The 72,089-nt window shown below is 35.5% G+C and overlaps 1 protein-coding gene and 1 non-coding gene across 2 annotated transcripts; one reads left to right on the forward strand and one right to left on the reverse strand.

Annotated features, from left to right (window-relative positions):
- Positions 1-14,115: 14,115 nt before the first annotated feature.
- Positions 14,116-38,820, reverse strand: CYP97B3 (cytochrome P450, family 97, subfamily B, polypeptide 3). Its single transcript, XM_012211037.4, has 14 exons — positions 38,399-38,820; positions 37,725-37,902; positions 37,081-37,188; positions 29,347-29,431; positions 20,787-21,025; positions 20,177-20,350; positions 17,525-17,572; positions 16,700-16,759; positions 16,484-16,570; positions 16,249-16,337; positions 15,567-15,658; positions 15,056-15,117; positions 14,656-14,805; positions 14,116-14,568 (listed from the first exon to the last, which is right to left on the reverse strand). The coding sequence occupies exons 1-14, from the start codon at positions 38,563-38,565 to the stop codon at positions 14,356-14,358; spliced, it is 1,752 nt and encodes a 583-aa protein (XP_012066427.1). The 5' UTR covers positions 38,566-38,820; the 3' UTR covers positions 14,116-14,355.
- Positions 38,821-54,430: 15,610 nt separating this feature from the next.
- Positions 54,431-54,537, forward strand: LOC119370051 (small nucleolar RNA R71). The gene has a single exon (XR_016319863.1). It is a non-coding gene; the product is annotated as a small nucleolar RNA R71 (small nucleolar RNA).
- Positions 54,538-72,089: the final 17,552 nt, after the last annotated feature.

Raw genomic sequence — 72,089 nt, forward strand, 5'->3', positions numbered from 1 at the left:
CGGGCTGTAGAATGGAAGGAATAGCAGAAATATGGTTTCGGGATTATGTTCAGCCTTCTTCCACTGGGATGTCCTGGCAACAGTTTCTACTTTGTTTATGAATCGTTTCATGTCGAAAGGAACTAGAAGAGCCAGAATGAGGGAATTTGAATCCTTAGTTCTGGGAGATATGTTAGTGGATGAGTACGCCACCAAGTTCATAGAGTTAAGTAGATATGCTCCGGGATCCATACCTGATGAAAGCACAAAAATATACAGATTTATTAGCGGGTTGAATGCAATATATGCCACTCTGTTTTAGCAAAGGGAATAGGATTTTAATGCCGTAGTAGACTCAGCTAGACAGATGGAAACTAAATACATTTCTGACGGGGTTAATCTAGGCAGAAGAGCTAGCAGAACAGTACCTCCCCTTGGGAATTTGGGTGTGCCAGGAATGAGTGGATCTTTTGCGGTGGGTACACAGTCTTCACGTTCTCAATTCCAAGGAAAGGGAAGTACTGGTAGAAGGAAAGATAAGAAGAAACTTTGGCCGAGAAAAAGTACTTATACCGGCGGTTCCAGTAGTGGGTACAGTACGAGCAGTAGCAAATCTAGTGTAACTGCTTGTCAAAGATGTGGTAAAGTTCATAAAGGAGGATGTAATTTTGATGCTACCGTTTGCTTTTGATGTTACCAGGTTGGACATTATGCCAGAGACTGCCCACTTACTCAGCCACGACATGTACCACCCCAGTCCTCTATGGGTAGCGTGTCCAAACCCCCTTTTTCTACACCTTCTGCATCGGGTTCCAGATTTAAAGGCCATACCACCTGTCACGGAGATAGGATTTTGCTATACCTATCGGCGCCGCACTTAGTCACCCTTGAGTGTTTAAGATGAGCTAAGTAAGCCTAGAAAAATATTGGAGCGAAAATAAAAGCCAAATATGGAAGAGAGCACGAGAGAACTTTAGAAGAGCTTTGTTGTAATGCTCTTATGCTTTATTATTGCTTGGTGCTGACAAATGAGGTGAGGGTGGTATTTATAGCCATTTCCACCTCCTCAATGTACAGCTAAGATTTGCCTAAAAAAATGGACGGTCTAGATTATAAGGAAAATTCTAGAGTTAGGTAGACATTTCATAAAAATATCTTGGGTGGAAGTATTCTAGAATTTTGGCTTAGATCCTCCAACTTTGGGCTAGAGGCTTCCCAAGTCTTGGCTCATTATGGCAGCCCAATTTTTAGCCTTCTATGCCTTCCTATAAATTTTGGAGGCTGCCTTGCATTTCTACCTGTCTTGATGTGCAGGCCGTAGTTCCATTGGTAGAGGCAGAGGCCAGAGTCCCGGGCAAACTTCGCAAGCTACAGGAGCACAACCTCGACTTTTTCACTTGACTCGGGGAGATGCCCAGACATCCAACGCTGTGGTGGCAGGTATTCTCACTATTTGTTCTTTTGAGGCACGAGTTTTGTTTGATCCTGGTGCCACCCATTCATTTGCATCTCCTAGGTTTGCTACAAAAATAGATAAAGTACCCGATCAGCTAGACTTTCCTTTGCCTTCAAGATCACATCATGACATCAAAGATCACATCATGACATCAAAGGAAAGTCTAGCTGATCGGGTACTTTATCTATTTTCGTAGCAAACCTAGGAGATGCAAATGAATGGGTGGCACCAAGATCAAACAAAACTCATGCCTCAAAAGAATAAATAGTGAGAATACCTGCCACCACAGCATTGGATGTCTAGGCATCTCCCTGAGTCAAGTGAAAAAGTCGAGGTTGTGCTCCTGTAGCTTGCGAAGTTTGCCCGGGACTCTGGCCTCTGCCTCTACCAATAGAACTACAGCCATGCTGGCCTATAAATCTAAAACTCGATGCAGAAGGTGTAGAAAAAGGGGGTCTGGACACGCTACCCATAAAGGACTGGGGTGGTACATGTCGTGGCTGAGTAAGTGGGCAGTCTCTGGCATAATGTCCAGGTTGGTAACATCTAAAGCAAATAGTAGCATCAAAATTACATCCTCCTATATGAACTTTACCACATCTTTGACAAGCAGTTACACTAGATTTGCTGCTGCCCGTACTGTACCCACTACTGGAACTGCCAGTATAAGTACTCTTTCTAGGCCAAAGTTTCTTGTTATCTTTCCTTCTACCAGTACTTCGCTTTCCATGGAATTGAGAACGTGAAGACTGTGTACCCACCGCAAAAGATCCACTCATTCCTGGCACACCCAGATTCCCAAGGGGAGTTACTGTTCTGCTAGCTCTTCTGCCTGGAATAACCCCATCAGAAATGTATTTAGTTTCCATCTGTCTAGCTGAGTGTACTACGGCATTAAAATCTTGTTCCCTTTGCTAAAACAGAGTGGCATATACTGCGCTCAACCCGCTAATAAATCTGTATATTTTGTGCCTTCGTCAAGTATGGATCCCGGAGCATATCTACTTAACTCTATGAACCTGGTGGCGTACTCATCCATTGACATATCTCCCTGAACTAAGGATTCAAATTCCGTCATTCTGGCTCTTCTAGTTCCTTCCGGCACGAAACGATTCATAAACAAGGTAGAAAACTGTTGCCAGGACATCCTAGTGGAAGAATGCTGAACATAATCCCGAAACCATATTTTTGCTATTCCTTCCATTCTACGGCCCGTAAACACGATGGACCTCTCATCATCACATCCCAGCTCAATACAAAATTCTCTAATTCTAGCCAGAAATAGATGAGCGTCCTCAGTCCCAGTAATTTTAGGTGGATTGTACCGGATGAATCTGTCATAAAGTGTATCATTAGCAGCTCTCTGTATAATGGGGGGTGGAGCAGGCTGGAATGGCTGTGCTACTGGTTCAGGTATGGGAGGTGGCATCTGTGGTTGTTGCTGCTGTTGTTGAGCCTGAAACAATTGTTGCTGCTGCTGTTGTTGAGCCTGAAAGAATTGTTGTTGCTGCATTAACATATTATTCATCGCAGCTATAGCCTGCTAAAGCCCGATCATTAATGTGTTCATTTCTGTAGGATTTCTAGCCATATTTTCCTCATTTCGATTTTTCTGAACGCCCTCATCCTGATTATTTACATTTCTAGCACGTCTACCCCTTTGGCATCTAGATAGCTGGATGCCAAGAAGAGGCTTCATCTAGAGCATCTTGCTCTGCATTATCGAGTGCTCTTCTCCTAGTATTCACCTTGCTGAAATTCAAAGTATAAAACGAAATTTATTAGAGCATAACAAGTCCAATCGTACTAACATTAATTATATCTTTAGCCTAGCTTAATATATGACTCTAAAGGTAATCACGCTGAAATTTAAGAGACAAAATGATACTATATCAAGACGTGACAGAAATAACTCTGCAGTCATTTCTAGACTTATAGACTTATGCTCTGATACCACCTTTGTCACGATCCGAATCCGTGGCCCAGACCGGCACTAGGGCTCAGGTAAACATAAGGTCCCCGAGGCCAGTAGTAAGCCTATCGTTCAACTCATGCATGCCACACAGATTATTAGGAACGGTAAGCCCATATAAATTAGGATATATATATATATATATATAATAATTTCACAATCATGGCCCAATCTCAATTATCTTGAATACAATTTAATCGGGGCCTAATCATATTACATCACATTCGTAATATAGGCTACCAGTTCACATACGCTTAATTAAACAATAAGATCATCCAATTAAAAAAAATACACAATACCCTACGACTGCAGAGTTCAGCAATAATTTGAGAATAAAATAGTGTACATATTTAATAACACAAATTAGTTAATGATAATAATAACAAAAAAAAGGTTATAAATTTAGCTCTGCGAGGAAAATTGCAGAGTTTCAGTCAGTTCAACAGCTTTCTATTACTTGAGAAGTTTGGACAGAGAGGGGGGGTGAGTTTTGCAACTCAGTGAATAATAATAAATAATACACATCACATACATTCATGCATAATGCACTCTAATATTCTAAAATGAGCATACTACAGTCAATCATACGGCACAACACCAGCACCCACAAGTAATATCACCTTTAAATAATCAAGCAAGTGGAAATTAGTCAGTGGCATCACCCAAAACCCCAACGAGCCGTCCTCACACATGGCTCGCCCTCTCATACGTGTGCACCAGGGAGCCGATCCCCCATACCTGGCCGACCAGTCTAATCCTCACTTGACCAGCCCTCTCATTGTTTTTCCATTCTCTCTTTTCTTTTCCATACCAATAGGAAGCAACCCGGTCGTCTCCGTCAAATCTAGATCATCAGGCGCACATAACAAGAGGCCACCTTGCGGGCTACCATCAAATCTAGATTATCAGGTGAACCCAATAAGTGACCACCCTGTGGTTTTCCATATCATCCAGATCATATCATCAGGTGCACACGGGGTGCCGATCTCCCATACGGCCAACAGTCTCGTAGACCGCCCTCACAAATCCATAGTCACCCACTTCATCATAATTCCACACATACAAGGCACAATAATTCACAGCACAAGTAATCAAGCAATTCACTTTACATAACACACAAATTCATCTCAATGCACAACCGTAAATATATAGTAACATATTATATTTATAAAATATACATGAAATATACTGATGTTATTAAAATAATTATATATATAAAAATATTAAAATTTTGTTTATATATATATAATATATATGTATATATATACAGTATACAAATGCTATGCGAATGCAATACTGATATGCATTATTTATTATTACTCACAGTGGCGGAAGCTGAAGCTCTAACTCTGATTCTGACCGGGTGGAGCAATAGATGGGCCCGGACAATCTAAGAAATTTAAGAATACAAAGAAAGAATCTATATCAGACAAAGGACTTATTAAATTAAGGAATTAAGAAGTTGATCTAATAAACTATCTACGTGTTTAATCTAAAAATTAAACTAGTTTCTACCGAAATTTTGGCAGCATCTCCCCTAAAAATTGGACTATCCACCTGTTAAAATATCAACAATTTATCAAATTTCAACTCAATCCACACGGCCCATCTGTTGGGCAATCAATCAAATCAAATTTCCCATCCTCCTTCAATCTCAACATCACTACACAACCAAAATTATAATTTACAATAACATTACATCTAAACTACCTTAATCCACACTTACATGCCGTTAACGTTATTGTCAAAATTCCTAAATCAAATTTATTTGGTACTAATCTTAAATTAGCCTTAATTAATCAAAGTATTTTAATTAAAATACTTATACTATATAGATCAACACTAAGAATTAAATTAACTTGATTTGCCATAAATACTAGAAATCAATTAAATTCCTGGAAAAAAAAAAAACCAGAGTCAGTCTCAATACCCAAAACTCAGCGTTGTCGGAAATCACTTGGCCGAAGACAGTGGTGCTCGCCGGAGTCGCCTAACCATGCAAGGTTCGTCAAAAAGTCGAAGTGAGCACCGAACGTACCGAGACAAAATTATCTCTAGCATTCCCGTTGATCCAGGAGGGAAGTCGCGCTGTTCACCGGAATAGCGAGCAGGAGAGAGCGGCGATCGAAGCAGGGCTGTTGGCGCTGCTGGGTTCCCTGAAAGCGATCGCGAAAGGGAAAGAAAGAGAGATGCAGTAGCAGTGGCGCGATGGAGGCTCGTCGGTGCGATGGAAAGGGTCGTTGAGTTCGCCAGAGTCGCGATGACTTCAAGCTGGCAGAGTCGCGGCTGCTGTGGTCTTCGCGCTCGCCTGAAACAGGGACAGGGAAAGAGAGCAAGAGGAAGAGAAGGAGAGAGGGAGACGACGGTAACGTGCTGGTGGCGCGGGAGGATCGCCGGCGACTGGGAATGTGCAAAACGGGGAAGAGGGGTGAGGTGAGCGCTGGAAATAAGAAGAAAGAGGGAAAATTCTAGAAGGGTTTGGGTGGTTTGGGCTGGTTTGGTTCGATTCAGGTTTGGTTCGGTTCAAATCATGGTTTTCAATTGATTTTTTATTTTTCAATCGGTTTTGTTCGAGTTATCAACTATACAATTCATACATTTACATTTAACTGGTTAGATAAATTTTCTAGGGTGCCAGTTTATTAAAATTTAAATGAAAAGTTTTTAAAATAAAAATTCAGGTTGTTTCAGCTACCTATTTGTCTTTCACAACTATAGTATATTCTTTATCTCCCGGTCTATGTCGACGACATAATTATCACTGGCAATAACACTATTGCTCTCATTAATGTGATCACTGCTTTGTCTAGTCATTTCTCCATTAAAGACCTAGGCAGCTTAATTATTTCCTTGGTGTTGAAGTGCTTCATCAACCCACGGGAATAATTCTTTCCCAATTCAGGTACATTTCTGATCTCCTCCATAAATACAAAATGCATGATACTAATGGTGTCTCAAATCCTTTGAGTCCTTCAACTTTTCTTAAGCTCAATGATGGTTCAGCTTCCACTGATGCAAAACAATATCATGAGGTTCTTTGCAAGCTCTAATATCTTTCATTTACTCGGCCTAATATTAGTTTTACAATCAACAACCTATCACAATTCATGCACTCTCCAACAAATAATCATTGGCAAGCAGTAAAAAGATTGCTTCGATATCTGAAACATACTATCCATTATGGCTTTCTTCTTAGTCAAACATCTTTTTCTATTCTTCGTGTATACACTGATGCGGAATGAGCTAGTGATCCCAATTATCATACATCTACATCTGGCTATATTACCTTTCTTAGACATTCTCCCTTAGTTGGTCTTTAAAGAAGCAACGTACTTTAGCACGATCATCTAGTGAAGTAGAATATCGCACCATAGTTGGTGTCGTGGCTGAGACAATTTGGTTGACAAATTTACTTGGAGAATTACATGTCCAGTTGTCTCAAGTTCCCAATGTTTACTGTGACAATGTTGGAGCTACTTATTTATGTCAAATCCACTATTCTATGGCAGGATAAAACATATTGCTATTGATTTTCATTTTGTCAGAGAACAGGTTCAACATCAATAGCTTACTGTTCCTCATATTCGTTCAGTAGACCAGTTTGCAGATTCTCTCACTAAGGCTCAGTCCAACAATTGTTCCATTGACAGCATAATCATAGCCTCATGACAGCTTGATGAAAGCAAATCCCACAATATTAGAAAGTCAAGTATAATTATGATTTCTATTCTTTATTTTGTAATTACTTTTTTCCTTATATTTCTCCTTATTGTAAGCTAAACTCCTGTATAAATATGTATTTTGTATACATCTGAGAATATAAGTTTTCACAAGCTTCTTCAGTATCTTTAAAAGAAAGGTATTTTCACACTCCCATCAAGCAATTGTTCAACTTATAAATCTCATTTACCAATTATTCCACACATATTGGTGCCAAGGTAATTAAAAATCAATAAAGATCCATGAAGCAGCATTCATCGATCAAAATTGTCATGGTCTTTTCCTTGAATATTTATGGGTTATTAGTTGTTTAATGCAATTTCATCCATGCATTAACTTCTTGAATAATCATAAGGTAGAGTTGTTCTCTGTCTACTGTAAAACAACAAGAAATGTATAACATTGAACATTTTCACTCCAAATTAATTGAGGTTAACGAATTCTTTTACAAATTGCACTTAGTACTTTCAATTAATTTTCACCATTCCTTCCTCCCCTCCCTCTCCACCTAAATGGCTTGAAGCAACAAAGTATTTTAATCATATTATTAAATTGACCTTAATGGTGATGATCCAAAACAAAATGATTAAAAATAGCATCCTTCCAAAAAACAAAGACAATATGTAGTGATGGAGGTCCATCTAGCCTAGCCTTACAAGCTGTCCTAGACATGGGCCTTGGTCTTGATTCCATTAGTGCAGTTGATGAAGACACTCCAAGTGAAGATGGGCTTAGTGGAGGTGACATGTTCAATCTGAAGCTACGGCTCCATTTGGGTTCCTTCACACCATCATCTTTGAAGACAACAATCAAAGAGCACTTGGTTGATCATTGACTTTGCATTTCAGCCCTTTTATGCTATTTTCAACCTTAGTTAGGTGTCCTTTGAATTTGTGTCTTTGAAATTGTGTGTGTTGTTTTTAACCTTAGTCAGGTGTCCTTTGAAATTATGTCCCTTGTCTTCTTATTTAAAGGGATTTTTGTGTACTTTGAAGGAGATTTTGAATAACAAGAAAGTGTTAATCACATTTGGGTTTTATTAGTTTCCAAAAACTATTGGGTTTTGTTTGTTTCCAAAAACAATCATCTATCATTGTCATCTTAATCTTCATCATCAGTCACCTTAGCCTTTCATCACGTTTTCAATCAAGTTAGACCCTAGCACGGCCAGGGCGTGCTACTGTAGCACAGGCATGTCACTGTAGCACGGGCGTGTCACTGTAGCACAGACGTGAATCTCCATCAATACCATAGCCTTTTCACCACGCCACCAGTTGGTATCGGAGCCGACAATCTTACCTTCTTCCCCTTGCATTTGTTTTCTTAGTTATGCTTAATAACCAACAAACATCTCCTAACAAGGACAAACAAGTCATGTCAGAAGATCAAGATCTAGCCTCAGCAATTGAGAAAATGAGGTTGGAAATGGAAGTTCTTAAGGCTAAGATGAAGCCTTAGAAACTCTTATCCAAAATACCCCCCCAAATACCTGAAATCCTCATGAAGAGGAACTGACTAATGAAGATTTCAATGGAGAGGTCCAGCACCTTGTGTTGGGACATGGAGGTTTTAGAGGAATAGGAAGAGGGCTGTTTTATGGAGGACTTGGCCAAGGGGGTAGGTGTTTGCCACCACCCATCCGTGTTGAAAGACAAGAAGAATCTTTCAACTATAAAATCGAATTACCTGAATTTCATGATAAGATCGATGTTGATGCCTATCTTGAATGGATATACTCAATGGAGAGATCCTTTGAACTGAAGGAGGTCTCTAAAGACAAAAGAATGAAGCTTACTGCAATGAGGTTGAAGGGATATGCTGCCCTTTGGTGGGATAATCTGCAAAAGTGAAGAACGAGGGAAGGGAGGCGTCAGATTACTCAATGGGATAGGATGAAAGAAGAGATGGATGCGGTATTCTTACCACCTCATTACAGACAGAAAATGATTGAGCAAATGTTGAGCCTCAAACAAGACACTAAAACAGTGGAACAATACACCATGGAATTTGAGGAATTTTTGTTGAAGTGTGAGGTCGAGGAGACTGAGGAGCTGATCATGGGGTGTTTTCTCCAAGGCTTGCATTCTGACATCCAAGACATGGTAAGTTTCTACCCTTATGAATATCTTATTGAATTAAAGAGATTAGCATTGAGAAGTGAGACAAGTTTGAAGCATTCACAAAATAAAACCAATACCAGACCTTCTAACTACAAACCGAGCTCTAGTAGCCCCAATTCTGCCCCTATCAAGACCATATACACACCCTCACCAAAACCACCTCCTAAAAATACTCCAAACACACCAAGAAATACCCAATCTATCCCACCATCCAAAAGTACCTCTAAGAATGCTTTGAAATGTTTCAAATGTCAAGGGTATGGACACTTCCAATCTGAATGTCCTTCAAAGAAAATAATGACCCTTAAAGAGATAGAGGAAATTGAGGAAGAAATATACCATGCTAATTCTGTTGCGGTAAATAATGAATTGACTATTGATGAGGGTGCAACCCTTGTTTGAGACGCAATGGAAGATGGGGAGTGTTTAGTGATGATGCGAATTCTGAATATTGAAAAGTGTGAGGAGGATTGGAGGAGGAAATCCCTTTTCACACTAGATGTTTAACAAAAAACAAATTATGTGAAGTTATTATTGATAGTGGTGCATGTGAGAATGTTGCATCCAATGAGATGGTTGCGAAGTTGGGGCTGAAAATCAAGCCAATTGACACCTCTTACAGGTTGGCATGGCTGAATTCTGAGCATGAAATTAAGGTCACTAAGAAGTGTCTAGTTCCTTTTGCAATAGGGCAATACGTGGATGAGGTGAGCTGCCATGTTATTCCAATGACAGCTTGTCACTTGCTTCTTGGGAGGCCTTGGTTGTATGATAAGGATGTGCAACACTAAGGGAAAGCCAATACTTACACCTTTTTCCATAAGGGTAAAACCATCTTGCTCACACCATTAATGCCCGAAAAACGAAAGAAGAAGAAAGAAGTTGGAGTGGTTGGATTGTTATCCAATGATGAGAAGAGTGAGATCATGAAACGGCTGCCTAGATATGTTCCGATTGATGTGGAGGATGAGCCCAAACAGAATCATGTGATTCCAAAAGAGGTCCAATTTCTTATTAGGGAGTTTGAGAGAGTTTTCCCAAACACTTCACCTATCGGTTTGCCCCCTCTAAGATCAATACAACATGAGATCAGTTTTGTTCCGGGAGCTCAAATTCCTCATAAACAATCCTATAGAATGAGTCCTAAAGAGAGTGATGAATTACAAAAGCATGTTGACAAATTGTTAACGAGAGGCTTTATCAGGGAGAGTGTTTCTCCTTGTGTTGTGCCAGCCTTTGTTGTTCCTAAAAAAATGGCAAGTGGAGAATGGTGACAGATTCAAGAGCTGTTAACAAGATAACGATCAAGTACAGGTTTCTTATTCCAAGGCTTGGTGACATGCTTGATCGATTGCATGGAGCTTTAGTTTTCTCAAGGATTGATCTTACGAATGGATTCTCCCAAATTTGTGTTAGAGAAGGTGCTGAGTGGAAAATAGCCTTCAAGACCAATGAGGGGCTGTATGAATGGTTGGTCATGCCTATGAGACTCTAATTCACCTTCCACCTTTATGTGGCTCATGAATGAGGTACTCAAACCTTTTCTTAACAAATTTGTGGTGATATACTTTGATGATATTTTAATCTTTAGTACTAGTTTAGATGAGCATTATATGCATTTGAGACTTGTTTTTGAGGTTTTGGATCATGAATCATTGTATGCTAATGTAGAGAAGTGTCATTTTTGTGATAGCACCATTAGTTTTTTGGGGTATGTTGTATCTAAAGATGGTATAAGCATGGATTCTGAAAAGGTCAAAGCTATTGTTGAATGGCCTATTCCAAATAATCTGTTTCAAGTAAGGAGTTTTCATGGGTTTTGTTCTTTTTATAGGAGATTCATTAAAGGTTTTAGTACTATAACAAGTCCTATAACAGACTACATGAAAAAAGAAGTGTTTAAATGGACACCCTTGCTTTTAACACCCTAAAGAATGCAATGACAAAAGCTCCTATTTTGCCCTTGCTTAATTTCAATTTACCTTTTGAATTGGAGTGTGATGCTAGTAGAGTTGGGATAGGAGCTATTTTGAGTCAAGAAGGCAAACCTATTCATTTTTTAGTGAAAAACTGAATGAGTGTAGGAGAAAATATTCTGCCTATGATCTTGAGTTCTATGCCTTGATTCGTGCTCTAAGACATTGGAGTGCATATTTGTTGGCTAACTCTTTCATCTTATTTACTGACCATCAAGCCCTCAAATACATACAAAGTCAAGCTAAGTTAAACAAGAGACATGCATCTTGGGTTGAATACATGCAATCCTTTGATTTTGTAGTGAAGTATAGGGATGGTCCAAGCAATAGAGTGGCTGATGCATCGTCTAGGAGATATGAGGTTCTTAGTACCATGCATGCTCATGTAATAGGATTTGAGGATATTAAGACTTTGTATGAGAGTGATGGGGATTTCGGCCAAATTTGGGAGAAAGTTAGGAAAGATGGGGCATTTAGGGACTTGATGTTGTTTGTGTTCCTCAAAGCTCTTTATGGGAAGCAATTCTTAAGGAAGTCCATGGTGGAGGCCTAGCTGGTCACTTTGGAAGAGACAAAACCTATGAATTGCCAAGCAAGAATTTCTATTGGCCAAAGATGTGGAAAGAGGTTTCAAGACTCGTTTGAGGGTTGTAATACTTGTAAGCAATTCAAAATGACCATACAAGCTCACGGACCATACATGCCTTTGCCGATTCCAAGCTCACCATGGGAAGATATAAGTATTGATTTCATTGTTGGTTTGCCAAGAACGAGACAAAATCATGATTCCATTATGGTTGTAGTAGATAGGTTCTCAACAATGGCTCATTTTATTGCTTGTAACAAAACTAATGATGCATCTCATGTTCTGAATTTGTACTTTGAAAATGTTGTAAAACTTCATGGAATTCCTAGGAGTATAGTGAGTGATAGGGATGTAAAGTTTTTGAGTCATTTTTGGAGACATTTGTAGGCGAGGTTAGGAACTACCTTGAAGTTCAGCACAGCATTTCATCCTCAAACAGATGAACAAACAGAAGTGGTCAATCGAAGCTTAGGCAACATTTTGAGAAGTTTGCTAAAGGGGAAAGTAAAGAATTGGGATTCTTTGTTGGCTCATGCTGAATTTGCTTACAACAGTTCGAAGAGTAAGACCACTAATTTTACTCCTTTTGAATTAGTTTATGGAACTAATCCACTGGTTCCTCTCGATTTGAGCAAAGTACACTCTAGTATTCCCTCTAGCTTAAAAGATGAGGACAAAGCTACTGAAATTGTCAAACTCCATGCTAGAGCAAAAGCACATATTGAGAAGAAGAACGAAGCCTACAAGATGCAAGCCAAGCTGAAACCTGTTATGGAGTTCAAAGAAGGTAATCTAGTGTGGGTTCACTTAAGGAAGGAACGATTCCCTTCTAAAAGAAAGAATAAACTTATGCCTAAGGCCGAGGGTCCTTACAAGATCATCAAGAAGGTAAACCAGAATGCTTACAAGGTAGAGTTACCTCCGTCTTACAAGATTTCCAACACCTTCAATGTAAATGTCCTAACCAAGTACAAGGAAGACAACATGTGAACTTCTGATGAAGTTGAAACTTTTTAAGAAGGGGAGAATGATGGAGGTCCATCTAGCCTAGCCTTACAAGCTGTCCTAGACATGGGCCTTGGTCTTGATTCCATTAGTGCAGTTGATGAAGACACTCCAAGTGAAGATGAGCTTAGTGGAGGTGACATGTTCAATCTGAAGCTACAGCTCCTTTTAGAGCCATTTGGGTTCCTTCACACCATCATTTTTTAAGACAACCATCAAAGACTATTTGGTTAATCATTGACTTTGCATTTCAGCCCTTTTGTGCTATTTTCAACCTTAGGTGTCCTTTGAATTTGTGTCTTTGAAATTGTGTGTGTTGTTTTCAACCTTAGTTAGGTATCCTTTGAATTTGTGTCTTTGAAATTGTGTCTGTTACTTTCAACCTTAGTTAGGTGTCCTTTGAATTTGTGTCTTTAAAATTGTGTGTGTTGTTTTCAACCTTAGTTAGGTGTCCTTTGAAATTATGTCCCTTGTCTTCATATTTAAAGGGATTTTTGTGTATATTGAAGGAGATTTTGAATAACAAGAAAGTGTTAATCACATTTGAGTTTTATTAGTTCCCAAAAACTATTGGGTTTTGTTTGTTTCCAAAACAATCATCTATCTTTGTCATCTTAATCTTCATCATCGGTCACCTTAGCCTTTCATCACGTTTTCAATCAAGTCAGACCCTAGCACAGCTAGGGCGTGCCTCAAAGCACGGGCGTGCTTTTCTCCACTCCAAGAGTCAGACCTTAGTACGGCACGGGCGTGTCACTGTAGCACAAGCATGAATCTCCATCAATACCATAGCCTTTTCACCACGCCACCATGTAGATTAAAGACGACTAAATAAATAAATTCATCCCAAACTTTATTGGAGAACTATTTTACCTGATAAACTAACAAATAAATCAAAGATATTAAATAAATTTAATACCAAACGTTACAGCAATTATATCGAACGTTATAAATCAATAAAGGATTTGTAATGCTCGGTCAAAGAAAAGCATTTATGGGATGCTCATTCAATACTTAATGGCTTTGTCTCCCACTCATAATGAACAATGACTACTTTGTCTACCTTATAAATATATGCCTTTATACTATTAGAAGGGAAGAAAAATTTCTATTAATACATTCTACTTATCTTCTCATGCATTTTATAAACAGGCTCTAACATGTAATGTTTTTATAATTTTATGATCGAAAACTGATTTATTCTTGGCCCCAAATCTTAGAAGTATTGGTATCTCCACAAAGCCTGGAAGATTTATAAAGCATCCAGTGTGCATTGGAACTGTAGCAAAAGGATATTATCCTTGCTATTGAAATGTTTTCTTTTTTATTTGTAATAGCTTTGCTAAAAATGTGTTCAATACAAATCTTTCAGAACATGGTTTACTTGTAATAACTAGTTTTTGATACCTGGCTGCTTATCTATTTAGTATGTACTGTAGGCTTGTCACAGAAAATTGCACCTCAACCTTCATTGCCAAACCTCACTGTTTATCAGCTGCTTAATCCTAAGGCCTCCAACAATCCGAATATGAAGATGCAAGTCATCTCTTCCTTAATTTACACCACAATCCATTCTTGGTATGAATTGTTGCACCGGTGACCAATTCCACAGATTCTGGAGAGCCTTTCAACTCCACATCAAACTTCTGCAATAACATAGCCAGCGCAACTGTTGACTCCATGAGTGCAAATTGGTCTCCAACACATTTCCTGGGCCCTCCACCAAAGGGTAAGAAGGCAAAATCGGCTATAATCTGACAATTACACCCAAAAGGTGGAAGTCAAAGAAGTGAACAAATGATTCATTGTGCTTAGAAATTGGAAAGCAACTGATGAGAGACCTCATTTGGATATAATGCTCCTGGGCTCCGAGATGGATCAAAACCAGTCCATCCTTCAATTTCTTCACTCTTTCTTTGCACTAAAAACCTTTCTGGTTCAAATTCATTGGGTAAATCCCAAAAATATGGAGATCTGTGTAGATTATAAACCTGAATGGGCAAAATACAAACAAACAGAAAATATAGATGGGAAGCACAAATTCAACCAAATAATTTACAAGGAAATATTCTGTCTAATTTACTCTGAAAAGGAAGTAGGTTTAATATCAATGGTTAAGGTACTTCTTTCCCTCCTCTTTGCCCTTTTCTTTTCCTTCTACAAGTCCTCACACATGCTATGCACAAGATTCAAAATTTTTTTTTAAAAATAAAAAAAGGTAACGTAAATGCTTCTACTCACAGAAATAAAGATATCAGTTCCTTTTGGAATTGCATAACCATCTTTACTCCCCTTGTATCCTCCTGCAAAATTTAAGTACTTTTGCAAAATGCATCAATTGAAAGAAATAAATGGAATATTTTAAATTTTTGTGCAAACCATATTGGTATACTTTACAGGTCTCTTTCACCATTCCCATAAATATATCTATGAAACTAAAGTTCTTAATTTTAAAATAGCGGTGAGAAAAGTGTATCAGGCCAACCCTTGGTAGAGCTTTATTAGTTTCCAAAAAATATAAGATTGGTCATTCAATGTTTTCCTTCACAGCACAATTCATCTGCAAGTGTATCATGGGCTCAATGAACATTAGAAGAATCTCAAAAACGACAGTTAATATCCCAAGGACCAAGTAAGCAATAGTACAAGTTATAACCAAGTTCTCAAACTTGAGCATACAAGCAATTATTATAAAAATAATTCAGAAATCAGTATTACCAACAATTTTCTATTTGATACCAACGAGAAATACCTGGCAAGACATCTGATTTGAGTGCACGCCTAATTAGCAATGGGGGCTGAGGATACAAACGAAGAGCCTCTACAACAATAAGTCTTATGTACCTGAAAATGTCCAGGCATAATCATATTTCAGGTACCAATAGCAAGACAAGGAGTCCATTGACTTGGGATTATTGTTGGAGTTTGATAAATTTTTCCTGGATTTCTAATAAAATAAATTTATTTTGCTGATTAAAATAAAATAAAATAAAATAAAATAAAAAAGGAAACCAGGAACCTATGTCAACCAAATAATGGTGCACTTCGGCCTCCATTCGGCCATTTATTATGGCAGTCAGTTTCAGCACAAGCATGACATAATCTTGGGAAAAACTCTTTCAACTATACTACCAGTTTTCTGGAGAAGCTCAAATATATATCTAATAAGCATATTGATTTAGAAAACAAATAAGAATATGGCTTCAGTTAAAAGTTAGGTAATTACCCAGTTTTCACCTTGAATAAAGAAACTCATATGAGAAGCAAGCCTCTGTTTAATATTGGTTCTCTGTTTACTTATTTGTGTGTTTGTGTTTATTTATGTGTTTATGTTAATGTTGGAAATATTAATCAAGGAAATACACTTAGGTATTTTTAGAATACCCCCTAGCGAGTAGAATCAAGATCATAAAGTAAAAGATCGATAGACCCACACTAATTTCTTAAGCAGTTCAAATGTTGGCTTTCCCTGACCTAGCACCGTATCAATCTCTGCTTGAGCTTTTCTCATTTTGGACGGATTCTGCAATTTTTGAAATTAATATACACCCATGAACACCAACTCAAGGCAGAAGAAAGAACTTATTGATCAATAGAATTACTAGAATACCAGAATTCTATGAGGATATTGGTGAGATTAAGTCAGATTTGGTATGAAGAAACATATACCTGCACAAGAAGAAACACAGCCCAAGTAAGAACAGCAGCTGTTGTTTCATGGCCAGCAATGAGCATTGTCATCAGGTCATCTCTTAGCTGTTCAAGAAAAATTTCAAAAAGTAATAAAATCATTTGAGAGTCTTCAGTTCCATTCAATCCTGTGGCAAGAAAAAAGAAATCGAAATTATTGATATAAGAACTGGTAGGGAACTAAAAATATTTTACCTGACGGCCATCAACATCAGCTCCTCGCATATCAACAAGAAATCGCAAGAGACTCGCATCCTGAAAGTGTTAAAATTACTGTGCTATATTTGAAAAATTTTGAGGATCTTTAACCTTATAATAATCTTTATGCAGATAATTTTGCTGGGTGCTTATTTCGGCTTCTTTTGAAGCTACATGGACTTTTAGTGTGGTTTATGTGTTTAAAATTTGCAATTGAAGTTCAATGTTCAATTTGAAGCAGGTAGCTGCAGAAAGTTGAACTGCCTGTAGTAAAAATTAGAGGTAAAAATAAAAAAAAGACGCTTAGTTTCATGCCTATCAATCCTTAGAATCCTCAGGCATCACTTTCAAAATTCTATGTGCATCTCATTTAAAGTTGAAGTTGCATCATATATATTTATAAGAGAAGTATAACAAGCATATGCACTTATAGGGTTTGATGAAAAAAGATTTTGATTTGCTTTGCATTGTTTGAATAAGGTTTAAAATACAAGATTCTTCTTACATTCATATCATATGTATAATGTAGACTACAAGTATGAACAGATTTGCAATTACTAAAAGTCCTAAAAACTCTAGAGCTTCTTAAATTCAAAAAATAAAAAAGGCGTGAAAGTAGACAAATTAATTACTAATGCCTATTCGGCATGTGCCAGATCAGATCTTGGGCATTGACATGCTTCCTAAATACTTATATTACATGCAGCCGTCATGCCTCATTGGTATCTTTATTTTTATTATGTAAGTTAATATCTTTCAGCTTACAACCCAAAGAAAGTACATTATGTTTCACAAAGTATGTTTCAGAAAACATGTACCCACCTTTATATTTGCATAGTCCCTTTGCTGCAACTTTTCAACATCTGTTTCCTGTAAAAGAATTTAACCAAAGTCGAGATCTGGACAGTAGCTCTGAGCCTCTACTGCATATATTGTTGTTGCATTTGCAATAAGTAACTAAATTAAGAAAAATACACGAGATCCAGTGCTATCACAGATAAAAATTATATATTGCCAGGCTAGCAATTCATTAGTCTTCTATTTCTTTTTCTTTTTCTCCTTTCTTTTTGAATTTTCTTGTTTCCCTGCACTTAAAATATTTCTAGTAACTTGAGTTTCCTTTCTTCTTTCAGTTAAGCCCCTTCTCTAGGTTTAATTTTATTTTTGTGGTGTTTGAACTTTTTAATCTTTTTCTTTTTCAGTATTTGAATGGAAAAAAATTTAAAATTGAATATCCGAACTATTAAAAAATTGCAATCAAGTGCATTTAGCCGGAAAATTAAAATACACCATTTTACTCAATAAATAATATCAAACATAAACATGCATTCAATTCATCTCTCTTTTTTCATTTTTTTTAATTTTTTTATTGCTTTTAGATCTTTTCTCTAAAACAAAGTCTCAAAATTTCTTCTAATTTTCTTTCAATTCCAAAACAAAATAAAGAAAAAAAAAAGAGTGAAAATAAATAAGAAAGAAAGGTATAATAATCTAGAGAAATAAATAAAGTAATGGGTTAAAATGGTTCATTTTGATTTTCCAATGAGATATTCCGGCTAAATACACTTAAATTGTATACAAATTATTAGTTTAGACACTCAATTTTAAACTTGTTCGTTCGAGACACCAAAATAAAAAAAATTAAAAAGTTGAAACACCACAAATATAATTAACCCAATTTAAAACTCTGCCTATATGATGTGTTTATAGGATGGCTTTCAAAACAAACAAAGTGGAAATGATTTAATTGCATTTCATTTTTACAAAATATGTCAACTGTTTCTCATTGAATATCATAAGTCATGTCAAAGATTCTAAGCCTTAATCCCAAACCATTTGGTTTTTGAAAGTTATAATGAAAAAAAAAAAAAGGTGGATGATTAGAGTTTCTAATGGGATATGTTCAAGAAGCAAAATTAAACATAAAAATAGAGGATCCTGGAGCTGTTTATAATATAGGTCAGGCAGTATGTATGTTTCGAACACTAAAATAGAAGAGTCCTTTGCACCTAAACTTTTGTAACCATGATATCCAAGGTACCAAAGCCATCAAACCTTGGATTAACTGCATCACCACAGAAAGGCGCAACAGTTGTAGGAACTCCTATTGAGAAACTGAATAATAGAGATTGAAGAGTCAAGGCTTCACAGACAAACTTCAGGCATCAAACCCAAGCTACTGCACTATTGCATCCACGATTGAAGTGCATCAGACAATAAGAGGCAACAATTCCCACAGGAATTTTGATCGACAAACTAAATAACAGAGCATTAAAACAAAAGTATTTATTGACTCAAATAAATCCCAAACCTTCATTAGACTTCTAAAACCAGTCATAATCATCTAAGGTTTTCAACTTCAAAGAAAAATAAAAGGAATAATCTAGCCTAAGCGACAAACACTCAATAAACTAGTAAAGACACCAAACCACCATTCAAGAAAACCAATAATTGAAAAAAAATACCCCGACTTTCTAAATTAAAAAAAAAAAAAAAAAAGAAAACACCTTACTTTCTAAAGTTCTAGTGCCTGAATATGTACCTAATTTACTGAAACAACATGATTATGGGACTCTATAAAGATCCTGATAAGGCATACACAAAATATCATTCTGAGTTTTCACATCTTTAAACTTGCTCAAAGTGCATGAGAACGACAAGGATGCAGACCAATATAAAAGTGATGTCCTCATTGCCATTCACCAAATAAGGCATTTTGTAACCCATAAAGTAAGTCATCTCCTCTGTCCTTCTCAATTTTGTAATTGATTTTAACCTATGGACACTTGGATCGATCTACATATAATGAGGAAGCAAATTATGATGCATATGAGGTTTTTGCTACCAATTAACAGTATTCTTCTATCGTTAGGCAAATTGTGAAAAGTTTAAAGTAATCGTTTTAATAAATCATCTCATGGGGGAAAAAGAACACACTTGTTCCAGTATATAGGAAGAAAAGGTAGCAGACTAGATTTATTGTTTGTTTCATGTTCTTGCAATAGGAGTCACTTCACAGATTGTCATGTTATACAATCAACGCATTTTCCACCACTTGGGACATAAAAGTTACAAGTTACCATATGAAGGCATGAATTAATCAATTGATTCTTGTTAGATTAAATGCATTATAAATGTTACCACCAACATAATTCAGGTTTTAAAACTAAAATATTACCAACAGAATGATCAACAACAATGGTCATAAGATCATTTAATTTATCCATATTTCCTTCCGTAATCCAAAAGGAGTGGCTTTCTCATTACAATAAATGATTCATAAATACAGTTAAGATCTCAAAAAGACTTATCATTTGATAGCAAAACACACAAAGCAACAATAAAAATAGAAGCACAAGTGAAGGGTAATGGAGTTTCAAATACAACAATCTCTAATTAAGTAATATTATTAATTAAATTCTACATAATAATGAATATTCACCTCCAATCATGAAAGTTGGGATTTTTTCTCACCTGTCTACTCTCTTTTGCATTTCTGATGAGTCCATCAAGACAATCATTGATAACTTTTAGGTCATTGTGGAACTTCCGCTGTCTGGGCACTATCCACCTTGCCAAAGGAAATTTCCAATAAGGAATATAGAAAGTGGATCTATGCTCAGCTTCAAAAAGAGTACCATATACTGCCTGCAATAAATTTTTACAAGATCCAACCATTAAACTTCAGCATTTGGCGTAGCCTACATAAATGCAAAATTATGACATTATATGTAAGAAAATCATGTGAAAATAGTAGACAAATTCAGTTCGTCTCAAATGGCTTATGATGCATAATCTGGATCTGCCAATCCAGTACACAAATCAATATGTTGATGTAGTTCAATTTGACTGATGCAAATTTAGCAAAACTAGAATCAACAATATGTTTAGTGATCCTACCAAAATTAGATTAGAAGTTCAGCGACCATTTATGCAATCAAGCTACCAGGAATCCTTTTTTTTACCCGGTTACACATGCACAAGGAGAAGATTAAAAAAAAAAAAAAGCACTAGGATAAAAAGAAGGCAGTAGCTTAGCATGCAGCAAATGTAATGCCACATCATGGTACAAATTTTATCAAACCTTAATCACAGGTGATTCTTTTGTAACAGAACCAAAGTCATAGTTGAAGACTCCTAGTCCAATGATATCAAGAGCTAAACTTGAAAATTCTGCTTCAAGATCTAATTCAACTACATTGTTACCATGAGAATCCTCCCGGTCTAGTAGTTGCTCAAATTTTGATATTGATCTTTCTGAACAATCTGTAAATATCTTGACCATAGCTTCCAAATACATGGAATGAAATCCAGGAGCAATTACTGCATATTAAAATAAGAAAATCGAAAAATTATAATTTTTTCTTTATGAAAACAAATACAAACTAAATAGAGTACCTGTGGTGTTGGTGAAGTAACTACCAATTGGACCAAACTTTCATTTATCACAAACAAATCCTTTTGACAAGTAGGCAAAACACGAAGCACACGGCATCAGTATACTCTTAAATTCGAGTCTGACAAGCAAACTAGAATTAGAAAAATGTGTTGCTTTCCAGGCCCAGGAGGTTCTTAATTTGGTCTCATTTGCAAGATCTGATTTCCGCATTAAAAAAGGAAATGATATCTTACCCTTGCAGTATAGGAATCCATATATAATTTGTTTTTTCTTAAACTCCATATCTAGTCTTTTTTGGTTCTAGGAAACTATATCCTAGTATTTTTTAGCATTGTCAGTTAGAGTCTTTAAGTTGTAATGCTTGTGAATTTGCTAAACATACAAGGAGTTCTTATATTTCCCATAATAATAAAATTTCAGTTCCTTTCATGACTCTTTATTCGGATGTATGGGGTCTTACTACTGTTTTCTTATCTAGTTATAAATGGTTTGTCACCTTCATTGATTGTTGTACCGGATTAACTTGGGTTTACTTGCTGAAAGCAAAAATTGAAGTGTTTTCTTGCTTCAAATCTTTCCATAACATGATTAGTACACAATTTGATGCGAAGCTTAAAATTTTTAAGGGACTAGTGATGGAACAGAGTATATAGATAGTATGTTTCAAGCATGTTTAGACTCAAATGGAATCATAAATCAAACTAGTTATGTGAATACTAGTGCGCAAAATGGGGCATTTAAAAAAACATGGACATTTACTAGAGGTAACCAGATCTCTTTTATTCACCATGAATGTTCCCAAGACTTTATTGGGGGAAATGAAGAGCTTTCTGCAGCTTATTTCATTAATGGGATGCCTCTTAAGACACAATTTTAAAAGCCCTACAGCAGCCTTACAGGGTAATACCTTATATATTATTCCTTCAAAAGTATTTGGTTGTGTTTGTTTTGTTCATCACAGGCATGGAGGCAAGTTAGAACCTAGAGATTTAAAACGTGTATTTGTTGGTTATTCTGCCACTCAAAGAGGTTATAGTGTTATCATCCTCCAACCTAAAAATGTTTTGTGAGTATGGATGTGACCTTTAGAGAGTTTGAGCCTCATTTCTTCTCAGCTCCTCTTCAGGGGGCATCAGTATACTCTTAAATTCGAGTCTGACAAGCAAACTAGAATTAGAAAAATGTGTTGCTTTCCAGGCCCAGGAGGTTCTTAATTTGGTCTCATTTGCAAGATCTGATTTCCGCATTAAAAAAGGAAATGATATCTTACCCTTGCAGTATAGGAATCCATATATAATTTGTTTTTTCTTAAACTCCATATCTAGTCTTTTTTGGTTCTAGGAAACTATATCCTAGTATTTTTTAGCATTGTCAGTTAGAGTCTTTAAGTTGTAATGCTTGTGAATTTGCTAAACATACAAGGAGTTCTTATATTTCCCATAATAATAAAATTTCAGTTCCTTTCATGACTCTTTATTCGGATGTATGGGGTCTTACTACTGTTTTCTTATCTAGTTATAAATGGTTTGTCACCTTCATTGATTGTTGTACCGGATTAACTTGGGTTTACTTGCTGAAAGCAAAAATTGAAGTGTTTTCTTGCTTCAAATCTTTCCATAACATGATTAGTACACAATTTGATGCGAAGCTTAAAATTTTTAAGGGACTAGTGATGGAACAGAGTATATAGATAGTATGTTTCAAGCATGTTTAGACTCAAATGGAATCATAAATCAAACTAGTTATGTGAATACTAGTGCGCAAAATGGGGCATTTAAAAAAACATGGACATTTACTAGAGGTAACCAGATCTCTTTTATTCACCATGAATGTTCCCAAGACTTTATTGGGGGAAATGAAGAGCTTTCTGCAGCTTATTTCATTAATGGGATGCCTCTTAAGACACAATTTTAAAAGCCCTACAGCAGCCTTACAGGGTAATACCTTATATATTATTCCTTCAAAAGTATTTGGTTGTGTTTGTTTTGTTCATCACAGGCATGGAGGCAAGTTAGAACCTAGAGATTTAAAACGTGTATTTGTTGGTTATTCTGCCACTCAAAGAGGTTATAGTGTTATCATCCTCCAACCTAAAAATGTTTTGTGAGTATGGATGTGACCTTTAGAGAGTTTGAGCCTCATTTCTTCTCAGCTCCTCTTCAGGGGGCATCAGTATACTCTTAAATTCGAGTCTGACAAGCAAACTAGAATTAGAAAAATGTGTTGCTTTCCAGGCCCAGGAGGTTCTTAATTTGGTCTCATTTGCAAGATCTGATTTCCGCATTAAAAAAGGAAATGATATCTTACCCTTGCAGTATAGGAATCCATATATAATTTGTTTTTTCTTAAACTCCATATCTAGTCTTTTTTGGTTCTAGGAAACTATATCCTAGTATTTTTTAGCATTGTCAGTTAGAGTCTTTAAGTTGTAATGCTTGTGAATTTGCTAAACATACAAGGAGTTCTTATATTTCCCATAATAATAAAATTTCAGTTCCTTTCATGACTCTTTATTCGGATGTATGGGGTCTTACTACTGTTTTCTTATCTAGTTATAAATGGTTTGTCACCTTCATTGATTGTTGTACCGGATTAACTTGGGTTTACTTGCTGAAAGCAAAAATTGAAGTGTTTTCTTGCTTCAAATCTTTCCATAACATGATTAGTACACAATTTGATGCGAAGCTTAAAATTTTTAAGGGACTAGTGATGGAACAGAGTATATAGATAGTATGTTTCAAGCATGTTTAGACTCAAATGGAATCATAAATCAAACTAGTTATGTGAATACTAGTGCGCAAAATGGGGCATTTAAAAAAACATGGACATTTACTAGAGGTAACCAGATCTCTTTTATTCACCATGAATGTTCCCAAGACTTTATTGGGGGAAATGAAGAGCTTTCTGCAGCTTATTTCATTAATGGGATGCCTCTTAAGACACAATTTTAAAAGCCCTACAGCAGCCTTACAGGGTAATACCTTATATATTATTCCTTCAAAAGTATTTGGTTGTGTTTGTTTTGTTCATCACAGGCATGGAGGCAAGTTAGAACCTAGAGATTTAAAACGTGTATTTGTTGGTTATTCTGCCACTCAAAGAGGTTATAGTGTTATCATCCTCCAACCTAAAAATGTTTTGTGAGTATGGATGTGACCTTTAGAGAGTTTGAGCCTCATTTCTTCTCAGCTCCTCTTCAGGGGGCATCAGTATACTCTTAAATTCGAGTCTGACAAGCAAACTAGAATTAGAAAAATGTGTTGCTTTCCAGGCCCAGGAGGTTCTTAATTTGGTCTCATTTGCAAGATCTGATTTCCGCATTAAAAAAGGAAATGATATCTTACCCTTGCAGTATAGGAATCCATATATAATTTGTTTTTTCTTAAACTCCATATCTAGTCTTTTTTGGTTCTAGGAAACTATATCCTAGTATTTTTTAGCATTGTCAGTTAGAGTCTTTAAGTTGTAATGCTTGTGAATTTGCTAAACATACAAGGAGTTCTTATATTTCCCATAATAATAAAATTTCAGTTCCTTTCATGACTCTTTATTCGGATGTATGGGGTCTTACTACTGTTTTCTTATCTAGTTATAAATGGTTTGTCACCTTCATTGATTGTTGTACCGGATTAACTTGGGTTTACTTGCTGAAAGCAAAAATTGAAGTGTTTTCTTGCTTCAAATCTTTCCATAACATGATTAGTACACAATTTGATGCGAAGCTTAAAATTTTTAAGGGACTAGTGATGGAACAGAGTATATAGATAGTATGTTTCAAGCATGTTTAGACTCAAATGGAATCATAAATCAAACTAGTTATGTGAATACTAGTGCGCAAAATGGGGCATTTAAAAAAACATGGACATTTACTAGAGGTAACCAGATCTCTTTTATTCACCATGAATGTTCCCAAGACTTTATTGGGGGAAATGAAGAGCTTTCTGCAGCTTATTTCATTAATGGGATGCCTCTTAAGACACAATTTTAAAAGCCCTACAGCAGCCTTACAGGGTAATACCTTATATATTATTCCTTCAAAAGTATTTGGTTGTGTTTGTTTTGTTCATCACAGGCATGGAGGCAAGTTAGAACCTAGAGATTTAAAACGTGTATTTGTTGGTTATTCTGCCACTCAAAGAGGTTATAGTGTTATCATCCTCCAACCTAAAAATGTTTTGTGAGTATGGATGTGACCTTTAGAGAGTTTGAGCCTCATTTCTTCTCAGCTCCTCTTCAGGGGGAGATTAGGATAGAAGAGGAAGCTCACTTAGCTCCTATGTCCATATCTGGTCCTGAACAATTTATAAATCTAAACACTAGTAATAAGCATGAACCAAAAAAGGGTAGACTTGATAGGCCAAATTTAAAGAGGTACAGTTGAAGAGAGAAGGTTAATGCTATCACGCATGATACACCTGGTCAACCATCGTCTCTGCAATTAGGTCCTGAAGAATCATCTGGTGAGTCCTCTATAATTCCTGGTTTTAGTTTTGATGCAATTCCTTCCATTAATATTCCTAACTCTGAACCTGTTGTTGATAATATTGATCTTCCCATTGTTCTCAGGCAGGAAGCGTATCGAGATCCAAAATGGAAAGTGGTAATTGTGGAGGAAATGAAAGCTTCAGCCAAAAATGGAACAAAGGAACTTGTTAGCCCTTCATTAAGGAAGAAACTAGTGGGATGCAAATGGGTGTTCACAGTAAAACACTTGGCAGTTGAAAGTATAAAGCCAGATTGATGGCAAAGGGATTTACTCAGATCTCTAGAGTGGACTATCAAGAGACTTTTGCTCCAAGTGCAAAGATGAACACCATTAAAGTCTTATTGTCCTGTGCAGCCAACCTGGACTGGGGCATGCATCAATGTGATGTAAAGAATGATTTTTTGCATGATCTAGATAAGGAGTGTACATGGATATTCCTCCAGGTAGGCATGGCCGGTTCATTGAACCAATGCGGTTCCGTGAACCGGAACAACCGATTATGGGTCGGTTCAAGTTCAGATTTTAACGTTCACATGAACCTTAACCGGCCCTTGAACTGCCGGTTCCGATTTAAAACTTTGAACCGACGGTTTTGGTCCGATTCTGATTCATCTATAGTACGGTTCAGTTCCGGTTCAAAATGAACCGGTGGCCATGCCTACCTCTAGGCTTTGATAACGAGAAAACCAAACGTAAGATTTGCAGATTGAAGAAAGCATTGTATGGGCTAAAGCAGTCACCTAAAGCATGGTTTGATAGGTTCAGTAAGGCCATGGTTTCCTTTGGTTATTCTCAAAGTAATGCTCATCATACCTTGTTTATCAGACAATGTAATGGTAAGGTCACTTTACTAATTGTCTCTATTGACAATACGATTGTGACTAGAGATGATGAAGAGGAGATTGCTCGCTTAAAGAAGTTGGCTCAGGAGTTTGAGATTAAGAACTTAGGAGGTTCCGGGTATAAAAGTTGCTACATCATATAAAGGGATCTTTGTCTCTCAAAGGAAATATATCCTGGATCTCTTGAAAGAAACTGGACTGTTGGATAGTAAACCAGCTGACTCTTCCATTGAAGTTAATCACAAATGGCAAGCAAGAACGGGAGAACCAGTTGACTTGGGTCAATATCAGAGGTTGATTGGCAAATTGATTTATCTCTCACATACTAGACCTGATATACCATATGCTGTAAGTCTAGTTAGTCTATATATGCATGATCCCCTTAGTTCTCGTCTTGAAGCTGTCTTTTGCATTTTAAGATATCTAAAGTTTGCACCTGGAAGAGGTCTACTTTCTCTAAGCACAGTCACCTAAAAACTGAAGCCTTTATTAATGCTAACTGGGTTGGATCTCCAGCTGATAGAAGATCAACTTCTGGTTATTTTACCTTTGTTGGAGGAAACCTAGTTACTTTGAGAAGTAAAAAGCAGACTGTAGTAGCACATTCGAGTGTAGAAGCGGAATATAGAGTTATAGCTCAAGAGGTTTGCGAACTGCTATGACTAAGGAAGATAATGGAAGAATTATGAATACCAAAAGGAAAATGTTCAACTTTGTTCTGTGATAAGAAGGCCGCCATTAGTATTGCTCAAAATCATGTTCAACATGATCAGCCAAAGCATATAGTTATTGATAGACATTTCATAAAAGAAAAAATCATACAAGAAAAAATCATACAAGGTGTTTTTGAAACTTACTCATATGACTTGGGATAATCAAATTGCAAATGTTCTCACTAAAGGCTTAACAGCAAATAATTCCATAATGTGATTTGCAAGTTGGGCATGTGCAATATCTATGCACCAACTTGAGGGTTAGTATTGACTTATACGATTCTTAGGGATCCTTGATTTCTTTTCTTTATTGTAAATTTCCTATATAGTTGTAGGTTTATGTGTATATATACACCTTGATGTAAATTACAAGTACACAAGAAACAGAGAATCAATTTCTCCCAAAAGGCTTATCTATGATAATTAAACATCAGAAAACTGTTTGATTGGCTATTACTATCAGCAGAACATCAGAATCAATCACTCAAAGATCACTTATAAGCCTAACCAAATTGCACCTCTAAACACACTCAAAGTCCACCACCTTTATAATTTCTATTACTCTCACATAATTGTAAACCATAAATTTCAGTTAGCTTACTCACCAGCTCTATACAGATTTCTAACACTAAAAGGCCAGAAATTCTGCTTCTATTTATCAATGAAACTATGCATCCTCTCTAACTCAAACCAAATATGAGAGTTCACACTCAGGATATAAAACAAATTTCCATCTCCAACCTAAAATGTGTATACTTCTCACAGGTCTTCAAATCTGACCCGCTCGCCCACCCCCCACCCCCCCCCCTCTCTCTCTCTCTCTCTCTCTCAGCAATCAAACACTGTTTTGTGTTTTATCCATTACAAGTTTCACTGATAGGAATGGGCCCAATCCAAAGCCTTTCAAGGTGTACACAAGGAGCGCAAAAAGTGGCATCAGCATGGACAATGGCCTGGGGCTGGGGCTTTTATGCAGAGACTCAGCCCATGAAAAAGGGACAGCTGGCACAGTTAGTTACACTGGGGAGAGAGAACAGCAGCATATAACGTGAGCAGTACCTAGGTTGAATCATCTTTGGATATTATTCCTTTTGGCAGATTTATTTTGTGGAGAAACTTTTGTTTCTTGGCTTGGCTTCCTTTGGGGCCAAGATTTCTTTTATCTTTTCATGCTTTCTATCGGGTTGTAGTTTACAGTTTCTAGATTTCATGATTAGATTCTCAGTGTTTCATCGTTAAGATTTTAATCCAAATCTACTTGATCCATCTTGTTCTTTGTTATTAATTCCTGGTGATATGTTATTTGGTTTATTACTCTGTTCTTTCCTCTATCATTCACCATGGATTCTTCCTCTAACCATAACTTTCATTAACTGTTACATCAATTATCTTGCAATTTTATCCCTTCATTATCACTAAGTGCCCCTAAAGGCTCATAGATCTTCCTCTGGGAAAGTATGCATGACCAAAAAATCCAAGCATCCTAAAGAAATTAAATTTTTCCGAAGGCTTGGCTTGTGCCTTGTGCATCTAATTTTTACATTGTTAGTCCTAACAGCCTCTAATCTAGCATCATTGGCTTCCGAAATGGATTGCTTGTCACATAATCACACATATTAGTACAATATATATCATAACAAACATGAAAAGAGCAAGTCTACAATTCTTTTGTTGAAAATTAACCCTAAAAACAGTACTTGTACTGTCCTCAGGACTCTTCTAAACAAATTGTCATCCTTTTGATTTATGTTTAATTTGTTGTATCTCATAATAGTTATAGCACTTCTTGAGCATACAGAAAATACTTGGTCAATGATTTGATATAATCTTTCTTGCTCAGAAATTGCTCCCATTTTGGAATACTCCTAGCACAAATAAAGTTTAGAAACCTAGAAGTTACTTTCATTGACTGACCCCTGTGAATCCCACACCATCAATCTCAAATTCCATTTTGTCCGACCAATACAAGACATAACAGGCATTTTGTATAACCTTCGTCCTAATTCACCATTATATTCATAGACTGAACAAATAAAAATTGTCATTCACTTATCTAATTCCATCATAAAAACAAAAACAGCAAACAAAAAAGTTTCAGCAAGACTCGGGACAAGTCAATGCTTTTCAGAATGTAGCATAAGTACTTATAGCCTTAGCCATAAGCAAGGTAAAACTTCAAACAAACATGACTACAAATTGATCACCTCTTCTCCTTTCCTTCCACGTTCCTATATCTGCAGGTATAAGTCCCTTTCCCATTATTGGTTCTAGAATATCAGCAAGAACTCCCTGTAAAAATATCAAAATTTCATTAAAAAGAAGAAGAAGAAGATCAGTAATGAAGCGCTAGAACATGAATTGATATGAAAGGAAGATCACAAAATTATCAAACATAAAAACTAGTTAAACCATGTAATGAGAAAACTCTTTCACTTTCACAAATTTTCCTTGAAAGTTTAAGACAACCTTCTTTACAATCCTTTACTTTTTAAAAATATTTGGATAACTGTAACTCAACTAAACTAAGAATTGATCCAATAACGATCCCCTTACATGGATCTTTTTTCTCAATTCTACATATTCTAGAACTGTATTTGTGAAAAGATCTAGCATTGTTAAATACTAACTCAATACTTCACACCAAATAAATCCACCCTCTACTCTTATAACTCAGTGGTTTTGGACCTTCTATATTATGCATTTGTTGTCTCTTTTGAGAATGCCTACACTACCTTTTCACTCTTTGATGTAGTTTATATCCTCCGCATGGACTAAGATTTTGTTAGAATGAATCTTAGTTAGTTATGAACTAAAATTCATCAGTAAAGTACTCAAATTAGTCAACCAAAAAAAAAAAGATTGAACAACAAAACTACTCCCTAATAATTAAGTTGAGAGAAGTCTAAGTGTCTTTCAACATGATGCATTCTTCATTGATACATAATAAATTCTTGCAATCAAAAACTTTTACTCCAAATGGAACAATAAGAAACTATTCTAAACTAATAAAACTCAACAAATACTCCATGTTTGGAATAAATGAATTCTACAAAATTTTGTGGAATTCATTTACAAATCCAAATTTGTGTTTGGAATAGAAATAAATAAAAAAAAGTTTCATATTCTAACAATTCAATTCTAGGAATTTGAATTTAACTAACCAAATTCTACCGAAATATCTGGAATTTCAAAATGAATTCCATAAAATTAAACAACCCAAAACTTTATGAAAAAATTATCCATCTTCCTAGCCTTTTAAAATTATTATGTCAATGGTATTTGTTGAAATCTTTGTGATTAAAGTAAATATTGTGTTTCCTAGTTTAGGTTTATTCCTAATTAGTGTAAAGATTATGTTTCCTAGTTTAGGGATATTCCTATTTAGATTATTTCCTATATTGGAACAATTTTTGTATATATATAGTGGAGTAGAGGTTGAAAATATATCACAAATTGAAAGAAATAAAACATATTCTTTCCTTTATTTTCTACATGGTATCAGAGCCATTGCCGTGAATTTTTCGGCAACGGTTTCAGTTTGAAATAGGGCTGAGATACACACAGTGCCGCCAGGAGTGGGAGTTGGCCGTCACCGCCCAGCTCAGAAGGAAGAGGGACCGCCGATCAGCCCTCCGTCCAAGCCACATCGCTGTGCACACGCGCCTCCAGAAGTTTTCAGCCGTTCTTCACGCGCCGGCGCGTGCGGCTGTTTCCGGCGAGCTCCGTCGACGTTTCTTGTTCCGACGAGCTCGACTTGTTGTGGCGATTTTTCCCCTACTGTTCTTCAGCACCAGTTTTGCGTTTGGAATTTTTTTCCGTTTTTTCCGCTGTTTTTCTACAGCTGCTGGTTCTTCACACTTTTGTTTGAATTATTTTTTAATCTGACAGTATGGGTGACGGAAAGAAGGTGGATATAAGTTTTCACTCAGAGAGTCCCTCACTTCAGATTAGTCCAGTGAAGTTAGATGGAACAAACTACCTAGCTTGGACTCGGTCTTGTTTATTATTTATTGAAGCAAGAGGCTTGCAAGGATACCTTGATGGTGGAGCGACTAAACCAGTTTCGACAGATCCGGGTTTTAACAAATGGAAATCAGAGAATTCTCTTATTATGTCTTGGTTAATAAATTTTATGCAGCCAACTATTTCTCGAGGATATTTGCTTCTTGATACAGCTAAGAAGATATGGGATGCTGCTTCACAGACGTATTCACAAACTGGAAACTATGCTCAAAGGTATGAATTGCGACAGAAAGTTCATGAAACCAAGCAGGGAGATCTGACCATCGCTCAGTCTTTTGCGGAACTTAGTGGGTTATGGCAGGAACTAGATTATTATCAAGACTTTCAAGCAAGATGTACTGATGATGCGACTCAAGTTCAGAAGTTGATTGAAGTAGAACGTGTGTATGATTTTCTGGCTGGCCTAAATAACGAGTATGATCAGATTCGAGTCCAAGTTCTTGGACGAGATCCTTTTCCATCCTTACGACAAGCATACTCATTTGTACAGCAAGAGGAGACTAGGAGGAACGCTATGGTTCACAAATCTACCATTGACAAAGCAGGGTTGATTGCTAATTCTGCAAGAGAACATATCCAGGCTACAAAGAACAGTTCTTCAGATAGAGATCAATTATTTTGTGACTATTGCGGTAAGAATAGGCACACCAAGGAGTTCTGCTGGAAATTACATGGACGCCCAACTAAAGGGCGTGGAGGAAAGCGGGTCAGTTCTTCTAGACCACAGGCACACATATCTGATAGTGGAGCTTTATCTGAGGAACCATCTACTGCTGGAAGCTTTTCTGATAAGGAGATTCAGTCCCTAAAACGATTATTGTCACAGCTTGATTCGTCCTCAACTCAGACTGCGGCCTCCAATTTTGTTAATTCAGGTAATGCTTTTCTTACCTTTCTTGCAAAAATTGCAAAACCCTCTTGGGTTATAGATTCAAGAGCAAATAAACATACAACGGGCTCTATAAAACATTTCCTCACATATTCTAAATATCAAGACACAGACAAAATTCGCATTGCGGATGGCTCCTTAGTACCAATTGCTGGCACAGGTTCTATTGACTGTACTTCCAATATTAAACTCTCCCATGTTCTTCATGTTCCCAGATTTCCTATTAATTTGTTATCTGTCAGCTTAATCACAAAAACACTTAATTGCAAAGTAACTTTTTACCCGACTCATTGTATATTTCAGGAACTGAACACGGGGAGAATGATTGGCAGTGGTAGCTTGCGCGATGGACTGTATCTGTTGGATGACTTTTGTCGTTTTTCAAATTCGGGTACCAGTCAAGCTTTGTTAGGCACTTCTAGAAATCCTTCCGATGAAGTTATTCAATGGCATAGGAGATTAGGACATCCCTCTTTTTCTGTTTTAGGACGTTTATTTCCCACTTTGTCTGCTAAATGTGATTTGAATTCATTAGTATGTGATGCTTGTGAACTTGCCAAACACACCAGGCATTCTTATTCTCCGATTAATAATAAAAATTTGATTCCTTTTGCTACTATTCATTCTGATGTTTGGGGTCCTACTAAAATTGTCTCTCTTTCTGGTTATAGATGGTTTGTGACCTTTATTGATTGTTGCACTAGATTGACTTGGGTTTATTTGATGAAAACAAAAAATCAAGTTTTTTCGTGTTTTCAGAATTTCCATAAAATGATTTGTACTCAGTTTGATGCGCATGTTAAAATCCTAAGAACTGATAATGGTACTGAATACATGAATGCAGATTTTCGTACCTATTTAGATTCTAATGGTATTATCCATCAGACTAGTTGTGTCAATACTAGTGCTCAAAATGGAGTAGCAGAAAGGAAAAATAAGCATTTACTGGAAGTAGCTAGGTTCCTTATGTTCACTATGAATCTTCCCAAACCATATTGGGGGATGCTATTTTGACTGTTGCTTACCTTATCAATCATATGCCTCTTCGTACTTTGAATTTTAAAACTCCATTAGAAGTTCTTCAAGGAAAAAACTCTTATATTGTACCTCCTAAAGTCTTTGGATGTGTTTGTTTTGTTCATCAGAATGGTCTTAGCAAATTAGATCCTAGAGCCTTGAAGTGTGTGTTTGTTGGTTACTCTACTACTCAAAAAGGATACAAGTGTTATCATCCTTCTTCCAGGAAATACTTTGTGAGTATGGATGTTACCTTTCGGGAGTTTGAATCTTATTTTTCTTCCTAGGGGGAGAAATATCAGATGGAAGAGGTGATGGATGACATTTCTTTCCAGGGGGAGATTCTTGTAGACATAGATAGTAAGAGAGAGCAACCACCCAAATCTCTAGGAAGATTGGATAGACCTGATTTGAAAATCTACACACGGCGGACTAATACAGATACAACCATGGAGCATGAGACCTCTGATCAACCGTCCTCTCCAATTTCTATCCCTGAAGGTACAGAAGAGCAAGAACTTGGTGAGTCTTCTTTAATTCTTGTCGATTCTGATCCTAATCTTGATTCCAGTCCTTCTGATAATGACCTTGATATCCCTATTGCTCTTAGAAAAGGAGTTAGAACATGCACTAAACATCCCATCTCCCATTTCATCTCCTACAATGCTCTGTCCCCTTCCTATAGAGCCTTTGTTTTGTCTGTTTCTTCTGTTTCTATACCGCAGGATTGGCAAGAGGCATTACAGGATTCAAAATGGAAGGCTGCAATGGTTGAGGAGATGAGAGCATTGGCAAAAAATGAGACATGGGATCTTGTAACTCCTCCACCAGGAAAGAAGCCAGTTGGATGTAAATGGGTGTTCACAGTTAAACATAGGGCAGATGGTTCAATTGAGAGGTACAAGGCTAGATTGGTAGCCAGAGGATTCAGCCAGACCTATGGTGTTGATTATCAGGAAACATTTAACCCTGTAGCCAAGATGAACACAATCAGAATTTTGTTGTCTTATGCAGTCAATCTTGACTGGGAGTTACATCAATTTGATGTTAAAAATGCTTTTCTACATGGTGATTTGAAAGAAGAGGTGTATATGGAGATTCCTCCTGGATTTGGTGATGACAAAACCAGAGGAAAATTTTGCAAGCTGAAGAAGTCATTATATGGGCTAAAACAATCACCAAGAGCATGGTTTGAAAGATTTAGTAAAGCTATGCTTTCCTTTGGGTATATTCAGAGTGATGCTGATCATACTTTATTCATTAAACATCATGAAGGTAAGATCACGTTGCTTATTGTCTATGTTGATGATATAGTGATGACTGGAAATAATGAAGAAGAAATAACTCACTTGAGAAATTTGTTAGCTAGAGAGTTTGAGATTAAGGATTTGGGAAAGTTGAGATATTTCCTTGGGATAAAAGTTGCTAGGTCAGAAAAAGGGATTTTTATTTCTCAGAGAAAGTATATCCTTGATCTCCTTAAAGAAACTGGTATGTTGGGATGTAAACCTGTAGAATCACCTATTGAAGCCAATCATAAGCTTCAAGCTGGAGTGGGAAGTTCAATTGACATTGGCAGGCATCAGAGATTGGTTGGAAGGTTGATTTATCTTGCCCATACTAGACCAGATATTGCCTATGCTGTAAGTTTAGTGAGTCAGTACATGCATGACCCTCGGGAGTCTCATTTAGAAGCAGTGCATCGGATTCTGAGATATTTAAAATCAGCTCCAGGTAGAGGACTTCTATTTTCTAAACATGGCCATTTAACAATAACAGGCTATACAGATGCGGATTGGGCTGGTTCCCTTGATGATAGGAGATCAACCTCAGGTTATTGTGTTTTTGTTGGAGGAAACCTGGTCACATGGAGAAGCAAGAAGCAGGTTGTTGTTGCAAGGTCCAGTGCAGAAGCTGAGTATAGAGCTATGGCACAGGGAATCTGTGAACTTCTATGGTTGCGCAGATTAATGGAAGAGTTAAAGTTGGTTGAAACAACAAATATATCTTTATTTTGTGATAGTAAAGCAGCCATCAGTATTATGAACAATCCAGTCCAGCACGATCGAACTAAGCACATAGAGATTGATCGTCACTTTATAAAAGAGAAGATAGTTGAAGGTGTTATAAGCGTCTCCTATATAGCTTCAAAAGAGCAACTAGCTGATGTTTTCACAAAGGGTTTGCATAGCAAGTTGTTTCATTCTTTAGTTTGCAAGTTGGGCATGAGTAATATCTATGCACCAACTTGAGGGGGAGTGTTGAAATTTTTGTGATTAAAGTAAATATTGTGTTTCCTAGTTTAGGTTTATTCCTAATTAGTGTAAAGATTATGTTTCCTAGTTCAGAGATATTCCTATTTAGATTACTTCCTATATTGGAACAATTTTTGTATATATATAGTGGAGTAGAGGTTGAAAATATATCACAAATTGAAAGAAATAAAACATATTCTTTCCTTTATTTTCTACAGTATTTTAGGAAAAAAAAATGAATTTTCAATTTGTAAAACTTTATTTACAAATGAATTCTAGATAGAATAAATTTATAAATGAATTTCACATTTTGAATTCATTTGCACCGGACAAATTGTTAACATATTAAATTTTAAAACTTTTCATTCATTAACAATTTGAAATGCAAGTTAAAAGAATTAAATTTACAAAAAGGCAAAAAGCATCCTGCCAAATGAAAGAAAAAGAAAAGCTGTCAATGTAACTTAAAATATATCAACATGTTTAATTTGATTACTCTCTTTCTCTCAACAGAAAATTAAAACCTCAAAGATAACAAAAGTTATGGACATGTTAATTATTATTGTTATTCTTTTTTAATTTTTGGGATTTTTATGTATTGTTAAATCTTTTTTCTGCAGACTAATTCAAGTCTTTCTCCAAAATGAGTTTACTATATAACTAATAAGATCTTCCATTTTAATAGAATCTTTAACAATACGTATAATTTTAAAATAAAATCATTTTCCCTGTACTTCAATGTTTATTTTAAAATTTTGGATATTTGAATTGAATAAGACTAATTTCAGGGACTAATTTGAACTTTTTCAAAAATTTAGTTGGACAATCTTAATTGATGTAGTTTTTCTTCCTATAAAAAAATTTCTATTATATCCTAATTATCATTGCAAATTGGCAGTTAAAGTACCCATGTCCCCAGTGTTAAGCATGTCGTATGTTGATCACTATTCCTTGTTATAAAAGTTTTGAGAAAAAAAATTAAAAGAAATTAAAAGAAACATGGAAAAATATGGAAAGAATTTAAGAGGACTAATCAAAAGAAATATGGAACAATAGAAAAGCATTACAATAACCTACTTACAGTAGGAACTTCACAAGGCAAGTATTTTGCTACTATTCAATAGTTAAACAACCATTAATAGCTAGATAGTACTCTTTTGGATGAGGATAGCCACATAAAATAAATAAAGAAAGGAGTTATACTCAACAGTTAAATTGCTAAAATTGCAATCTGAAGAAATGGCAAACAAAAATCTTCATAAAGTTTGATAAACTACTTTTTGAAAAATTCTACATTAGCTTAGTCACTGATACTTCCTCTTTCTCCAGCTCTTCCACCTCTAGCAAAATGCTTAGTGAAATTTCCTGAGGCTAAAAAGGAAAGCAATTCCACATCCTCATGCCCCTCCTTGATTTTTGTTAGGAAGAATGCAGTCAAAGCATATTTCATATCAATTTACATGAAACACCAATTTATATCATTCTCAAAAAAAACATCAAGTTCCCTGATAGCATTAGATCCATCGTCACATAGATTCTTTCACCTATATATATATTATACAAATTTACATGAATGCCTTTAGATGAGCATTATTCACATGAATATGAGCACTGCAAACTGAATGAGAAGCAAAAATAGATTCTTTCACCTATATATATCATACAAATTTACATGAATGCCTTTAGATGAGCATTATTCACATGAATATGAGCACTGCAAACTGAACATTATGTGAACGAGTACAAGACAGTACCTTATCATAAGAAAATGCATTTTCTCGAAGAATATGTCTTGCAACAATGGGGTCTGATACAACAACGAATGCTTTTGGTCCAAAAGCAAGTTTATACACAGATCCATGCTGCCACATTAAAGAGAACGAAATCAGAGTCAGGCATTCATAATTATTAAAGGACAAATAACAAAGACAGAGAAATACATCACAAGAGAAATGAATAGGGAACAACACAACCTGTCAGTCTGATTTGAGTGTTTTGAGAGAAAAATTATTCTTTTTTCTCACAACCATAATCTATACAAAGAGCCTCTATATATCCAAGTTATAAACCTTATATAGGAAAATTTCTATAATCCTAATATAGGAAGTATTCTAAAATTCTAGTGTAGGAAGAATACAAATCAGTAACTTCATAAAATAGGAAGTAAATAGTCAACACAAACTCACTTCAGTAGTAGCATACAAATATCCATCCAAGCAAGCAAAAGAGCAATTCAATATAAGGGAATCACCTATCAGCCAATACGGATTATCAGGGTGACAAATCGAGTCCATGGACAACATAGTAAAGACTACTGTCTATAGGTAATACTCTCAGAGTAAGTTCAGAAATCAGAATCATCAAAGTTAGATATTTAAAAGGGAAAGCAACAAAGTACCTCTAAGAACCAGTCATACAGGGAGAAGAAGAGGGGACGACCGAACAGATCAGACACTGCACCTTCCGCTGTAGGCATAGAACCTAGATTTCCCCCACTTAACAAATTGGTAAGCAAGTTACTAGCATTGTCCAGAAGGTTCCTTGTTTTAGGCTTATCAGTACTTGTGGACTGGCATCTATGTTACAATGACACAAAAATTCACAAACAAAGTGAGACCACCAAATTCTGAATCAATAAAATAAATATAGATCTATAGAAATAGCTAATATGTTTGTAACTATATTTTGGATAAAGACCTTAAGGTTCTAATTAGTTTTTTTATCAAAAAAATATTTTATTTTCTTGTTGAAATAGCAGTTCTTTGAATTTGATTTAATCTGCGAAATCATCATCTTACTATTTGGCACAACTTTCTCAACAAGCTTCAACTGAAAAAAATAAATAACTAAGGGAAACTTTCTACTTCACCAATAATACCATTTGTCGGGAAGAATTAAAAAATAAAAAAGCCCCAGAGAGACTCTTACCTCTTCATTCTATTTTAGAATTGAGTAAATTATGCTTATAATTTCTGTAACATATACTTCTCCTTTACACCTTTCCATCAAATTCTCAATGACCAATCAGCCTATGAGAAAATAAGAAATGAGAAATTAGAATGAGGAAAGTACCTAATGGCAGGAAAACCTTTTTTAGCCTTGGAATTGAGAAAATGATAGTGATACGGGGATTTTGAGACACCCACAACTCCAAAATCATTTCTGTGAAAAGAACCGCCATAACCAGCACCAGAGCCAAGCTGCAAGAGAGAAGTAGTGGCTGTTGATGTTAAAGACATCTCTGCATTTGCTTTTTGTTTCTGAGTGCGTTGGGGCTCTCACTTACTGATAATTTATAAACAAAACAAAAGGAGCTGAATTCTAATGCATTTACAAACCGACCAAAACAAAAGGAGGACAAGCCACTTCATCTTCGTGACATTGTCTGTGTTTTTATGCACTTGGTTACGCTAAGGTCACATAGTTGAATCCTAATGCTTAGTAAAGTGAGTTGTCCACAACTATACTTCGATTCGGTGATTCTATAAAAAATTGAAAATTGTTTGGTGTGCTACCTTTATTGCTTGGCTGCAGTTTCAGCACAACCTCTAATTTATTTACAATGTTTATCGAACCCGCTTCATTTAGTGTCAGATTCAATTTAATTTTTAAAAAATTATCATCTCTAAATTAAATTTTAACATTTTCCTCCTTTTAAAATATTTTATCTTAACATTAAAAAATGAAAACTATTAAAATGTTAAGATTTTTTTTTTTTTTGTACACTACCGGTATGAGGTACAGTTAAAGGTGGCCATAGTTCCGGTTCTAAAAAATTTAGAACCGGAACCAAACCGAAAATTTCCAGTTCCGGTTTAGAACTGAACAGTTTCGATTCCAATTTCGGTTCCTTGACGGTTCCAAAACCGACTGTTTCGGCCGGTTCTCCGATCGATTTTCTGGCGAATCGCATAAATTTTAAATTTTAAATTTTAAATTTTAAATTTTAAAGATGGTTTTCAAAATTTAAAATTTAAAAATTTGTGAAATAATTTCTAAAAAAAATACACCTAAAAAAATAAAAAATGCTTGAATTTAATTTATTTTTATTAAAAAGACTTGAACTTAATTTATTTTAAAAAAATTCAACTAAATTTATTTTTTGTTTAAAAAAGTTGGAACTTATTTTTTTTAAAAAAAAAAAAAGGTTTGAACTTAATTTTTTTTAAAAAAAAAAACTAAGTTGCCTACGTATCCTCTTGGGGTTTAAAGGAACCAAAGCCCACATAATTCTTACTTACCTTGTATTAATTTCACCCCTTTTACTTTAGTAGCTATTTCCACCACCGGTTGATGTTCCCGTTGAGGACCCATCGTAAAGATCATATAAATCTTCATTTTCTGTGAGATTTTCTTGTGTTCTTATTTCGGCCTTGCTCCAATCATTCACGCATGATTGTGCTTCTAGTGAATCGAGTGTCATACTAGATCGTGTTTCATTAAGTATGTTTCCTCATTGACTAAAAATTTGTTCAATCACAACAGTGGAGACTGAAGCTGCTAAAACTTGTTTTGCAATAAGAGAAAATGTTGGGAAGGTATTAGCATGACGTCTCTACCAATCTAGAATTGGAAATTTATTATTTGCAAAACTATCACCAAACTCAAAAGAAGTTGTAAGATAATTATCAAATTCAGAAAAAGAACCAGATTCCCTGGGTCTTTTTTGTCTTTATAGTAAAATACGTTCAGTAACACCAACATTTACCCTTTCAGTTGGGAATGATTGATTATTGAATTGAGAAGAATTAGAAAAAGTAGATGAACTAGAAAATTGAACAAATTCACTATATAATTTTATAATATTTTGTCTAACTTCATGCAATACTACATTTATATTAACACTATCTTCTGTATTAAGATTTAATAATTCATAATAAAGAGTCAAATATTCAGATAAAACTTCAATTTTACATCTAGGATCAAATACACAAGCAACAAGATAAAGGGTGGTATATTTTTAAAAAAAGATAACCATTTTTTTTCATTGATAAAACACAATTTTGTAATATAAATCATTTTCAAATTATTGGAGTGCACTAGTAATATTAATGCATATAGGCAAAAATAATTAAGATGTAGGATAATAAACCCCACTAAATTTATAGGTAGCATCATTAAAAATTTTTAAAATATCTAAAATTTTTGCACAAATATCCCAATTTTGTGGATATAAATTAATTTCTTCAATATTGTTAGTAACAAAAATGCACAATAATTCTTTATAAGAAAAAGACTCGTTCAATAATACATATGTTGAATTCCAATGAGTTGGGACATTCCTTGAAAAATGTTTTGGTCTTTTATTATTTTTCTTACAAAATTTAGCTCAACTTTTCATCACTTGGGGATGTCCCCATGAATATGAAATAGTTTTTCTAATTGGAGAAATATAAGATTTAAGAACTTTTAAATCATCTTGTACACATAAATTTAAAACATGGCAAGCACATCTTATATGAAAAAATTTTCCACCAATATTTGGTTCATAAATTGATTTAAATTCAGTAATCGATTTAGTGTTAGCATAAGCATTATCAAATGAAATTGAAAAAATTTTTTTTGTCAACTTATATTCATCTAAAATTGAAATAATTATTCTATAAATATTATTTGCAGTATGTTTATTATCAAAAGCACGAAATGCAATAATTCTTTTTTGAATTTTCCAATTATCATAATCTAATGACATGTAATGCCCATATAAGAATGCATTTGCCAATGATCACTCCAAATATCACAACAAATTGAAACACGAATTTTCGTTTGAGAAAATAAAAGTTCTAACTCTTTTTTTCCTTTTTTATATAAAGAAATAATAGTTCGTTTTACAGTATTTCTTGGCACTCTTTTAGCAGAAGGATTTAAAATTTTTTTACAATATTGATTAAAACCTACTTTTTCACCAAAACTAAAAGATAAATGTTCCATAGAAATTATTTTAGTTAATTTTTCTTTTCGTTGTTTTTCAAAATATTGAAATAAAAAAATGTTAGAAGATGCATACCCAAAAATTTGTGTTTGAGACTGATCAACTCCTATTTTTGTTGGACATATTGCCTCCAAATGCTTCCAAAATGATCCATAACCATCTGATTGTTTGAATTTATAATAAATGCAAATTACATCGAACATTTTGTCGCCTTCGAATTTCTTCGTGAAATGAATGGCGAATATGTCGGAACTTTGTCTTGCTCTTCGAAGAACTTGTGTACCTTGCTCTTCCTCTTCCTCTTCCTCTTCCTCTTCCTCTTGTTGTAATTGCTAATCATTAAATTCAGATTCTTGAGTTGGAATTTCTAAATTTTCATTTGGATATCCCTCAAGATTATATTGGTTGAGAGTGAAATCGAAGATGTCGTTTGTAGGGAAAGATTAATATTGTGTTTCTCCAATCATTCCTTTGCTCTTAGCAGAACTTGAGTTTCCTCTACTTGCCATTATATGAAAATAATATGCAATTTGAAAAATTAAATAAAAAAATTAGAGAGAATAATTAGACATTGGAATTTGAAGAAATTAATTCACAATAACTTGGACAAATAATTGGAGATTGGACTTTGAAGAAATTATCTTGCAATATTTTAGACAATAATTTATGAATGAAAATTAGAGAGATTATAGAGTAGAGCGCAATAATATAGAGTAGAGAGAGTAGAGGTAATTTTGTGTGAGGCGATTGTAAATGGAATGAGGTATTTATAATAAATCCAAAAAATCATTTTTCAACAAATACCCTTGAAACTAGCCGTTATGTAGCCGTTTATAGTTGTTAGGAGGGGTAATTTGGGGATTTCATAAAAAAATTTGTTAAAAGAAATAAAAAGCTGCTTCCTGTTGGAATCGACTGGAACCGGTTCGAAACCGACTGGAAAAATCGGCGGTTCCATCTGGTTCCGGCCGGTTCTTGGAACCGCCGATTCGCGGTTCCAAAAATGGTGGAATTGGAACTGAACTGTAGGCCATCGGTTTCGATTTCGATTCCGGTTCCCACCGGTTCCGATTCTGGGAATAGTAATTTGGCCACCCTTAAGTACAGCTAAGTCTCTTCGCCCCTCCCTGCTTTTGCGTTTAGTGGGAATTGAACCTGAACACTCTTCCCACATTTTCAGCTACGTTGCCAAGTGCGCCACAACCCATAGATTTTTTTTTTAATAATTAATGAGACATAATAAATTAGACACTTATAATACACTAATTTAACATTAGAATTTCTATTACCATTTTCCATAGTAATTACTATTATTTTATTTTGATAAAATAAATACAAAAAAAAAAAATCTTACTTTAATATAGTAGTACAATGTCCTAGTTTGAAGAGAGCATTACCCGATAATCTTTTTTCGAAGTCTAAGTGGTATATAAAGAGGCAAAAAAATTGATAAGATTATGTTAGTTTATCAATATTTAAAAAAATAAATTAAAATTTATTAATTAACTACAATGATAACTAAAAGATTATTATAAAAAAGATTAAAAATATATTGTTTATATTAAAGTCATAAATGAGTTTATCATTTTTTTTTTAAAAAAAAAATTATTACTCCCTCTTTTCTCTTTGCACAAAGATAATTGAATTTGTACAGGAAATAAGATGGGTAGTTTAAGTGAATAGTTTTCTGAAATTATATCTATTTTACCCCTAAACAGCATTAAAGGGGCTCTTTATTTGATAGATAGCCAACTCATGTGGATAGACTCCCAAAGCACCACTAATTACATTATTTCAGCCTAAAAGGGAGGAAATTTGTGAGCTAATGGAGTTAATTTATCAATTTTCAAACTTTTTTAAATTAAAATTCCATGTTTCAAATTTTGAATTTCCCTCATTTTCTAAAGTCTTGAGCAATTTAAATCAAATGCATGCAAATAAGACAATGCTTTAGTGCACAAATATGGCGACCCATTTGGGGACAACTCTCTTGGTAGCGATCACTGGTGTTATGGATTCAAGGAAGAAAGGGATTTTGAAGATAACCCTTTAGTGCACAATTTTTTCATTTTAATTTTTCGATCTGAGGATACTTTTTCTTTACCATTCGAAGCTTTAATTTTTCTTGGAACTAGATTTCATGATGAATAATCCGTCTCTGTCACCATTTTTTATTTTTACAATGAGTGTCAATCTTCTTGCTCTGGACGTCATTTATCACCGTCGAACGACGTCAATGAAGGGTCACAAGCCGATAATTATGAAAAATAAATGAGTTTTAGGGAGGTTTGAGAAGACAGTTTGTAGGTGGTGTATCTCTAAATGTAGGATACAACTAATCTGTTTTCATTAAAGGGGAATCCAAATAGGGTACAACTAATTCACAATTATCACTGATTCACAATTATAATGACAGTAGATGGGGACACACTGGGTAAAGATACAAAAAATGATGGTTATAGGTACAAAAGTAAAAAACTGGGTTTTATTGGGCCTAGCCGATTTTTTGATTTTCCTGGTTCGAATTGGTTCTGTCTAGTTTTTAAGCATTTCGACTTTAGATGTCAAACTAGACCAAACTGACCATGGATTTACGGTTGAACCAGTCTAATCGGCCGATCCAGTCCGATTTTACAAATATTGCTTATTTATTCAAACAATAATTCAAATTTGATTCAATAAATCATTTAATTAAAATAAAATTATCTCTATAATTATAAAATAATATTATATCACTTTTTAATTGAACTAAACAGTATAACTGGTGCTACTTCAACATTTAAAATTCAATTAGTGAAAACTATTTTTAAGTAAAGGGTCTATTTGGCCAAATTAACTGTTTTGATAGTTGTTAACTGTTAGAGTAGCTATTTCAGTAGCGTTTAGCTGTTAGCTGTTTGAGTAGCTTTCATAAAACGCTAAAACTAAACGTTACATGAGTTAACCTTTTATAAAACGCTACCTTAATCTCTAAAAGATAGTCCAATGTTATTTTATTAAACACTATATAAAATAACGTTTAGCATTTTGATCGGTTAAAATGCTTAACGTTACTTAAAAAGTTGTTGCCGAATACAATCAAAATTACATTTAGTGAAACCTATTTTTGTAAAAAAAAAAAAGTTATAAGATATTTCAGTTTTTTTTGAGACACCCATGAAGTTGGAATAAACAAAGAGAATATTATAGAGTTAGATACTTTTTAGAGGTTTTAACATTTTTTTTAATATCAGAATTTATGATTGAGTCTAAATATTTTAATTAAATCAAATTATTTCTGTTTTTTATTTTATAAAATACTAACATTTTTATTTAAGTTAAAATATTTTTTATTTTTTTAATGTTAAATAATTCAGTTCAAAATATATATTTCTAATTAAGTTAAAATTTTTACAATATTAATAAATTTTTAAAAATATAAAAATATTAGGATTCCTAATTGAATTAAAGTTATTTTTACTTTTTTTTTAAGAAAAAACATTAAGATTCCTAATTGACCTCAAATATTAGTCTTTTATTATTATAATAAATTAATAATCAATTACTAGGATATTCTTTTTTCTAATTTTGTTCAAATATTTATCCTTTTATTCAAAATTAGGATTTGTAATTGAATTTTTGTTTGATAGATTCCTAATTGAGTTTAAATATTTCTAATTGAGTTAAAAACATTTTCCTTTTTATCTTTTGTTTTATAAAAATATTAAGATTTTTAATTAAATTAAAATAGCTTTTCTAAAACAATTGAGTTAAAATAGCTGTTTTTTTTCTAAAATTTTTATAATTGATCTAAAATATTTATAACTTTCTTAATCGAGTTAAAATTATTGACAACTTATTTCGTAAGTGTACGAATCGCTACAAGTAATATATGATGAGTAAGATATCGTTCCCACGAGGATTGTAATCCAAGTACCAAAATTATGTTATCTTGTTATTATTTAAACGATAATTGAGAGAATTATTTTATAAATGTAAAATAAACAAGAGTCAAGTAAACAAAAGTTGATGAAAAGAAATCAAGGAATTGAAACTACTAGGGGTTTTGATTTCACTTAATTTTATCCAATTTATTTCATTAGTTCATTAATCAATTTAATTATTCAAGTAGGGGAAACAACTCTGAATTCACTAACAAGGTCTTCCGTATTGCTAGCTATTTTAATTCCATTTAATTACCTACCTTCCAATAGTGCAATCAAATATGAATTAAATCATTAAGTTATGTAGTTGTTTATGAATTTACAATTTAAAGTTGATAAATCATAAAAACCCCCTATGAGTCAAACCATATAGCTTTCGCATCAAGTTATTATTCTCATGTGTTTTATTAACTCTTTTCATATCAAATATCCTTCTTCCGATAGTGATAATTGAAATAAATCAATCTAGGAGAAAATTCTGCCTAGAAGCATTAAGTTCATTAATAAATCATAGCTTGAATAAGGAAAAATAAATCTAATTGCATAAATTGGAAAAGAGATTAAGCTACATCAAACCCCCTAGTATAAGAGTTTAGTTACACATAATACTTAAATAAAACTCAACAATACTTGATAAATATTCCATAATCAATAAAGATAATGAAAGAAATAAACAAGATTAAGAGTTTAGAAATAAGAACTAGTGATAAGTTGCTTGGATGGCTTCCTTGAAACTTTGCACAACTCTTGAATGCCTAACTTCTAAAAGAGAAACTATATACAAGCTATAAAATGAGAGAGAGAAGAGATGTAGAGTGAAGTGTAGTGCAATGTGTGGGATGGGATGGATGCCTTGAGATGAACTCTACTCTTCTTTATATAGACTTCTTTGAGATAGGATTCCATATGGTTTAATGATCAAAGTCTTCTTTTGTTAGGTTGTAAAGCTCTCTTTTAGGTCTCCATTTTCTTTAATCATGACTCACCCATGTGCATAGAGTAGATCTTGGTTTGCATGTGGGGAAGGTTGTCCAAGATTAGCTCCATAAATTGGTGGAAGTTGGTTGGCAGCTTTTGACTAATATTTGGGTTTCTTGCTTAGCACGGGCATGCTAATTAGCATGGTCAGGGGCGTGCCAGGCCCTGAAGGTCTGGAGCATATGTAGCACGGGCGTGCTTCAGCTGCATGGCCTAAGTCTTTTCCCTTAGTGCGCTCACGGGCGTGTGCCTTGGCACGGGATGGGGCGTGCGCGCCTCTGGAAGTCTGGGGCAATTATGGCACGGGCGTGCTTCATTGGCACGGGCCAGAATATCATCTCCAGCGTGGGCATGGGCATGCGGCTCAGCATGGGCTGGGGCATGCGTGCATCCTTCCTCTGCCTGTCTTGCTTTGAAATTGGCACGGGCGTGCTGATTAGCACGCCCTTGAGCGTGCTGATTAACATTATGCCTCATTTTGTCCTTTTTCTGCAAAACCCTACAATTTTCCTCAAAAATCAAGTGAGTTGTGTTTCAAGGAAGCTTTTAGGTAAAAACATAACAATATTACATAAATATAAGTTTAGATAATTAAAAACACTATAAATCTTAATGAAGAATTACAATAAAAATACTATAGAAATTAACGCTATCAAAATTTCGCAAACTTGAGTTATTGCTTGTCGTCAAGCAAATAAAACTAAAATGCTAGCTTAAAATAGTCTGGAATAATTATTATCGAATTTAATAAATATCCAATTATTAACAAAAGAGTAAATCATATGTTTCTTTATGTTAATTAATTCTAGTCAAAATTCAAAAAATTTTTAATAGAACATATTCTTTTTATTAACCATGAGTTAACAAAATTTTTGTCTCCTTCTTTAGAGTAGTAAGTACTTAGGACAAATTTAGCATACATGTAATATGTCTCATCTCAAGGTATTTTTAGGTAATTTATTTCTATCACATAAAGTGGTTGCATTTTATGCTCCATCCCACTTCTCACCTTTTGCCTCTTTAGTGGTTGCATTTTATTCTCCATACCACTTATATATTTATAAATATATATAGGAATACAAGCAAATAGTAGTTGCATTTTATGCTCCATACTACTTTGTTATTTCAATCTTGCTTTTTCATAATACCCTCATCCTTTATTGACTCTAAAATATATATGTATTATGGTTTTATTGTCCATTGTCTTCTTATTTTTTTTTCAATTAGGATTCAAAATTTTCTAAACAAATAGTTAAATTAAAGAAGTATGTTGAGTTAAAAATATGAATTTTGGTTAAAAGCAATTAACTTTTGAAACACAATTAATTTAATTAAAGGTTAAGAATTTAAGATAAATTTTAAATTTGATTATAATTATTCCATACTTATTTTATTTACTAGAATAAAATAAAAGCTCATGAGAATTTTAGATAAAAATATCTTCCCCCCAATTTAATTGAGCACATTGTCCTCAATGAGCTATATATTTTCCAAAATTAATGACATGGCGGATAGATCAAGTAAGGAGGAGAAAGTGGAGAAAAATACCAGCATTGATTTGAGACAAAAGAGTGAAGTGGGGTGCGAAGTTCATCCAAGCTAAAGTGTTAGAAACATAATAAAAATTCCAAAATATTAAAACTGAAAAATAACTGAAATCCAAAGTAATTAAACTGAAACTAACACAAATCCAAAGGAATCAAACAAAAACCAATGTAAAATGTTTGACACATAGAAAAATAAGGAGGAGGAACCAAAATGAGGGGAAATAGATCAGGCCTCTGGTGGTGGAGGGGGAGGAGGCTGCAGCAGCTGAATCACAGTTTGAAGCCGAGTGGAGAGCCCCTAGTAATGACCCTGTAGAGTGTCCAGGCGGGAATCGAGGCTGCCGTGCATGATCTCTATCGTCTGGAATCGGTCATCGATTCCATGCCAGTTAGCCGAGTGTCGAACACATCCATGCGAGAAAGTAGTCGTGCAAGCACCTCATCATTGGACACAGTGGAAGTGCCTGGGAAGGAAGGTCCAGCTCCGGAAGGACCTGCACCAAAACTAAAACTAGAGAAAGGAGGTGGAATATCCTCCTCTGTGTTAGCGCCACCGGCATCCTGAGGTGCCTCATGATCAGAACTATCTGCTGGAGCGCCTACTAAACGATAAGATTCGCCGGCCTTTTCCACTATCCGCATATGGATCATCATATCGATATTTAACCTGGTACCTTTGCCGCCACCAAGACTGTCATAAATAGGTCTAGCCGGGTTCCACACCCTCAAGTAGGTAGCGATACGTGTGACAAAACTACCTATCATGATGGCCCCCTTGTCGGCCTTGGCAACTCGAGCCCATTTTTGGCATAGCCAATAGCCCACATTTATCAAAACTCCGTGGTTAATGACCCATAAAAAATAGAGTTCATTGCATCCTAAAACACCGTCACTCTCACTTCTACCAAAAATGGTACTAACCAGAAATTTATGTAGATACCTCAAAGCAGGGCTTTTCAATTTCGATGCTTTAGAGACCCTAGGATTATAATGGTTTTCACCTGTCAATTCATGCCACCTATCTGAATCAAAAGAGTCTGCAGGAATTTGTGTACTCGCATTTTCGGTGGGGAAACTGAAAACGTGACTAACTTCATTTACTGTCAGTTCAAAATCTCTCCCGAGTAATCTAAATCGAATGAAATCCCGAATACATCCAGTTGGGAATCTAATAGTGGAGTAATATGAACTTAAAAATTCCAAAGTTAAAGTGGCATACACATGATCTTTCATCTCAATAAAATTTCCCCACCCCACTCGCCTAAGTGGCTCTACCACCGCATCCCGAAGCCTAACAATTGACAAGGCATTCTCATCTATAAATTTATTTGGCAGAATAGGGTGTGATGAGAGTTTATGGTACCTTTCCAGCTGCTTGAGAGACCCCGGCTCAAACGGAGGAAGTGGTGGACTGTCGGATGGTGGAGATGCTGTGGAAGAGCGAGAGGAGCGGCGTCCAGCTGCTACAGATGAAGCAGGTCTGCTTCTTTTGTACCTGGGAGGCATGATAATGAAAAATATGGAAGAAAATGAGAGAAAAACGAGGGAAATTGAGAGAAAATGAGAGAAAAGGGCGAAAATGGGCACTGGCGGCTAGGGCGTGCTTTGTGGAATTAGGGTGTGCTATTTAAATAGAATAGCGAGCACGGCCGTGCGGTTTCACACGGTCTGAACTGTGCGCGCTCCTGGAACTCTGGTTGATAGCGCGCACGGGCGTGCGGGATGGCACGGTCCGGGGCGTGCAAGCCTCTGGAAGTCCTGATGCAAGCGGGCACGGGCGTGCACCTTGGCACGGCTTGGGGCGTGCGCGTCTCTTCTGCAGGATAAAGCTTAGCTTACCTGGCACGGGCGTGCGGATCTGCACGGCTGGAGGCGTGCAAGCCTCTAGAAGTCCAGGTCACGATAGGCACGGCCGTGCTGTAGGGCATGGTTAAGGGCGTGCGCGCGTTTTTCCTGCACATTGAAAATTACTTACCTCGCACGGGCGTGCCAATGATTTTGCATTGGGCGTACTATGTGGCACGGGCGTGCTGCCCTTTGTTTCCCATTTTTCACATTTTTTTTTAATTGACATACCTAGGGCATGCTTCCTTTTGAATTCTTGTTTATTCCTGTAATTTGAATAAAATAAAAGAACAAACACATAAAATAAAATAATCAAAAGTGGGTTGTCTCCCACAAGCACTTTTGTTTAACGTCGTTAAGTTCGACGTACTGAACCTGATTATAGCTAATCAAGACTGATAGCGGTTTTAACGGGATCAAAATTTCCACCTTGGTAAACTTTTAAACGGTGAGCGTTAACTTTGAAACTTCAGTCACCATCCATTATTTCAACTGCTCCATGCGGGAAAATTTCTTTAATGGTGAATGGACCGAACCATCTTGAGCGCAATTTTCCTAGAAAAAGGTGGAGTCTAGAGTTGTAGAGTAATACCTGTTGGCCTACCCTTAGATTCCGAAGGATGATACGCTTATCATGCCACTTTTTTGTGCGATCTTTATAGATTTTGGCATTTTCATAAGCGTGGAGCCGCATTTCATCCATCATATTTAATTGAAGCAACCTCTTTTGACTAGCTTCTTTGGTATCAAAGTTGAGGAATTGTATTGCCCAATATGCCTTGTGCTCAAGATCGACAGGGAGGTGACAAGCCTTACCGTATACCATTCGATATGGGGACATGCCAATTGGTGTTTTGAATGCTGTTCTGTAGGCCCAAAGAGCATCATCGAGTTTCTTGGACCAGTCCTTCCTTGATTGGCCAACTGTTGTCTCCAAAATCTTTTTAATTTCCCGGTTCGTGACTTTTACTTGCCCACTCGTTTGAGGGTGATATGGGGTACCTACACGGTGAGTAACACCATATCTAGAAAGTAGGGAATCAAGGTATTTGTTGCAGAAGTGCTTACCTCCATATGTGATTATCGCTCTCGGAGTACCATGTCATGTGAAGATATATTTCTTGATGAAGTTTAGCACAATTTTGGCATCATTATTGGGAAGGGCGACAGCTTCGGCCCATTTTGACACATAGTCCACCGCTACTAAGATGTGTTGGTTTGAGTATGATGATGGAAAAGGTCCCATGAAGTCCAGACCCCAAACATCAAAGATATCAACTTCAAGAATGCTATTCAAAGGCATCTCATGTCTCTTGGAAATGTTACCTAACCTCTGACAACGATCACAAAGACGAACATAGTTAAAAGCGTCTTTAAATAGATTAGGCCAATACAAACCGCTTTCCAATACACGCGCTGCTGTCTTATTTGCTCCAAAATGCCCTCCACATTCCATTGAATGGCAGAATTTAAGGACACTTTCCATTTCACTTTCCGGTATACACCGCCGGAATAGCTGATCACTACAATATTTGAACAAAAAGGGCTCCTCCCAATAGTAGTATTTGATATCATGGAAAAATTTTTTCTTTTGTTGATAAGAAAAGTTGGGAGGAGTGATTTTGCAAACAAGATAGTTAACTATATCAGCATACCAGGGGGCTTGAGTATTTGCCATTAGCAAAAGTTGCTCATGGGGAAAGCTTTCATTGATTTGTAGCTTGGTTGTATCCTCTTCCCCCAATTCTAACCTGGAAAGGTGGTCAGCTACTAGATTCTTGGTTCCCTTTTTGTCGCGCATTTTCAGATCAAATTCCTGCAATAAGAGAACCCAACGAATTAGTCTCGGTTTAGCACCTTTCTTTTCTAGCAAATATTTGATAGCTGAGTGATCTGTGTAAACTGTTGTTTTTGCTCCAATTAAATAGGCTCTGAATTTGTCAAAAGCAAAAACAATAGCTAACAATTCTTTTTCAGTAGTTGCATAATTCAATTGTGCATCATTCAATGTGCGACTAGCATAATAGATAACATGCAACTTCTTTTCCTTTCTTTGCCCAAGAATGGCTCCAACAGCATGATCACTAGCATCACACATTAGTTCAAACGGAAGAGTCCAATCTGGTGTAGTGATGATAGGTGCTGACATCAACTCCCTCTTTAACCTGTTAAAAGCATCTAAACACTTTTTGTCAAAATTAAAAGGAACATCTTTAACTAATAAATTACAAAGAGGTTTTGTGATTTTTGAGAAGTCTTTGATGAACCTTCCGTAGAACCTTGCATGACCAAGAAAACTCCTTATCCCTTTTACTGAGTTAGGAGGAGGAAGTTTTTCAATTACCTCGATTTTGGTTTTGTCTACTTCAATTCCCTCTTGAGAGATCTTACGCCCTAAGACAATACCTTCACTAACCATAAAGTGACATTTTTCCCAATTTAAAACAAGGTTAGTGTCTTCACATCGTTGCATTACTAAAGATAAATTATGAAGACATGCATCGAAAGAAGAACCAAATACAGAGAATCCATCCATAAATATCTCAATAGATTTCTCAACTATATCAGAAAATATGGACATCATGCATCTTTCGAAGGTTGCAGGAGCATTGCATAGTGCAAAAGGCATTCTCCTATAGGCAAAGGTACCATAAGGACAAGTGAAAGTAGTTTTCTCTTGATCTTCAGGAGCAATAGGTATTTGAAAGTATCCTGAATAGCCATCCAAGAAACAATAGAAAGGATATCCTGCAAGTCTTTCAAGCATTTGATCAATAAATGGTAGGAGAAAGTGGTCTTTACGTGTTGCTTTGTTCAATTTTCTGTAATCTATGCACACACGCCAACCTGTGACTGTTCTAGTGGGAATTAATTCATTGTTTTCATTAGAGATAACAGTCATACCTCCCTTCTTTTGCACAACTTGGACAGGACTTATCCAACTACTATCGGAGATTGGATAGATAATGCCAGCATCCATAAGTTTTATGATTTCAGCCTTCACTACTTCCTTCATGTTTGGATTCAATCGTCTTTGATGCTCGATTGAAGGTTTGTAGTCTTCTTCCATCAGGATTTTATGCATGCATACACTTGGGCTTATCCCCTGTAGATCAGAAATTAACCACCCTATTGCTTTCTTGTGCTTTCGAAGAATTTGCAACAACCCTTCCTCTTGATCAAGCGTTAAGTGAGAGGAAATAATAACAGGAAAGGAGTTGTTCTTACCTAGAAATGCATGCTTCAAATGAGGAGGAAGCTGCTTCAGTTCTTGTTTGGGTGGTGTACCTTCTTTTTCTTTTTCTTCTGTATTATTTTCATTATTATCTACGCTATGTAAAGTGTTCTCTACACATTTATCAATTACATCTATTCTAAAGCAATCATCGCAGTCCAGAGGAAGTTTACAAAATTTTAACACATCAAAAACAACTTCTTCTTGACCTACTCTCAATGTCAGTTTCCCATCATGTACATCAATTAGAGCTCTTGCAGTTGCAAGAAAAGGTCTTCCAAGGATCAATGATCCTTCTCTTCCTTCATCAATGTCAAGGATGACAAAATCAACTGGAAAAATGAATTTTCCTACCTTGACTAGTACGTCCTCTACAATTCCCTTGGGGTATTTGATCAATCGGTCGGACAATTGTAGAGACATCCTCGTTGGCTTGAGTTCTTCCATACCTAGCATTTTAAATACTTCATAAGACATTAGATTTATGCTAGCTCCTAGGTCAGCTAAAGCCTTTTCAAAATTTAAATTGCCAATATTACAAGGAATAGAAAAAATCCCTGGATCTTTAAGTTTAAGTGGCAATTTATTTTGAATGATTGCACTACATTCCTCAGTCAGTTTACCATGCCTTGATCAACAATCTTTCTTTTCTTGCTCAAGATTTCTTTTAAGAACTTTGCATAGCTGGGCATTTGAGCAAGAGCTTCAGCAAAAGGGATGTTTATTTGAAGCTTTTTGAAGACGTCAAGAAATTTCATGAAGCTTTGGTCATCCTGCGTCTTTTTCAACCTTTGTGGAAATGGAACGGGTGGAACATAAGGTTTCACTTCTTCCTTCTCCACCAGATCAATGATAGGTGCCTTTCTCTCTTCTTCTTTCTCCTTCTCCTTTCTGGGCTTGTCCTCCAATTCTTTACCACTCCTCAAGGTTATGGCTTGTACCTGTTCTTTAGGATTTTTCTCAGTGTTACTAGGTAACGTACCTTGAGGTCTAGCTGCCATCATGTTTGCAAACTGTCCCATTTGGATCTCCATATTTCTTAACGCAACTTGTTGGATTTTGTTGTGTTCTCTTGTTTCATTCATGCAATCCATGTGCGATTTCGAAAGGGCAGTAAGGAGATCATCATGAGACTTTTTCTCAGGAGGTAAGAAACCTGGTGGTGCATTTAAAGTGTTGTTAGAATTACCATATGAAAGATTCAGATGATTTTTCAACCTGTTATCGTAAGGATTCGAATATGGGTAATTCCTCCTCTGTTGGTTCATTACATAGTTTACTTGCTCCAAAGTTTGTGGATTTGCAGAATCTAGCATGCATTCTCCAATTCCATGTGGTTCATTACATCTGTCACAAGTTTGTATGACGGAGTTCACAGATTTAGTGGTTAGTAAGTCTAACTTTCTTACCATGTTGTCAACCTTTGCATTTAGTGCTGTGATGGCATCAATTTCATAGATCCCAGCAGTTTTTCTTCTTTCAGAACTGCTTTGATAATGGCTATTGCTTGCCATTTCTTCTATTAAATCGTTTGCCTCATCGATCTCTTTTCTTTCGAAAGATCCTCATGCAGTTGCATCCAAAGTAATTTTGATATTAGGTGACAAAGAATTATAGAAAGTCTGGACTTGTAACCATTTGGGCAAACTATGGTGAGGACATTTTCTTAACAAATCTTTAAATCTTTCCCAAGCTTCATACAAGCTTTCTTGATCATGATGAACAAAAGTCATGATCTCATTTCTCAATTTGGTTGTCTTAGAAGATGGAAAGAATTTAGCCAAAAATTTTTGGGCTAATTCTTCCTAAGTTGTAAAACTTCCAGCAGGACAAGATTGTAACCATGATCGTGCTTTGTCCTTTAGAGTGAAAGGAAAAGTCTTAATCTAATGGCATCGTCAGAAACACCATTTTGTTTAAAAGTATCATAAATTTCCAGGAAATTAGTGATGTGAGCATTAGGATCTTCACTAGGAAGCCCCCCATATTGAATAGAAGTGGAAAGTAATTGAATAATTGCTGGTTTGATTTCAAAGTTATTAGCTTCCACTCTTGGTCGAGTAATACTAGAGGTAGCTCCATTAAGAGAAGGTGTGGTATAATCTTGCAATGTGCTGATATTTTGTTGTTGTCTGATCTGAGGATTTGCAGCAAGAGGTATGTTCGGAAGTTGAGGATTAATTCCGTCCATGTTTGATTATTGTTCGGATCTGTTTTCTTGTGCTCTCCTTGCTGCGTTGTTTCTTCTGCAGGTTTTCTCAATTTCTGGATCAAAGATCAGAGGTTCTGTTCTTCCTGATCTTCTTTGCATAAAACCTGAGACGTTCTATAGAAAAATTGAGTGAATAAAGACTGATGAATAAATAAATGTTTAAATTAATAACAAGATAATTCGTATTGATATTGGTTTTGCCAATCCCCGGCAACGACGCCAAAAACTTGACAACTTATTTCGCAAGTGTACGAATCGCTACAAGTAATATATGATGAGTAAGATATTGTTCCCACGAGGATTGTAATCCAAGTATCAAAATTATGTTATCTTGTTATTATTTAAACGATAATTGAGAGAATTGTTTTATAAATGTAAAATAAACAAGAGTCAAGTAAACAAAAGTTGATGAAAAGAAATCAAGGAATTGAAACTACTAGGGGTTTTGATTTCACATAATTCTATCCAATTTATTTCATTAGTTCATTAATCAATTTAATTATTCAAGTAGGGGAAACAACTCTGAATTCACTAACAAGGTCTTCCGATGTATTGCTAGCTATTTTAATTCCATTTAATTACCTATCTTCCAATAGCGCAATCAAATATGAATTAAATCATTAAGTTATGTAGTTGTTTATGAATTTACAATTTAAAGTTGATAAATCATAAAAACCCCCCATGAGTCAAACCATATAGCTTCCGCATCAAGTTATTATTCTCATGTGTTTTATTAACTCTTTTCATATCAAATATCCTTCTTCCGATAGTGATAATTGAAATAAATCAATCTAGGGGAAAATTCTGCCTGGAAGCATTAAGTTCATTAATAAATCATAACTTGAATAAGGAAAAATAAATCTAATTGCATAAATTGGAAAAGAGATTAAGCTACATCAAACCCCCTAGTATAAGAGTTTAGTTACACATAGTACTTAAATAAAACTCAACAATACTTGATAAATATTCCATAATCAATAAAGATAATGAAAGACATAAACAAGATTAAGAGTTTAGAAATAAGAACTAGTGATAGGTTGCTTGGATAGCTTCCTTGAAACTTTGCACAACTCTTGAATGCCTAACTTCTAAAAGAGAAACTATATACAAGCTATAAAATGAGAGAGAGAATAGATGCAGAGTGGAGTGTAGTGCAATGTGTGGGATGGGATGGATGCCTTGAGATGAACTCTACTCTTCTTTATATAGACTTCTTTGAGATAGGATTCCATATGGTTTAATGATCAAAGTCTTCTTTTGTTAGGTTGTAAAGCTCTCTTTTAGGTCTCCATTTTCTTTAATCATGACTCACCCATGTGCATAGAGTAGATCTTGGTTTGCATGTGGGGAAGGTTGTCCAAGATTAGCTCCATAAATTGGTGGAAGTTGGTTGGCAGCTTTTGACTAATTTTTGGGTTTCTTGCTTGGCACAGGCGTGCTAATTAGCACGGTCAGGGGCGTGCCAGGCCCTGGAGGTCTGGAGCATATGTAGCACGGGCGTGCTTCAGCTGCACGGCCTAAGTCTTTTCCCTTAGTGTGCGCACGGGCGTGCGCCTTGGCACGGGATGGGGCGTGCACGCCTCTGGAAGTCTGGGGCAATTATGGCACGAGCGTGCTTCATCGGCACGGGCCAAAATTTCATCTCTAGCGCGGGCACGGGCGTGCGGCTCAGCATGGGCTGGGGCGTGTGTGCGTCCTTCCTCTGCCTGTCTTGCTTTGAAATTGGCACGGGCGTGCTGATTAGCACGCCCTTGAGCGTGCTGATTAACATTATACCTCATTTTTGTCCTTTTTTGTGCAAAACCCTACAATTTTCCTCAAAAATCAAGTGAGTTGTGTTTCAGGAAGCTTTTAGGTAAAAACATAACAATATTACGTAAATATAAGTTTAGATAATTAAAAACACTATAAATCTTAATGAAGAATTACAATAAAAATACTATAGAAATTAACGCTATCAATTATCATAATAATAAATTTCAAGATTTTTTTGAAAAATTGCAATGCCTTATATATTATTAAGATCAAATAGTATTATATCAGAAATCAAAGATGGAGGGTGAGAAGTCCATTCCATAAAACTAGACAAAGAACCAAATGTTCTAGCTAAAGAATGTGCAACTTGGTTCGCTGATTTTTTAACAAAGCTAAAGATAAAGCTAAAAACTCATTTGCAAGAGTTTGACGATCAGAAATTAAAGTGCCAAAATAAGAACAATCTACTACTGTCCTTTGCAAAGTCATGCTTGAACTCCGGATTGGGATGAGAATTACATAATTTCCACTCCCATCTCAAAATATCAGGACATAAAAAAATGGCATCCCAATCTCGTTCCAATAGGTACGTAGTCCCTTACCATTCCGTCCCAATTTTTGGAACAGGACGGGGCGAGAATTTAGATTTGTGGGACAAGACAGGATAGGTCGTGTTGGGAATCAATCAAGATTTTCCGTGGTCTTACTAAATTATTTTTTCATTAAAAGAAGATAAAATTATTATATTATACATTACACAAAATTCATTTATATATGTTTGAGTTAAAAAAAAATAAATCAAATAATTAATTTTCATCATTCATGATCTACTACTAAAGTTATTGAAATATCCCGAATTTTTATTTTCGAAATTCTAGAATTTTTATTAAATCAAAAATTGGAAATTTTGACCGTGTGGGCTGCAAATATAAATAAAGTCTCAAATCGAGTCCAAGTCTGCGAGTTGGGCCAAACCCAAAATATATTATCGAAACTTTCGATTTGAGAACACTTCAAATTTTTGAGAAATAATATGGAACATTAAATTACTAACGACACTTATATGAAAGATATAGACAAAATAAACAAATAAACAAGAGTACCAAAATTATATAGTTTAATAAATTAAATACCGACTTTAATTATTTAGCGAATAAGGATTTAATTTCTTGAATTAGAATTCTTACTTAGAATTTCCCTTTTAGATGCTTGTGAAGTTTCAAAACGTCAAAACGAAAGCTGAGAGCAGGCAGTAATAAAGATAGTCCTTTAATGGACAATAAAGAACTGTGAGTAGTGTTAGATAACTTGCATCATCCGCCTGCATCTTTGCATTCATGCATTCACAGCTAAATGTTATCATGCATTTGTTAAATTGCTATATTGTGCTGCACTATTGTTGCGATTAAAATTTGCTTGATTACCTGTGTTGTGATATTGCTGTGCCTTATTTGTGTGGAATTCGGATGAAGTGGGTCACCATGGGTTTGTGAGGGCGGTCTACGAGACCGTTGGCCGTATGGGAGATCGGCGCCCCGTGTGCACCTGATGATATGATATGGATAATAAGGATAAACCACAGGGTGGCCTCCTAATGGTATGGAAAAGAAAAGAGAGAATGGAAAAACAATGAGAGGGCTGGTCAAGTGAGGATTAGACCGGTCGGCCATGTATGGGGGATCGGCTCCCTGGTGCACACGTTATGAGAGGATGGGCCATGTGGGAGGATGGCTCATTGGGGGTTTTGGTGATGCCATTGACTAATTTCCACGTGATGTGATTATATGAAGATGATAATAATTGTGATTATATGAAGATGATAATAATTGTGATTGCTGTTGTATTGCCATTTGTGTGACAAACTGCATGATCATATAACTAGTTGGAGGACTAAATTGATTTATTATAGCATATGTGTGCTTGTGTGGGGTGAGAGGGTTATCTAACCCTACTCATTGAGTTTGGCGCTCACCCCTGCCTCCTATTTTTTTTCAAGTAATAGGAAGAAAGGAGAGTCCTATAGACCCGACTGAGTCGAAATATCAAAACTAGAAACTTGTTAATAGTTGTGTTAGCCATGTAAATGTAAAGGACTGTAGATTATGGAGTTCCGCAATTGTATTCCAAATGGGTTGTAAATGAATAATAAGAATATATATTAAATATATGAACTGTACTTTTGTTATAATTGTGGGTTAAAGTTATTGGGCCTGTAGCTACCATTATGAATGGAATATGGGTTTAACTAATAAAGGCTTACTACAGGTCTTGGAGGCCTTAAGCCCTCCCAGATCCTAGTGCTGGTCCAGCCCACAGAAACGGGTCGAGACAGTTATAATATAAGATTTTTAAGGAGTTACGTTTTAGTTAATAAGAGCATTAAATATAATAAAACAAAATAATTCAAAACTATATACAGTTTAATATTACATATATTCTATGAATTTTAACTCATCATTTTTTTTTTTGTTCTCTTTAAGCTGATTTAAATTTGATTCTTACTTAATTTAATCATGAATATCATCTGAAAAATAAATAATAATAACAATAAGCAAAACCAATATTCAATAATTAGACTAATTAAAGTTAATATTTTCTCTTGTATTAATTAGTATTTCTATTTTTTAATAGAAAAAATTTATCCAAAAAGATTTAGTTAACATAAATTGTAGAATAATAGAGGAAAACCTATGTTGAAAAATATGTTTAATTAAATGGTTCATTTTTATTTAGAACAATGTATATATATATATATATATATATATATAGTATTATTATTACCTTGCAAGTAATTGGTATCTTAAAAAAATTAAAAATAAAAAGATGAAATGATTTTCATGGATATAATTTGAAATTTATGAAAAAAATTAGAATTTTAAAGAAAAAATAGAACGAGAATATCTAATTTTTGGGATGCGATGGGATAGAATGGAACTTAGGTCAGTACGGGTCAGTTTTAATCAAAGAACCAATTTCGTCTCATAATTAATTTCTGGACGAGACTATTAAATTAATATCGAGTTTTTCTCATAGCGATAAATTCGGAACGGTTTTCGAGAATGGGTTGGGATTCCCACAGTCCCTACTTGAATTGCTACTAGGATTTGATTAAAACCCTTGGCTACTAACCTAGCCTTATACCTATCAGCAGTCCCATTAGATTTGAATTTTATCCTATAGACCCACTTACAACCTACAGGTTTCTTTGTCTTGGGCAATTGAGTTAATTCCCAAATGTCATTTGGCTCAAGTGTATCAAGCTCATTATGCATTGCATTTAACCAATTTACATCTGTCTTTGCATGATGATATGATGTAGGTTCATGACATTGTGACATGGTACGTTGAAATGTAAGATAACATGCAGAATATGAATAATATGATAATAAATTTTTTTAAATGGTTTTGTTTGGACTTTCACGTGATGATGTATTATCGTTTCAGGTTGCTGAGGCTACAAAGTCATTGAGCCAAGTGGGTTTGACAATAGGTCTGGAACTTCTCCACAAAAGAGGTGGGTTTGAGTTTTGTAAAGGTAAAGGTGATGGTGATATGGGATGATGATCAGGTATGTTTTCTGCTAAGTAGGCTATGTATATTATTGTGTGATGATATCTGATGAACTGGGAAGTGTTTGTATGTGATTATTTGTGTAGAAAATAGTATTTAATGGTGTATGTTGGTTGAATGGGTTTGGTATGGGGATGTCAGTATCTGTGTGTACTTGTTCTGTTTGTGTAGTTTGGGGTATGAAGCTGGTAGGTAAAATAGTAGTTGAATCTTCTATATAAATAGGTAATGAGAAATGGGTTACTGTGGTTGGGTTAGTGCTTTGAAAAGGGAATATAGACTCCTAAAACTGTGTCCTTAGAGTGAAAAATTTGTTCGGTGTTGAGGTTATATAAACTGTAGGCCTTTTTGTGGGGCATATCCTAGTAACACACAGGATATTGCTCTAGCCTCAAACTTAGATTTCTGGCATCTAACATCAGATGCAAAAAAAACAACCTATAACCCTGAAATAGTTGATAACTAGGATTTTTTTTATATAAAACCTCATATGGTGACTTCTATTTTAACACTTCTGCGGGCACTCTATTCATGATATGGGTGGCTGTAAGTAGAGATTCTGACCAAAGGTTCTTAGGAAACATAAATTGATGCATAATGGCTCTACTATTTTGTAATAGTATTTTGTGCTTTCTTTCTACTTTGCCATTTCGCTGGGGTAAGGGCAGGTTAGTGGATGTAGGATACCTTTGATTGTGAATAATTCTTTCATTTCAGAATTGAGAAACTATATCCTATTGTCTGTCCTAATTTTCTTTATGGTTTGCTGAAATTGGTTTTCTATAAGATTGAGAAAACATTGCACTACACTATGCACTAGAAATTTATTTGTGATAATGTATATCCTAGTGTATCTACTAAAATTATCCACAATATTCACCAAATACTTTGCACCTGTTATTGATGTGATAGAATATGGTCCCCACACATCCATGTGAATTAGTTGAAAAGGACATATACTACTAAAATTATCCTATTGATTGTATGACTAGTGCTAGGTGGGAAGGGTAATCTTTGTTATTTGGACAATGGACAAATAAAGCAATTATAAGAACCCGTGTTTAATTTGGACAATTGGAAAACATATTTAAGCCTTAAATATGAGATATGTGATAGAAATATACTATTAACCATGCATATGTAATAGTATAGCTATGAATGATTTTCTATTGACAATTATTTCTTTGTATTTAATTGGAAGTTTGCATTAAATAAATGTTATTAGCATATGAACAATAATTGTGATTAGTACATTTTGTATGTATTTAATTGGACCAAGTAGAGAATGGATGTTTAGTACTGACTGTTAAACATATTCTTTAGGACATTAGAAATAATGTTTATTGTTCTTAATCTTGATTTATTTTAATATGAGCAAACATTGATTGTCTTGTGCTTTGATTCATTAAAGGGTGAGTTTCATTATTGGAATAATATTCTCGGTGAATTGGGCAAAGATATTTTGTGTTTGTGAAATATTAATTAATGATAGAATCCATGTCTCGGTTTAGAGATTGATGTACGCACTTTAAGTAAGCATATAAGGTTTCATAGTGTAAACCCTGCAGGTGGATATTGAATCCGACACATGAAATAAGTTGAGCGACAATCTTAAAGTTATATTGTGATTTAAATAAATTGTCAGTAAGCTATTTAAATGACAGCTGTGAATACCCAAATTTTGAGGCTCAGAAAGCCTGTTTTCCCGGACTGCAAACAGTCCGGCCGGACCGGAGGCTATTTCGGAAGTTCACCGAAAATATGTCAATATGGCACTTAAAACGTCCGGAATATCGCGAGGATCGCGGAACAGGTCCCGGAATATTTTTCGGAGGTCCGGAACTCCCAAAAAAGGCCCTCGGAGCGAGGCACGGTGTCCACACCGGCCACGGTGGCGCCTGCCGCCGGGCACGGCGGCAGCAGCCGACCAGCCTGGGCGGCACCTGCCGCCCGGAACCCGAAAATGGCCTATAAATAGGCCATTTTCAGCCATTTTCTGGTGCGCCTTGTCTGTTTTGACGGACGAATCCTTCTCCCTCTCACGCTCCTTGCGTTTTCTTTACCGCTTTTTGCATTTTAATTTAATTTTTATTGCATTTTTTGTGATATTTGACCACTAAAATTAAATAAAATTAAAAATTAATTAATATACCTAAACGAGGAGCTTAACCTGGAGTTAAGAAGTGGTCGACGATTAAATCAGGTACGTAAATGAAACTCTGCCTATTTAATTTTAGCACTTCATGCATACTTCTTTTCTACTCTTAATAATTCTATAATTGCATAAACGCATTCACATCATCATTTAGACAAATAAACCGTCTTAAATTAATTTGATTAAGCTTAAATGCCCGGTTAATCAATAATCGTGGTATTAAAGTTTAAATCCGACAATATTGGCTAAAAGAGCCTAGTTAATTAATAACTACGGTTCAACTGCCTTATTTCGAACAAATCCGGCTTAAGTCCAATTAATCAATAATTTTGACTAAAAGCCTAAATCAACATTTTTTGGCAAAATGCCTACAAATCAACCTTTTTCGGCTAAAAATCGTAAAACCGAACCATTTTGGCAAAATGCCTACAAATCAACCTTTTTCGGCTAAAAGTCGTAAAACCAAACCATTTTGGCGAAACGCCTTAAAATCAATCTTTTTCGACTAAAAGTCGTAGAATTGAACCATTTTGGCCAAAGGCCTTAAAATCAACCATTTTGGCGACAATCGCCTAAATCGCACATTTTGGCAAACTAATTGCCTAAAACAACACCTTTTGGCCAAAGGCCTAAAATCAATCATTTTAGCGACAAATCGCTTAAAATCGACATTTTTGGCAAAATGCCTTTAAAATCAACTATTTTCGGCTCAAAGCCGTAAAATCGACATTTTTGGCAAAATGCCTTTAAAATCAACCATTTTCGGCCCAAAGCCGTAAAATCGACATTTTTGGCAAAATGCCTTAAAATGAACCAATTTTCGGCCAAAGGCCTAAAATCAACCATTTTAGCGACAAATCGCTTAAATCGAACATTTTGGTAAATTAATTGCCTAAATCAACTCATTTTGGCCAAAGGCCTTAAAATCAACCATTTTGGCGAAAATCGCCTAAAATCAACATTTTTGGCAACAATTGCCTAAATCAAATCATTTTGGCTAAAAGCCATTAAAATCAACATTTTTGGCAACATGCCTAAAAATCAATCAATTTTTGGCAAAACGCCTAAACTCATGCACAAAGCATAGACGCTCATGCACGAAGCATACACACAATCATGCATAAAGCATACACACAAAATGCACAAAGCATACACAAAATCATGCACTAAGCATACACACACCCATGCATTAAGCATATCATTCAAAGCCCTCTAAAAGAGGCCTATCGAACTACGTTGACTTTGATCTTCCATTCAAACGGAAGTACGTAGGCACGTTCGGGATTTCACCCCGGGTGGCAAGTCAAAATCACTCAAACATTTCATTAATCCATCATTCACCTTGCAAAACATTCATTCATCGGTTAGTTTATCAGCATGACATAGTCTCGAGATCCATCTCGGGTTTGCATACCATGCCTTACACATTGGGATGATTAATCTAGTAACTAGGTTAATTAAAATTGAAGTCATTCAGGGTTTTTTCCTAGTTTACCCTAAAATAATTAAACAAGGTGGCGACTCACACACTCACGTGCATTTCTTCTCGTTCATCATATGCATCACATGCCTATGACATTTGGGGAAGGGGTTCACAACAGCATCTGTAATCTTAACGTGGGGAACATTATTTTATTATGTTGTGGAATTGTAAAATAAATAAGGAGTTCAGTCATGAGTTTTTAGTGGAATAATTCATGATTAATTATAATAAGAATATGTTGGTCTACATAGGTTCTTATTATAATTAGTAGCCTGATTTATTTTATTCCTGCGGTCCCTGTAGTGCCCTAATTATTTGGAAAGTTAAGGGTGTATTAAATAATAGATAAATTATTTAGTTTTAAAATAATTGATAATTATTTTAATTAAATAATTTTTTATTTAATTTATTTTATATTAAAAAAAATATCTTCCTATCGAAGAGAGTTTTTTTAATATAAGATTTGAAAACCCTAAGAAAAGAGAGACGCACGCTATTCTATTCTCTGCCACTCAGAGAGTTCCAAAAGAGAGATAATTAGGGATTACTGCAGAAGATCGTGGGTGACTCCAAGATCTCTAGAAAGAAGACCGGTGAGCGATTCTGCGCTTCAAGAGGTCAGTTTATTGATTTGTTCGATAATGTTTTTAGTTTGCCTCATGGTTTCGAAGAGGGTTGTTTCCGCTTTATACCCGCTCCCATCAATTGGTATCAGAACCATACGAAACTGTATGATGGTGGCTATTTTGTCATGTTTCAATCGTGTATCTATAATCTGTTTTGATTGTTTGATTGGTACATGGTTACAAGAGCTTCAAGAGTTTTTGAAGGACAACAGCACAAAAGTGCAGTACCTGATACAACCTTTGTTTTTGAAACTGTGATTTTTAATGGGCATTAATATATATATATATATATATATATATATATATTGGGTTTTGTTTCATGAACAGGAGAGGGGCAAGAAAAGACGAAAAAAAAAAAGAAAAAAGAAAAGATCAGTAAATGGAGGTTGAAGGGAAAAGGGGCAGCGGCGGCTAGGGCTTCTTCGTGAAGAAGAAGCTGCTGCTTGCCAAAATTCCCGTATGGTCCCTCAATTTTTTTAAATTTTATATTTTTGACCCCTGATCTTTAAGTTTTAATTTTTTTTTGACCCTGAATCTTTCTGTTTATTATATGTTAACCCCTGGACTTTAATTTTTTATATTTTGATCCAGAAAGTATCAGTTATTCCGTTTTGGTCCCCTGGAGTTATTTAAATTATAAAGTGACTCTGATTGTTTCTGGTTTTATTAAAATTGCCTAGACTATTTCTGGTTTTTGCAATTTTGGCCCAATAGTTTCTGTTTTATGCAAAATAGTCCAAACAAGTTCTGAAATTTGCAAAATGGCCCAGAATATTTCTACTTTTGCAAGATAAACCCAGAATGTTTTAATTTTTTTTTGCATAAATAGACCAGAACACTAAATTTTTAACATTTTCAACCAAAACTGTTAATTTTATTTGCAAAATTGTCTTAAAAATATATTATTTTGCAATTTTGATTATAATTAATTTATTTTAATTATATGAATTAATTTGTGAGTGGTTTTTTATTACTTTCTAGTTGTAATTATTTGCATTTCTTCCCCATCGGAAGATGTCATGTTTTAATATAATTACTGAACTAGTCTAATTTGTTTGTATTGATTTAACTCTCCATCTGAGTAAATTAATTAGTGACATGAATCAGATGTAATATTTTCTCACACATTAATGTTAATTTAAGAGGCATGTTATCTCCCATCGAGTAGTATGTGCCGGTCTTATCTAATTATAATATGCAAAACATGTGATTGGTTGAATTCTCCCATCGAGGTTGCTATTCATGAATGTTGTGAATGTGTATTTTTTTTTTAATTGTGATATCAATGTTGTATATTTGCAATTTTGATTTATTCAATGTTTATTATTGATATGCTATTTTTGTTTAATGCATGATATAGAAATGGCATCATTCAGTCCCCTTGCAAACATCTTAACCCAAAACAAACTTGAGGGTCCAAACTATGTTGACTGGAAGAGGAATTTGGACATTTTGCTTACTGCTGAGGAGTATAAGTTTGTGCTCACTGAAGTTTGTCCTGAAAAACCCGGTGAGGGTGCCTCTGAGGAGGTAACCAGAGCTTACCAGAAATGGGTTAAAGCTGATGAGATGGCGCGATGTTACATTTTGGCTTCTGTGTCAAATGTTTTGCAACATCAGCATCAGAAGATGGACACAGCTTTTGACATGCTCGAAAATCTCAAGGAGATGTTTGGAGATCAAACTAGTGCAGCAAGGCAAAATGCAATGAGGGAGATTCTTACTTCCAAAATGGAGGAGGGAACTCCAGTTAGAACTCATGTCTTGAAGATGATGAGTCTTCTGAATGACATGGAGGTTCTTGGTGCTGAGGTTGACAATGCTACACGGATAGAAATGATCTTGAACACTTTGCCAGCCAGTTTTCAGCAGTTTCGTTTGAACTATAACATGAATAAGATGGATTTCACTCTGTCTAAGTTGCTGAATGAGCTGGTGGCTGCTGAGACTATCATTAAGCAAGGAGCTGCACCTGTTGTGCTTAATGTTGAGCGAGGTTCTTCTTCTGCCCAGAACAAGGGTAAGAAGAAGAAAAATGCTCACAAGGCTAAGCCTAAAACAAGTGCTGCATCTACTAGTGCAAGTGTTGCTGTGAAAAAGCCTAAGGGTAAGTGTTTTCACTGCAAGCAACCTGGGCACTGGAAGTCACAATGTCCAACATGGTTAGCCAAGAAGAAGCAAGGTATGTCTCTGTTTTATATGCTGATAGTTGAAACTTGTTTAGCGGTGTTGACTACACTCCAATGGTGTGTAGATTCTGGAGCCACTAATCATGTCTGCAATTCATTGCAGGAGTTTCAGGTAACTCGTCAGCTAAATAAAGGAGATGTAAGCATTTTTCTGGGAGATGGCACAGAAGTTGCAGTTCTAGCTATAGGAAATGTTTCTTTGAATTTTGAGAATAATAGAACATTGTTTTTGAAGGATGTTTTATATGTACCTTCAATTAGAAGGAATTTAATTTCAGTTTCTAGTTTGAGCAAGAATGGATATTCGGTTTGTTTTAATGAATTTTATGATGATTCTGTCGTTATTAAATTTAGAAAACAAATGATATGTTCTGGCTCAATGATTGATGATCTTTTTATTCTCAAAGTTTCACCTGAACTGCAAATTCCTAATTCTGAAGTTAATAACTTTGATGTCATTGTTCCATTGAAAAGAAAACGTCCTATTGAATTTAGTCATACCTATTTGTGGCATTTAAGGCTTGGTCATATTAATTTAGATAGGATTTCTAGGTTGGTCAAGGATGGACCATTGAGTTCATTGAAAGTGGAGGCACTACCAACCTGTGAATCTTGTTTAGAAGGTAAAATGACTAAGAGGCCTTTTCCTATAAAGGGTAATAGAACTAATGATGTACTTGAATTAATTCATTCTGATTTGTGTGGTCCAATGAGTGTCCAAGCTAGGGGTGGTTTTGAGTATTTTGTGACTTTCACAGATGATTACTCAAGATATGGATACATTTACCTGTTGCGCCGTAAGTCTGAATGCTTTGAGAAATTCAAAGAGTTCAAGGCAGAAACGGAGAAACGACATGGAAAATATATCAAGTCGTTACGGTCTGACCGTGGTGGCGAATACCTCTCTAGGGAATTCATTACTTATTTATCAGAACAAGGAATTACTTCACAGTTGTCTGCACCTGGTATGCCACAACAGAATGGTGTAGCAGAAAGAAGAAATAGGACGCTTATGGAAATGGTTAGATCAATGATGAGTTATTCAGATTTGCCCATTTCGTTTTGGGGGTATGCCATAGAAACAGCAGCATATATTCTGAATTTGGTTCCATCTAAGTCAGTACCTAAAACTCCTACAGAACTGTGGACTGGGCGAAAGCCAAGTCTGAGACATGTTCGGATGTGGGGTTGTCCAGCCCATGTGCTGAAAGGGAAAGCAGATAAGTTAGAATCAAAAACAGACTTATGCTTCTTTATTGGATATCCTAGAGGAACGAAAGGTGGTTTATTTTATAGTTCTCAAGATAAAACGGTCATTGTTAGCACCAATGCACATTATCTTGAGGAAGACTATATTAAAAACCATATTCCCAAAAGTCAATTAGCCTTGTATGAATTGAGAGGAGAAAATATATCAACTAGAACCTTTCCATTAGAACAACAACCTAAACCATCAATGGTTGGAGCTGACATTCCATTGCCTAGTCGTAGTGGAAGAAATGTTAGTCGACCAGTAAATCAACATCAGCCTGAATATTCAGTACCTAACATTTCACTACCACCTGAAAGTAGTGGGAGCTATGTAGAAACTGAAGTGGCAGCTGTTGATCCAAATATACAGGAACACAATGTTGGGGCTTCTAACATTTCATTGCCTCCTGGTGATGACAGACATGTTGAAGTTCCAGAACATGATCCAGATGTAGTCCCACCAGTCATGGACTTGCCGGCTTTACAGCCACAGCAAGATGAAGGTGTGATTGCAGAACCTGTAGTACTTCGTCGTAGTGGGAGAATTAGATGACCACCGGTTCGATATACACTTTTGGGAGAAGCTTTTGATAGAATCCCTGAAGAAGTGAATATTGAACCTGTCTGTTACGATGAAGCACTACAAGATAAAGATGCTGATAAGTGGCTTGTAGCTATGAAATATGAGATGGAGTCCATGTACTCTAATCAAGTCTGGGAACTTGTAGAACCACCTGAAGGGGTTAAACCCATCGGATGCAAGTGGATCTATAAGAAAAAGAGGGGTATAGACGGTAAAGTGCAAACTTATAAGGCAAGGCTTGTTGCGAAAGGGTTTACTCAGAAAGAAGGGATCGATTATGAGGAAACTTTTTCGCCGGTAGCCATGCTAAAGTCTATTAGAACTCTTCTATCCATTGCAGCTCATTATGATTATGAGATTTGGCAAATGGATGTCAAGACAGCTTTCCTAAATGGAAGTCTTGATGAATGCATCTATATGAAGCAACCAGAAGGTTTCATAAACAATGGACAAGAAAATTTGCTTTGCAAATTGAATAGGTCCATTTATGGGCTTAAACAAGCATCTAGGTCATGGAATACTTGTTTTGACCAGGCGATTAAAAGTTTTGGCTTTGATCAGTGTCATGATGAGTCTTGTGTGTATATGAAATGGAATGGTAGTAAGGTTGTTTTTCTGGTACTATATGTGGATGATATTCTGCTTATAGGGAATTGTGTAGGTATGTTGAATTCTGTCAAAGATTGGCTATCCCAACGTTTTGATATGAAGGATTTGGGAGAGGCTGCTCATATTCTTGGGATTAAGCTTATGCGAGATCGCAAGAAAAGGATGATTGGCTTATCTCAAGCACTTTATATTGATACCATTCTTGCTCGTTTCAGCATGCAGGATTCCAAGAAGGGTTTTCTTCCCTTCAGACATGGAATCACTCTATCTAAGGACCAATGTCCTAAGACACCTGAGGAGATAGAGAACATGAAGGCAGTTCCATATGCTTCTGCAGTTGGAAGCCTTATGTATGCAATGTTGTGTACCAGACCTGATATCTGTTTTGCTGTTGGCATGGTTAGCAGATTTCAATCTAATCCTGGGCGAGAACACTGGACTGCAGTCAAGCAATAATCAAGTACTTGAAAAGGACTAGGGATTATATGTTAGTTTATCAATCTGACGATCTTATACCCATTGGGTATACAGATTCGGATTTTCAGACTGATAAGGACTCTCGGAAGTCAACCTCTGGTAATGTTTTTGTCTTGGGAGGTGGAGCCATAAGTTGGAGGAGTATTAAGCAAACTTGTGTTGCTGACTCCACTATGGAAGCTGAATATGTGGCAGCTTCTGAAGCTGCAAAGGAAGCTGTATGGCTTAGGAACTTCCTTATGGATCTAGGCGTAGTTTCTTCAGTGCAATTGCCTATTACACTTTATTGTGATAATAGTGGGGCAGTTGCAAACTCGAAGGAGCCACGGAGCCATAAAAGGGCAAAACACATTGAGAGGAAGTATCATTTGATACGAGACATAGTTCAAAGGGGAGATGTGGTAGTGACAAAGATTGCATCGGAAAACAACCTGGCAGATCCTTTTACAAAAAGCTTACCAGCAAAGACTTTTGACAGTCATGCAGAAGGAATGGGAGTTAAAGTTATAGATGCATGGTTATGAGTCTAAGTGGGAGATTGATAGAGATATACTATTAACCATGCATATGTAATAGTATAGCTATGAATGATTTTCTATTGACAATTATTTCTTTGTATTTAATTGGAAATTTGCATTAAATAAATGTTATTAGCATATGAACAATAATTGTGATTAGTACATTTTGTATGTATTTAATTGGACCAAGTAGAGAATGGATGTTTAGTACTGACTGTTAAACATATTCTCTAGGACATTAGAAATAATGTTTATTGTTCTTAATCTTGATTTATTTTAATATGAGCAAACATTGATTGTCTTGTGCTTTGATTCATTAAAGGGTGAGTTTCATTATTGGAATAATATTCTCGGTGAATTGGGCAAAGATATTTTGTGTTTGTGAAATATTAATTAATGATAGAATCCATGTCTCGGTTTAGAGATTGATGATGCACTTTAAGTAAGCTTATAAGGTTTCATAGTGTAAACCCTGCAGGTGGATATTGAATCCGACACATGAAATAAGTTGAGCGACAATCTTAAAGTTATATTGTGATTTAAATAAATTGTCAGTAAGTTATTTAAATGACAGCATCTGTAATCTTAACGTGGGGAACATTATTTTATTATGTTGTGGAATTGTAAAATAAATAAGGAGTTCAGTCATGAGTTTTTAGTGGAATAATTCATGATTAATTATAATAAGAATATGTTGGTTTACATAGGTTCTTATTATAATTAGTAGCCTGATTTATTTTATTCCTGCGGTCCCTGTAGTGCCCTAATTATTTGGAAAGTTAAGGGTGTATTAAATAATAGATAAATTATTTAGTTTTAAAATAATTGATAATTATTTTAATTAAATAATTTTTTATTTAATTTATTTTATATTAAAAAATATATATTCCTATCGAAGAGAGTTTTTTTAATATAAGATTTGAAAACCCTAAGAAAAGAGAGACGCACGCTATTCTATTCTCTGCCACTCAGAGAGTTCCAAAAGAGAGATAGGTAGGGATTACTGCAGAAGATCGTGGGTGACTCCAAGATCTCTGGAAAGAAGACCGGTGAGTGATTCTGCGCTTCAAGAGGTCAGTTTATTGATTTGTTCGATAATGTTTTTAGTTTGCCTCATATGGTTTCGAAGAGGGTTGTTTCCGCTTTATACCCGCTCCCATCAATATGTCCTAGTTTATTGTGCCATGGCAAACTTACATGTCTGTTGTGATTTGTACAATCATTATTTGCAACATGGTAGGTATGTGAAAGTCATGAGGTAGTGTGAACAGGTTGTGGAAAAAATGAGTTGTGATTTAGACCGTATAGCTCCCCTCAACCTTGCCAATGGCAATAACACCATCATTCTGCAAACCCTGCAAAATGCAATGGTTAGGAAGTATTTTGACTGAAATCTTGTTAACTTTGGCTAGTGTGTTAACTGAAATGAGATTGCATATAAAACTTGGTATGTACAAGATATCATATAATGTCGGGTTTTCATGTAAAATAATTGTGCTTGTGTCTGTGACTATCTTGTAGGAACCATCTAGGAGTCTGGCTTGCTTCGGTTTATGCAATTTTTGTATAGTATGGAAAAAATACATGTTGAAAGTCATGTAATCGATTGCCCTTGTGTCTACAATCCAATCCCCTCTATCAGTATTTCTCATGCAGTTTAGTTGTGAATTGGTTATAGTAACTACAAATCTTGTTGTATTTGCAGTTAAGGTTTCATGACTGATTTGTTCCTCCTGAACTCCCTTTCCTTTAATTGCCCTCATGACTTCCTATTGTACAAGTTTGGTAATATTGTCACTGAGGTCTTCATAGGCAGTTAGTGATTCTGAGAATGGTGGTTCTGCTAGTTGAAGTGACATGATGGCATTTGCTTTT

This window comes from Jatropha curcas, chromosome 2 (assembly GCF_041381405.1).
Source record: "Jatropha curcas cultivar XTBG-Jc1 chromosome 2, XTBG_Jcur_1.0, whole genome shotgun sequence".
Lineage (NCBI taxonomy): Eukaryota > Viridiplantae > Streptophyta > Magnoliopsida > Malpighiales > Euphorbiaceae > Jatropha > Jatropha curcas.

What these genes read in the sequence shown, in the direction of transcription:
- CYP97B3 (XM_012211037.4), bottom strand. Translation starts at nt 38,565, where the DNA reads ATGTCTTTAACATCAACAGCCACTACTTCTCTCTTGCAGCTTGGCTCT. An exon ending in GTGGAAGGAAAGGAGAAGAG is followed by an intron (nt 21,026 to 29,346) that starts GTGATCAATTTG and finishes TTTAATATGCAG; the next exon opens with TAATTGCTCCTGGATTTCAT. An exon ending in CTGATGTTGATGGCCGTCAG is followed by an intron (nt 16,571 to 16,699) that starts GTAAAATATTTT and finishes TTTCTTGAACAG; the next exon opens with CTAAGAGATGACCTGATGAC.